This window comes from Diadema antillarum, unplaced genomic scaffold, assembly GCF_040938485.1.
Source record: "Diadema antillarum isolate AM-2024a unplaced genomic scaffold, OU_Dant_1.0 seq00002122_RagTag, whole genome shotgun sequence".
Classification (NCBI taxonomy): domain Eukaryota; kingdom Metazoa; phylum Echinodermata; class Echinoidea; order Diadematoida; family Diadematidae; genus Diadema; species Diadema antillarum.
This window is the reverse complement of record NW_027272762.1, coordinates 64,503-136,591: the sequence shown is the minus strand read 5'-3', so window position 1 is coordinate 136,591 and position 72,089 is coordinate 64,503. Positions and strand designations below refer to the sequence as shown.

Sequence of the window (72,089 nt, the reverse complement as noted above, 5' to 3'; positions counted from 1 at the left end):
TTTCCAGGTCCAGCAGTTTACTCTCCTGCTGTTCCAGACGAGTGAACACCTCATTCAGCTTTACTTCCACCGCCTCCATTACAGCCGCCTTTATCACGGAAAGCACTTCATTGTCTTGAAGAATTTCTTTCACAAGCGCTTTTGTGTTTCGGAAATTTCGGAAATTTCGGAAATGTTTCGAAAATAGTGGACTGTGGGACATATTTTTTTTTCAATCGACCATGGATCAATACAGCCACACGTTAATAATTAAGGTTACAAGTTTTGCTCTACAATGTTTCTAGAGATAGCAATCACACTTTCCCTACTTCAAAAGACTAGATCACATGCGTAATTCTAATTTATTACTTACAATGTTCACATTCGTTCATATTTTAACGCCGTTTGTATGAATGAACAATACATGCGTGTATATATTTTTATGCAAGATAATATGTTTCAGTCCCATCACACTTTTTCGTTTGTGTTTTTCTTTATAAGAATAGAAACAGCTAGAAATATCATCGATACAAAATTGTATCGTCTTGCTTTGCACATAAGGCTGTGTGTATGTCAACTCTCGTCCATGTGATATACAGTGAACATATTTTCACTTTTCTAGCCTCATGAAAGGATAATAATAATAATAATAGCTGGATTTTATATAGCGCATTTCACACACACTTCAGGGTTTCAATGTGCTTTACAGACTATTATTACCCCGGTCACTGGATACATTATTTCCAACCAGCACTAACAGTGCTCATTCTCCACTCCCTGGGGAGCATTCCAGCCAGTCGCAGCCATTTTACAGGCGCGCACATGCTGATAAACCAACATAAGCTTTCTCATCCTACCGGGTACCCATTTATACTCCTGGGTGGAGAGCAGCAATGTGGATAAAGTGCCTTGCTGAAGGGCAAACGTGTCGGGCTTGGTATGGGCTCGAACCCACGAACCATACCACGCTCATACTTGGAAGGATACTTGACTTACACCTTTCAGAAAGCAGGAGAATAATGCAAGCCGATGGAATGTGTACTTTTCATGAAGATATGACATTTTGTGGAATTTTCCGTATAATATTATTTTCTTTATGTTGTTGTCCATATAATGACGTCATGAAGTGTAGTATTCGCCATACCAAGCAATGACGGCAGCGAAACATGTACTTCATTTCGATCACTTCTGCTTCTTTTTTACTACAATGTATAATTACGATAAGGTTCTCAATTGTTGTACATTCTTTTGATACATAATGTTTTGTTTACCTTATTCTCTGTTGTCAAAAGAAGTGTGACTTATATGTTTTGTCGAAAAATGAAATAAACTTTGACTTGACTTGAAAAAAAAACTTTAAGAAAATTTTAACTTTTGAATCGATTGTCCAATTTTCCTCAAACTTTCCTTGGTGTGCATATTCTATTAATAAACGTATGAATTAATATTGCTGCTTTCACTCAATCCACATTATCTTATAATTTGGCTTAAGTTCCTTCAAAGTTTTGATCATAAATAAACAGGCGCAATAAAACTGTTCAATAAGGTACAGAATGTCGACGTAAGCGTGTTTCAAAGACCACAACATTAATGCAAAGAAAGAATACAAGAGTATCAAGAAATCAGACATAACGGATTTCCCGATTTAGCACCCCACTACCACCCCCTCCTCTTGAAAAAAGAAAGAAAGAAAAATAAATGGTCTTTGGGATTAATGTAGCAAAGCTATTTCATTTCATTTCATTTCATTTCATTTCATTTCATTTTTTTCCAATTCCAGGAAAAAACAAAAAGAAAAAAATATGCAAACATGAGCACAACGTTTATCACAAATAAACAGGCGCAATAAAATTGTTCAATAAGGTACAGAATGTCGATGTTGTTATGTGTTTCAAAGACCACAACATTAATGCAAAGAAAAAATACAAGAGTATAAAGAAATCAGACATAACGGATTTCCCGATTTAGCACCCCACCACCACCACCCCCCCCCCCCCCTTGAAAAAAAGAAAGAAAAATAAATAAATGGTCTTTGGGATTAATGTAACAAAGCTATTTCATTTCATTTCATTTCATTTCATTTTTTTCCAATTCTAGCAAAAACCAAAATGAAAAAATATGCAAACATGAGCACAACGTAATTGTATAAACACAAAGTTATCAAAAATATTTACATGAGCTCGTAAATTGCTCCATGATAAGATAACAAACTTTAAACAAAGTCACATAGAAGTAATTGACGTTGTATAAAATAATCGGTAATTAATTATAGGCTGTTGGAAATGGAGGGGACCGCTAAAAAGATTACCTTGTATATTGCTGTCCCCCTTAGAAAATTCAAAAAGAATAATAACACTCACAAAATGTGAGCAACCCTTGCTGCTGCTGAAAAAAATGAGGACAAAAGAGTGCTCAGAAAAACGCAGAAGTAAATGGGAGGGGCGTGGGGGGGGGGGGACGGAAAAACTTAGAAGACGTTACTCTATGTGAACAAACGAAATACAAGACATTTAAAGAATGTACCTGACAAAACAGAAACAAGCGGTATATGTGATCTTCACAGCGCAGAAGTGCCTGAGGCTAGTCAGGAAGAGGCAATTTGCGTCTGAAAAGGAAAAATAATGTACATGTATGTATCCCTACATGTATACACATTGTATATGCGAATGTCAACAGGCATTAGCAATGGTGAGCCTCAGATGAGACTTGTACTGGTGAGAGATTTCTGGTGGGTGTTTGTTTGCTTTGTGCATTCTTTGTCTTTTAAAGGCATAATTTACCATTTGCAGATGAGACAAAAACCCAACATTAGTGCTTCAAAATAGTTCTATCATGTGAGTTAGGGATAGAAACAACAAATGTAAAAAATTGAACCAGTATAATCATTGTTAAACATACAAAATTTGAACAGTAGTTATAATCAAAATGTTTTCAGACTAAACCGTCTACAGTTATGGTTTAATGAGAAAAATAGTGATATATCCTTATATTTTAGGCTTTGTTGCAAAAAAAAAAAGATCATATGGTAGAATGTTTTGTGATAAAGCTGACCAATATAGATGTGCATCAAAAGTGATATCTTGAATATCTTTCATTTTTGTTTATTTAAATCACTGCTCCCAAAGGTAAACAGGACCTTTAACCTACCTCAGATAAAGCAAAATAAACGATATAATGAACAAAGCAGGAACTGCGGGAGCCCGCTATATTTTTCAACGAACAGGAAAAAAAATTACAGCCGAGTGTCTGTTTACTGTTGAACAATAGTTGGCGCTGTTATTCCTCGATTGTGACAAAACTGATCTCTCCCTACCCCCCCCCCCCCTTCATAAGCCAGTTCGAGGTTCCACCTTGCGCATGAGCAGAAAAAAGGTAATTTATACCAACAGGGCATGTTGGTTTTTAAATTCACTGAGATAAGCCTATGCGATGTCAAGTTCCTATCGCGTAAAAATTTTCGTATCCTAAAAAAAAAAAATAATAATTAATTATAATACTAATAATAATCATAATGATCATAATGATAAAAATAATAATAATAATAATAATAATAATAATAACAATAATAATAATAATAATAACAACAATAATAATCTCATAACATTAGTAAAGGCGAACTTGATTAATTTAGGCCTACATTCATTGTTTATTTGTAACAAACAATTCCTAAATCTTGATAAGACTTAATGCGTTGTGTTTCCAACAAGAAACAGAACAATACCCAGTAACCACTCAAATATTTGCATAAGAGGCCACATTATTGTGTCAGTGGTGGATAACATAACATTTCTTGGTGTCACATTAAATGAATCTCCCCGAAAGCCTCACATAGGCCTAGGCCTAAATTCCATCTCACTCAAAATATCAACATCATCAACAACAACAACAACAACAACAACAACAACAACAATAACAACAACAACAAAACTCTTGGTATTCTTGGAGGATTAAAGCACATTCTACCCGAAACCGGCATATTTGAAATATTACATAACAGTTACATTGCCATATTCACGTCTACACACCTTCTCCAGTGGCGGATCCAGAGGGGGGCGCAACTGGCGCACGCCCCCCTTTAATTTTCGTAAAAAGCAAAAGAAATAAAAAGAACAACAATGAAATGAAACCCGGAAGTGGCACCAGAAATATTAGTCACGCCCCCCCCCCCCCCCCCCCCCCCCTTTACAGAATTCCCGGATCCGCCCCTGTTCTCATACACTCCGATCACAACACCAACTACTTCTTCTAGTCCCCCGCTTCAAAATTCAGTACTACGGCTCTATATAGTTCCTTCTCTGTCGTGGCGATCACCCTCTGAAACATTTTACCCGTCTCTGTCCGTACTACACCAACTCAATATACTTTCAAGACTGGACTCAAAACGCAACTATTTAATCAATACTTTTGTGATTTATCATAGCGTTTCATATCATAAATTTTGTAGTGCATGTATTTTGTAACTGTATACTGTTAATATTGAAATAATTATTGTAAAGCGCATAAACACATTATTGTACCACGCGCTATTCAAGCAGAATGTATTACTATCATAATCACTATTTGAATTATTGTAATATTACTTGGGGTCATATAGATACAGAAGTCAACTTCGGAAAATAGACCTACTTCAGAAAAAGATGATCAGAACGAGATATAACGGATTCTCACATTAACGCACACACAGACAATATTTTCTCAGCTTCGTGTGCTCCCATAACTGATTCAATATCATATAACTCTTTGGTTTTTATGTGTATGCTTCATGCTGGAGTATTGCCAAGATTAAATTATTACATTTTTCTGACTTTTTCTTTCTCACATCTTAGTCAAATTCAACTCATACTAGTACATGGTATTGACGCACTTTGTCATACCTGCCAACTTTCCAATTATTGTCATGGTTTAGAGTACTAATTTAGTCTTTTATCTCAATATATGTATGTATATATATATATATATATATATATATATATATATATATACATGTACATATATATAATGTTATTATAAATATATATATATATATATATATATATATATATATATATATATATATATATATTAAGTTGTCCACATGTTGGTGTAATAATCATCAAAAATAAAACTGAAACCAAGTTCATGCTGTATTCACCAACAGTATCAACACTTGAGAAAGAGCGAATCGCGCGAAAAGTTGTGTGCCGAAATAAACTGTTGGTGAATACAGCATTAACTTGGTTTCAGTTTTATTTTTTATATTATCACACCAACACGTGGACAACTTACTCAATATACCTTTATATATGTGTATATATAGAGTGTAACATGCATTTTTTTTTTTTTGGGGGGGGGGGGGGAGGGGCAGACAGGCACAAGCGGCGGAGAGTCCAGGCCAAAGAGAGGATCTATGAATCTCTTCGGTCCAGGCGCATCCCCTATCCCAAACTGCATACTCCATATTTCGCGGGGTATTTTATTTTTACGCATTTTCGTGAGTCGAGTGATTTTCGAGTATTCAACAACATGCGAAAATATTGACTCTGATCCTGACATGAATGCGGCTTGCCAGTATTCATGTCTCCGTTCATTACTCCATAGTCGCCAATCTAACCAGTCGCAAATTTGTCGGGAAGTGCCGATTCGCGAAAAATTAGACTCACTAGATAACATTATGCAGATATACAGTATATTGCTATCAATATACATTTATCTTTGTTACAAACAAATCTCAGCATCATGTCTCACAGAAAAAAACAAACTCACACACACACACACACACACACACACACACACACACACACACACACACACACACACACAATTTTGTATATAAACATGGACGACGGATATACAGGTGTAAATCAGCTGTTTTTATGTCTCAAACCCAGAATACAAAACTGACAACACAACGTGGCTTGGCCCGACACAGGAAGATCAAATTAAGACACAAAATCGAGTCCGTAATATACAATATACATATCTCATCAATTTTACAATACTGACACAATATATACACATCATTATTATCACGAAAACTGTACAAAATAACTTTCCCTTTGAGGTGAATATCAAACTAAATCCCGAAACAAAACCGATTGGCGTACTCACACACAGATCTTATTCAAGGCAGGAAGAGGAGGATTGAAAATTGCACATTATCTAACTACACAAACCAAACTACCCAATACAGCTGTAGAGACAGTAGAGTAACCCTGAATTACATCACAATACATAACGTGTTTCATAGCAGGGGTCCAAGTGGTCATACAGAGTGCCCATTAAGGAAAGTAAATACTGCATGGGTAATTGTAAATCTTCACTTTGGGCACCAAATGAATGGGCTCGATTTAACTAAAAACAAACAAACAAACAAATCATATACATGTATAGGTTTGCATACTGTCAAAAGCTTTGATTCACGATTGCATAGCAACATACCACTTCAGCTGTCAAACATACTAGTATACTCTCACAGCAACAGAAAGTACACAGAAAAAGATATGCAACTACTCGTACATCATTCTCAGCGAATAACGCATGCAAAGTGTTCTGTTCTGGGCTAACATGAATAACTCTGATATCATTGGTCTAGAACAGTGTGTAATATTACCAGGTCTTGATCAACTTGGCTATCGTGTTTTTGTTGTGTTTGTTTTGTATTGTTTTGTTTAACGTCGACATCTCTGAAACTTACATTATAAACTAAGAACTGAGTGATGCGACTTGCAGAGCAGAATCACTTTCGTAGTGTCCAATCCATCATAGTTTTCTGGAAGGACCACTGGGTTTTGGCACGTTTTAGCTCTGACATTATGCACGTTTTCTCTCTAGTGGCTTTATTGTCTAGCATCTACAACAACAAAAAAGAAAAAAAAGATTGTATAATTATTATTTCCGCAATGAATAACAACATATCAATACAGCTGCTACTTAAGCCCAAGTACTGTAAGTAGCGCTTGCACTGGTAACAACGAGCAGGAATAGACAAAGTTGAAAGAACACTTAGGATAGACAAGCACAGCACAGCCCATTGCAATAATGTTACTCCATACATTACCGCAGCTGTTAAATGATTGCGTCCATCATATGATGAATAACGTTGCAGCATACAATGACGCAAGGACTAATAGATAATATTGTTGCAAATGCAACGTACAAATCCTACCTTATACAGCATGTGTTGGGTTTTGAAGAGCGATGGGCGAATCTTAATAGTGAATGACCTGGCACGCACATTGTAGACAAGACTGATCAAATGATGTACGCTGCTATTGTATGGAGCAGAGGGTGCTGCTAAATAACATTTCTGTCACCAGCATGGCTATTGTCACCATCAATTTCATCAACAAAAGCGATATGTTTTTCTACCTAGATAATTTAATAGAGCATGGCTTGACGTGTAAATAATAGCAAATAATTATGAAATGTGGAGGGATCTATGATGCAATCCTTGTTGTGACACATATTGTAGCATCAAAGTTATTTTCATCAAATTAATACCAATTTATGTCATCAACGAACAATGAATGTATCAGATATGATACAATAAACAAACATACAGTATATGATACAAAAACATGACAAGTGTGATAACTACGGAAGACATCGTTGCTCAAAATTAATGCAGGCATGGTTGCCGACTAGCGTGCATGCCCAGCTTAAGAACACATCAAAGTTATCATCACATCGGCGAACTGCTGAAGGAGAAAAAAAAACAAACAAACACATGATATAAAAACATACTGTAATCTAAAAACATACAGGAATATCAAAGTTTTAAAGTAAATCTTGCTTGGCACAAGGCGTGACAAGCAACTTACAGGGGGAAAAAAAATAAGAAACAGCGCATTAGAGAGCTGGCGCAATGTAAATACATAATGATACAAGACAGAGAAGGCTGCAAAATTCCATCTCCTGTCGCGACTAGCGTGCATTGAATTGACGAATGGAAAAAAAAAGAACATTGAATCTATCCAAACCATTCAAAAAAGAGAATAATGCAAGTTCGGGGAAATCATGAAAAGGGTGAATAGGCGGGGGAGAAGAATCCATTCATCAGTGCAGAATCTAGTCTGATGAATGTATTTCTGCCAATAATGCAGGCAAACGCAAAGTTTAACACCCAAAAAAAAAAAAAAAAGAGCAACAAATCTAAGTAGCGTCATGTTAACACGCTCTAAATCAATTAGATTTACTAGTACACAGTTGAAATCACATAGGTGTCTGGCTCATAGATCATCTTTAAACTCCGCTTTCAATATGGACCGGACACAAGGAAATGCTAACCTCTTGTCAATGTTTGTGTATGAGTGGGAAAGTGTCATTGAGAGACTTGGTACTGATAGACAATTAAGAGTCTATTATATTGTATATCACTTTCTAAGCCATCTTAAAGGCCTAACCGTTTTGTTCATAACATAATATACAACTACAACGACGACAAAAATCACTGACTATGTTCAGCTGCATAAAACCGTATCCCCCATATCTCTTAATGTCCCCACCCCTACACGACGAACCCAATCATTGTACAGACAAATTGAATGACTTTCAAGTGCTGTGCATACAAGCGCACAAGATAAATAAAATAGAAGTATTATGCCGTGCAACAAACATAAGAGAGCAATAGGAGATAGTTTCTGTGCTAGAATGAGAATGATAGTGTTCTTAAGCTGTAATTCTGCTTTGGTGTACTGCCAAGTTTCACTCTTATAAGTTTTGCAAATGGTTTTAATTGTTAGCATTACGTTGATGCCGAAGGATAACAAACGCTCGCTTTCTAAGTGCACTTCTCTCCGAAGAAAAGGAAAAGTATACATATGTTTTTATTAAAGCGCAACGCCACATCATGTTCACGCTGACTTGAATAAAAACAAAGTCAAATCGTACAAACGGCATGACAAATGTTATATCAAGATGGAACCTAGAATATGCAAGTGTATGAAATGCAAATCAGAAGATGAAATGACTTCACAACATGACGCTCATTGACCTACAATGTACAAATGAATCGTCACAAAATTTTCTTTTACCCGTGTACAGTATTTTCACACGATATCGACAAGAAAAACATGCGTCCTCGACATCAATACTTTGAGTGATGCAATAACGTTGCGCTGGCATCTTTAAGGGGAAAAATGGTTGTAGCATGTAAATTATTTTTTTTTAAAGTGATTTGTATAACAGCACTCTACAGAGTGGATTTGGCACAATACAAGTTATATTGTTATTGTTATAATGTTTTTATTATTATTATTATTATTATTATTATTATTATTATTATTATTATTATTATTATTATTATTATTATTATTATTGTGGAATGTTCAACATGTTTTATCATTAAAAATGAAAGGATAAAATTTGACTTGATGACATCATAACCTCCTGCCTTTAAGTGGATGTGACCAATACTGTACCAATATTCAGAGAAAACTTGTGAAACTTTAACATACCTCAACTTTCTCATTTCAGACGTATGAGACGTATTATTCATGACACTTCTGGCAATCTGTTTATCTAATAAGCCAGTTCAGATATCCACTTTGTGCATGAGCAAAAGAAAGGTCAGTCACACCAACAGGCATGTCGTTGTTGTTGGGTTGTTTTTTATAATTCACTGAGATAAGCATCTGTAATGTGATGATTATTCATGTAATCCTTATAAATGGTGCTTGCCAGCACATCCACCTGACATAAAGCCTGGTATTTAGTAATACTAGCAGAGAAAGTTTGATAATGCAGTCAGTGCCAAATAATAAAATGGATACTTCCCAAAGCTTTCATTGCCAGACCATTTTGGTCACCATGGGGGCCCTGTTTCACTAACATGGGAACTATATCGGGCCAAACAATAAAGCCAGTGTTGACACAGATCAGCTCTAGTTGGGAAAGATACAGAGACATTCACGATGTATTCTAGAACGTGGCAAGGTGGGTGCAAGATATTACATTGTTCCACAATGGCTTTTAGTTTGTGAAAGATTCCTGAGGACGAATCGATTCCCAAATTGTCCCGAAGATCATTTGAATTGAACTAAGGATTAAATTTTATAGCGCTCAGTGAAACAGCCCCTTTGTCTGCACAAGTTGATTTGTTGTTTGAACATGATTGATGAATGTCATAAATTGTTACTTTGGGCAAGCTTATGCATTATGTTGCTTTAAAGAGCAGTGAAGTGGCTAACCAGCTTAGAATACAGAAAGGTCAATTGTACCAATGTGCGTGCACATGAGCTAACCCTGGACTGGCTTATTTGACTCCCATTCAATTACACAGTCGACTTGAACGTGTAATGTGGAATAACATTTTTAGTCATTATTACTTTGGATGTTTTAACGATAAACAGATCCTACTTTACTCTGCGTTAATTCATACTGCATGTACTTAAGCCTTGTTGTTGACAAAATGTGGCCCTTTTGTGAGATACAAGGAGATTCATGCATATTAGATGTTTTCGGTTGTGTTTGTTGTTGTTAATGTTTTTTTTCTTCAAAATACCTTACACAAATGATTTTCTTCTCAAAGTTGTCCATTGTGCCTGCATTCTTTCTTTTTCCTTTCAGCATGAAGAATGTCAGACCGGGCAAGATAGAATTGAAACTTTGGACTATGGACATCCAGAACTTGATCAGAATTGAGCTGGAGTGCCAAAAGCAGGTGTGTCTAATACTGTTCATTTCCTACAATGACAACAACACGCAAATGTGAAAACATGAGCCAGATGAAGCGTGTGAAATGCGGTGGATTACAGTACACACAAACACTTGTAGATCTCTTGATTTTCAGCCAGCACGCCGAGGGCATTGTCACCCTTCTCACACAATTTTAACAGTCAAGGTCTTTTCCAACTCAATTTTTTTTCTTTTCTTTTTCCTTCCTTCCTCTATTCTTTTGCTTGGGTGTAGCACAGGCAGTCCTACTAGTGGGACATTCTTAAAGTGGTGCTTAAGTGTGTCGTGCATTCTACAATATACAGTCTGCTTCAGTTCACATCATTCAGTAGTTTCAGGAAGGAAAATATGCATACATGAAGAGTTCCTTTTCAAAAGGTACTAAATCCATTTTTCAGCAAATTTCACTTTTTCACAGAACTGTATGTATACATTTACAGCAGTCCCACACAGTAAACTCATTGAAGTACTCAAATTCTCATGAGAAAATTTGGAAATCGGGCAACAAAAAATGAGTATCGTTCCGGAAGGTGCTAAATCCAGCGGGACCCAATCAGAAACCGGTCTGCATGCTTGACTGCACTTTGCCCCCACAGGAATGCCAGGCTGGCTAGCCTCCTATTAATTTTTGTGTAGCTTTCCAGATTACACACACACACATATTGCTTGATTATAATCTGTGAAATGCTTCATTTCTATGAATATGAATTCTTTGGAGAGATGGAGAAGGCAGGAGGAAAATGTGTAGAGTGAACAAACCTTTCTAGAAAAATACACACAGTCGCAGAAACCAGTCACTAAACAACATTTACATGCTGTACATCTCCGTGCAGAAAGTTTTGTCCCGAAAGGTGCTAAGTTCACACCCCCCCCCCCCCCCCCCCCTCAAAAAAAAAAAACCCAACTACAACAATATTTATTCTTTAAAATGCAGTGTATACAGGTACAAAACGTAGCATTTCACAGGCACAATATCTTCACCCCATTAGGGGTAACTAATTTGGGACTTAAAGTCATTGCATAAAAACACTTAGAAGCTTGAGAAGTGGAAATCCAGGTTTTTCTCTTAAACCATTAAGAGTGGATTTAACACCTTTTGGAAAGGAACTCTTCTTATCCTCAAACAATTTCTTTGGATGTCCATGAGATTTCATGTGACAAAACTGAGCTGACAGCAATACATGTAGAGTTACCTTTGTCAAATTTCAGACCTACGCACTATCTGTCTGCAAAGGCTGAACATGCTCACTAACTTCTTTCGGTTTTCTCATGAATTCAGCCATCAAATCAACATCCATAAGAAAGTGCACATTTTTCATGAAGCTTACTTCTAAGAACATGACTCAGATTCAATATTTCAACTATAAAGTTTCTCATATCAACTTACAGCAATATGTTATGTAGTCAGCTTTTAATATGCATTCTAAACATCCCCTTCCAGATAAAAAATGACTGCTTTGTAAACGCTCTACAGGTGTGTACAAATGTATGTGTGAAAGTGTGTGTATGTGTGGATGCATGTGTGGATACTCGTGTGATACACACATACACATATACATTTTTATGTGTATAAACCTATATTGTCTGGATTGATGAGAAACTACACTTTGTGCAGGGCTAGACATTACAGTGGCCCAGTGGCCCAGTGGCCCAGTGGCCTGGTGTCCCTAAAAATTGACATCCAGCCACCACATTTATCTTTGGGTGGCCTGCTCAGGCAGTTAGAATCTAAAATGAATTTTTATATTTCCTATCATCTTAGGCCACATTTCTCTTTTGAGCCAACAAAATTTCAAATTCAAAGATTTTAGTGGTCCAAATGGGTCACCGGAGAAAAAAAAAATAATGTCAAGCCCTGCTTTATGTATACCCCAACGTAGGTCCAACAACAGCAGGTACAAACACAGATTTAAAAAAAAAATTAACAAGGCCATAAAACTATTGAGTCAAGATTGCTTGCCTCCATCTACAGCATGCTCCTGGTAATGAAATAGTCACATCTAATTTCTTGATATTGATCCTACTGGCAGTATCATTTTTCAACAGGTAAAGTGGAAGCAGCAAATAAGATCGTGTGCCTTGCTTTGATCAGAATTAATAGATACATTTTTTGTCATCTTGACATCAAGAAGCCACAACACTAGACAACTCTTTCAGGATTTCTTTAGGACACCATGCTGAAACTGTATATGATTTAGTGAAATCCAAATTAATGGTGTGGCAACCCTTGTTGATTTTCTTTGATTTCACCTGAATCTTCACTGGCTCCTTGACATCTGTTTCATATCTTCTCTTTTAATCATGACTACAATTGCAAGTGACAAAAGTCACTTGCTCAAGACTCCCTATAGATTAAGCTTTGCATATTGCATACGATACGTCACAAGGCATGCTGTGTACTGGTCAAACATTTCTTTCTGATTCTGCATATGATGTAGGCACAACTTCATTCTTCAACACATTACCAGGACAGACAAAGTCAAACCTTTTGTTGAAATTAAAAAGAAAAAAATATTTTCCTTTGTGTAAGTTCTCATGGCACATATAGAGTACTCCGCAGTAAATGTTAAATTCATTTGCATCATTGCTTCCAATAAAGTAACTTTAGCAACACAGAACAAATAATTTCCTTTTGACACTACCAAGCTCCCAAACACCTCTCAACATTACTAATGCACAGATTTAAAATAATACCAAAACCATCTTTTTGGGCTAAGAAGGCATAAAAAAGGTTTCATCACATGACTTCTGTCTATATTGCATATTTCATTTGACATCTCCAGAATATCTTTGGTACTGCAAATTGATTGTTAAAAAAAAAAGGAATATCACCCAAGCAGATAAACTGCATGACTGATACTAGCCTTGGAATGTACTTTCTTTTTGCTGTGGTAGGCATACTCATCTCTCCACATCAGGGTCTTTGTCACCATGGCTTACCTCTTCCTGACCCCCAGATACATCTCTTTTCCCTACCACATCCTCCCCTCTAGGGGTGGGCAAAGCATTGTTATTTAAATCCTCTAGTGTCGCCTCTTCCCCCTTGGGAACCATTTCTCCCTCTGTGACCTCCATGGATGCCGCCGTTTTGCCTCTGTCTTGGCCCCGTGGCTCCTCTTCCAGCTCGCCCACAGTCATCTCTTCCATTTCGGAGACCAAGAGACCCTCGTCCTCCCGACCTTCCCCGGCTCCTTCCTCCCCGGATGGTGCTGGTGCCGTATCTTGGCTGATAGCTGCAGCGCCCTCTACAGGCGTGGCTACCTCCTCCTGATGCTCACTTTGCACATTTTGACTGTCAGCTTCCTCCTGATTGCACAGCTCCTCAACCTCCTCCACATCTTTCTCCTTCTCCTCCGGCTCCATCTCAATCAGCCTCTCTTTGTCCTCCCGTGGGCTACCTACCACCACCTCCTGGCTGCGAGGGGTGGGATCCGCGTCCCCTTCTGTGTGGGGGGAATCCATCTTTTCATCTCCGCCCGAGACACCATCTATGTGCACTGAGATCTTATTGTTGGCAGCAACGTCCTCTTTCATCCCCTCTGCTGATGTCTCTGCAACAGCTGCCTCTGGCTTGCTCTTGTTATTGTTATTTCTGTTGCGGCCCTTGAGGGAGGACCGTCGGCCTGACTTTGCTGCCGTCTTGGGGCGTGTCACACCAGACTGCTTAGGGCTGTAGTGGACTTTGCTTTGTGGCGAGTGACCCTTGTCCTGCATCATATTCATCTGTGTGCCTGTACAAGGTGCAAAAATCGGAATAGATATGTACACAACTTTCAAGTCACTGCACTTTTGCCTTGTTTGTTTGTTATTTGGTATGACTAAACTAACAAAAACAAAAATATCACTTATCCCATAAACAGTCAAAACTCGACACCACTGCTGTCTCATGACATGTCAAGTGTATAGATTTCACTTATAATGGTGAGCATTTCATAGCATCTGACACAATTAAGTAGATCCCGAAAAGAGTTGGCATCAATATTTTCCTTCTCTCTCTAGCAGTACAATTTCATGATCCAATCTTTCAGAACACAAATCCTGTGGAGGGCCCAAACCCGGCACTTATACATGTGGTGAAAACTTTATATGCTGTATCTTTTGTCTCAATCCTTCTGGTGTATAATGGAAACAAGCACTTAACCCATTGAAGACTTGTCTTAATTATTCTCGGGCTGGAGTGAATGGGAATTAAATGCATGCTGTAGGAAAATCAGTCCATCTTCAGTGGGTTAATATAAGTTTACCGTATAGCTTGTGATTGTACTGTACATATATAAAGCATTTAAAGGGATCGTACAGTTATGGTTGAGGCCTAATTTCAGGTTTCCAACATTTTTTGGTGAGATAATGAGAAACCGCTTTATGAAATATGAAAGAGCATGTAATTCTATGAGGAATTCAACGTTTATTTGATGAAAATTGGTTTTGAAATGGCTGAGATATCCAAAAAAGAGCGATTCTTATAAAGTGTGGGACCCACACTTTATTACGATCGCTTTGTTTTACTTTGTTTTTGGATGTTTCAGTAATTCCAAACCCGATTTTCATCAAATAAACTTTGAATTCCTCTTAAAATGGTATGTTCTGTGCTATATCACAAGTGTTTTCTTGATATCTTGCAAAAAGTTAAAAGCCCAATTCTCATCTCCACCAATACTGTACCATCCCTTTAAACTATGCAAACATAGAGGAAGAAGTCAGCACATCTACATCAAACCCACAAGAATCTATACTTGTGGATAGATCTTGTAACATGACACCCAATGGTCAGTACTGTGTGGACTTTTTGTGACTGCTTGTATTCTTTGGGGAGAGTTTTGATTTAGAAAGACGTTAGGTACTTACCAAGTATCCGGAGATGGTACTGCTGAACTAGCATCAGATCTCCTGCTTCTTTCCTGCTGTTCCTCTGTCCGTGACAGTGTTCAGGCTCATCCGAATAGCGCCCTCTTGTGACGCCATGTGTCCACTTCCTCCTGTTGGGTGCTGACTTGATGTTGCGGCCATGGAAGTGGACGGGGACACCGCTCTTGACCGCTGCACCTTCCTGGCAGAGAACACAGGAGTCGCAGCTGCTGACCCCGGACCTAGTCAAGCTGGTTGTGCTCCGTTGCTGTGGTGTTGAGCTGCCGAACTGGATGGGCTTCGTCTGGAGCATGCCGCTGTCTTCCATCGGGCGTGCCTTCTGGTCTCGCTCATTGCCGGGTGTGGCAGGTCCGGCGAAGGGCTCGATGCCGGGTGCAGCGGAGCGAGGGAGGGGCTCATTTCGCGTGGAAACGGTGAAGAAAGACTCCCGGCTCTCGTTCGGGGTGGGGCTGGGGGCACTGGCGATGGAGCCAGAGGTGCCCCACGCCTGTCTGGCCTTGGCTGGAGGTTGTAGGTGACTGCGACTGTGAAGACTGGATGTGGACTGGCAGAGGCTATTTGGCTCTGAGGCAGACATTTCAGAATGGCCAGCACTGGAGGAAGTATTTCCTGGTGAACAGTGGACACATGATAAACACGCAAAAATAGCTTAACATTACACCGTGTACGTCTTAAAACAATCTGACTAAAATAGGGCAAAAGCAACAGCATATTCACTGACATGTTCACATTTTAAAGTTCATAATACCATATTAGCATATGTGACCCGCCACAACAAAAGGGTTCGAAAGTCGCTGACGGCTGAGCCGGGGAAATTGAGTTTACAGTCAGATCATTAAAATCGGTCAAAACCATCAAAATTCTGTTTTTGACATAATTTTGTTGTCTGATGTTTTGTCTATCATGTGCTGAAATTTAGAAGCTAAATGATCAAAGAAAAGGCAATTTTAGCAAATTAGCATTTTTCTGAGCCATGATTTTCTGACTTTCAACGGATCAGAAACGTGTTTGAAGATTTGGATTTTGCGCTACAGATAGACTATGCCCCTAGCAACGAGGGAGAGATCTCATTGGTCAGTGCATGGCATCTTATACTGATTGGTTAAGCGTAGACAGCTGGCGCTAAGCTTGAATGAACATCGCGGAGGTTGCTAGGAGCATGCCTTCTATTGTCAAGAGATGAAAACTGTCTTACCTCCCCTAGATTACGATTGCGTTGGAAGGAAAACTTTGAAGGTGGTTTTCTCGAAACGCTGATTTCCTAGACCCATCGACATGCTCTCATAAACTCATTGATATCTATGCAACCAAGTACTTTTATGAGTCGTGTTATATATGAAATTAAAGTGGAAGAGTAAGGGGATAATTTTCATTTTCAGAAAATCGACCTTCCCAGAGTTTCGGATCCTTTTGTAGTAGTGGGTCACATGATGCCTATGACTATTAAATCTTTTCTACGGCTGATTTCACAAAATATCCATGTTAAACCCTATCTCTGGTTTGAGCATTGACTGCACTCATAAAGAAAAGAACGGACCACATTAAAGTTGCAAAACTGCCACCCCAGTCTCAGCACTGAGATATGTACCGCGTAACTCATTCAGGTAATAGCATCTTCCTTTCTTTCTCACCCTTGTGTCCTAGCAGGGACTCTTGGTTTGTTCCCGGCTTCAGGAAGCAGTGCTGGGGGTTGTCCCTAGAGACGTACAGACCAACCTTGTTGTAACACTTAGAGTCCCTGTAGTAGGATCTGGTGGAAAAACAAAACAAAAGCAAAAGTGCATCTGACATAAATACCATGGGACACACACAGCAGTATAGATTCAGGACCACAACAGCACTACCTCATCTTGTTAACATAGCATATCATCGCCAGGGTGACAAAACTTTGAGTCTCAGATTTTGGTGAAAATCACTTTTTTTTTTTATTAATCATCAGATAATCAGTTAAGTGATGTCCTATTCAAATCCTAGCTGCTTAGCCCCCCAAAAATAAAACCTCCACGGTTTGTCAAAAGGATGGCAATCCCATTTATTAAAGTGTTTGGCTGCCATGTGTTTTCACTCTCTTGAACTTCTGACAATTTTGAGATGCGAGGTTTTGTCGCATTGACAGCGATATATAGTTGTTATACACTGCTTTGAGGAAAAGTGAAACTTCAATTCCATGATTTTTCAGTTCAGGTTTGATTTAGATGAAAACTTCTTTCATTTGACATTACTCTGTTCATCTCAACCAACTTGAACATGGTGTTGAATTGTATTTCAAATAAACAAACAAAATATTACTGATTGAAAAATAATATTCTTGTGTTAAATGTTTCACTTATATTCTTTACTTTAGGCTCGGGTGTCATTTACAAGAAAAGATGAAAAAGAGTGTTATTGATCACATCAAAATGTGAAATTACATTTGACCTGCATGGCAATGTTGTTTGTTTGGTTTTTTAAGCAGGATCTTGTGGCATTTGATGAAAAGAAAGAAAGAAAAGAAATCACACGAGTTGTTATCAATCAAAACAAAACAAGATAGAGACACAGCTGTGAGATGTTTTGAGATTATTTTGCCTGGCTAATAGCCAAGATTTATTTTTTTATTCTGCAGCTCGCCAGCAATCATATGATCAAGAAAAACAATAAAATATTAAGTACACGAAGGGCCGACAAGGAAGTGTCACATAAACCAAATTATATTTAAACAAAATAAAATACAACAGGACAATTTTAAAACTTGGACAATTCAAATTACTGCAAAAATAACAATAACACATGAATACCTTAAAAGTCAATTGAATTTGTCCAAAAATCTGCCATGTCAGAAACACACAGAGTTCATTAAAATTGGCTCAGCATGAAGAATTACCTGTATTCATGTGAAAGCTTTCATTTTTAACAGTACCTGTTGTATCTCGCTCCAACCAGAAACTGATGAACGGTCTCTCCCTCCTCCGTAAGGGGCTGTAAACTTGAGTAGTATTAAAAAAAAATAAAAAATCAAGACAAATTTGAGTAAGTTTCACACAGTAAAACCAAGACAAACTTGTCTAAGTGAAAAAGGAAAATCAAGACAAAGTTGAGCAAGTTTCAAGATCTAATTAACCAAGACAAACTTAAGAAGGATTCAAGACATCTACCGTGGTAGTCCCACCTAGTCATATTTGACTTTGCATTTGGATTTTTCGCTAGGAAATATTCAGGAGTAGCCAATCTTTCCCAAGGAAGCCATGGAGTAGGGAGAGCAGTGAACTAATACTTCAAAAGTTTCAAAAAGCTCTTATGGTGGGTGCAATTATGACTTATTTATTCATTTAACCATCTAATTGATTTTTTTTTTTGAAGACACAAGAAACATGTGACCAATATGTTAGCCTCCAAAACAGGTTTGCTCATTCAACTTCTCAAAACTTTACCCCATGCTACTTTGGCCTGTCAAGATTACTATTGGACCCGTTAGCTACAGGACCTGAGCTCTGTTTTATTAAGAGTTAAAATTGATTATAAAGTTGATTTCAACTGTAAGTCTATGGCAACGTGTGTGGTAAGGAAATGTCCCTCATAGATATTCCCTATGATGAATTATACTCCTGAAGGGGTTATGGGTTAAATGATGGTAGTAGGCCGAGTCTTGAATTAATGGAAGTGAGAGTGAGGTGTGGAGATAAACACTTACTCATCTGGAACATCCACAGACTTGTACTTCTCTTCCCTCTCTGCAACAACAACAAACAAAAGACACTTGTGTGTCATTATTGTGTTTCTAGCAAAGTAGGTTTTAAATACTATAGGAATAAAGTGCACACACTGCACATTGATTGCACACATACACGTACATACACATGTCTGCCACTACCCCTTCCCTTTAACTTAACTAGCACTTTGAAGTATGGTTGAAGCTAATCTGAGACATGAAAATGCATGTATATTGTGGATAGAGTATCACAATTGAAGGTATAATAACAATCAGAGCTTTGGTGCCAAATTTTGTTTCACTTAGGGTTATAGAAGCAAGAGAGTCACAATGCATTGCAGTCCAGTATCCATTTCTATTTAAACAAAATTATGTGTCCTCATTTCTCACATTTGCTTCCTGATTGAGCAAAAAGGATACATCTTGCAACAACATATTGTGAATTCATGTCAATTGATACACCACTTGATTTACAACAACACCTGTATAATATCCTTGGCACCAGTAAGGCAGCATTACCATACCAGGGCGATTTATTTGTGCTTTATATTTGCTTCCTGATTGAGCACAGCGGTATGCACCTTGCAACAACACATTGTGTATATTCAGATGTCATTGATATGGCACATGATAAAAACAACACCTGTATAATATCCTTGGCAGTGTTACAGTTCCAGAGCAGTCTACTTTATCCCTTTTTTCGGTGTTCTTGGCAAGAATGTGGGGAAAGTCTTGGCATCAGAAATTATGGCAGACATGCTACACATGGTGCGTGACAGAAATTACATTTTTGTGTCTATTTTCAGTTACTTTGCAAAATGAAGTTTCCATTTGTCAGTCATGATATCTGTTTTCTCACTTTCATTGTTTATTCTAGTAATCATGTCCTTTTTCGTTCTTTTCTATTTGAGGGGGGCACTGATCCTCTTTTTTTTTTTTTTTTTTTTAATGGGGAAGGTGAATTGCTGATTAATTGTCATATTGACATAACTGGTATCAGAGTTGTAGCTTTTGTTGCTCTTGCCTTGGTGCAGTTGTTGTAAAGTTTTCTTGACTACATGGAGACAATGCACCACAACTCATTCATTCCTTCATTCATTTTTCTATTTGACAAAATAACAAATACAAATACAGAAATTTAAAAATGAACTCACTCAGGGCTTGTTCCTGCAGGAAATGAATGTCATCCCGTATCTCCAGTTTGGCCTTCTCCGGCCCAGGGGCCGACCTGGATCTGTGCCTCGCCCTCAGCAAGCTGCAAACAAGAATGAGAATTTGAACAGACTCACCACAACTAAAGCTGCATACCAGTGCTTGGCAAAAGTGTCAACTGGTGGTTCAAAATAACTACGGTATCAGCTAGGTATCACAAAGAGCAAATGATATTGTAGGCATGGGAACTACGAGGCATGGGCTCACATATTGCGATATCCTCAGCTTTAAATTTGACGTGCTGTAATGTTTTCAATTTCAAATTCAGCGACGTAAGATACATCAATCTCTTCCTTATTAAAGAGATGGTTTAGTTATGGTTGAGATGGGGGATTAAGGTTTTAACCTTTTGCGAGATAAGTAGAAACCACTTATAAAAATTAAAGAGCATATAATTCTGATAGAAATTCAAAGTTACTTGATGAAAATTGATTTTGAAATGGGCTAAGATATCAAAAATCAAAGTAAAACAAAGTGGTCCTAATGAAAAGTGGGTCCCACCTTTTATTAGGACCTCTTTGTTTTTGGTTATCTTGCGGTCATTTCAGAACTAATTTTCATCAAATAAACTTTGAATTCCTCTTACAATCGTACGCTCTTTCATATTTCGTTAAAGGTCTCTCATTACCTCACAAAAAGTTGGAAATCTACAATGTAAAGCCTAAACCAAACCAAAACTACACTTATCTTTTTAACTTCTCCCCTTTCTTTCTTCCTCCAAAGCCTCTGCATCTTCTTTCTCTATACTGTTTCCATACTCTTCCCGACAGCCATCCAACTTTCTATTCTACTCCTTTCTCTCATTCTCCCTCTCAATCCAGTGGCAGATCCAGAGGGGGGCGCAACCGGCGCACGCCCCCCTTTATTTTTCATTACAAACAAAAGAAATAAAAAGAAAAAAATGAAATGAAACCCGGAAGTGGCACCAGAAATATTAGTTGCGCCCCCTCTTTACAGAATTCCTGGATCCGCCCTTGCAATCTCCTCTTGTCCATCCACTTTATAAGCTGTTATTTTCGCGTACAGATATTTTTGTGAATAAGGAGATCATGGACATTTTCGCGAGATGTTGTTTTCGCGAATTGACACCAATGCTATCGTAAGTGTGCTATTACCCTAGCACATGGCAGCATTTTTGCGTGCTATTAAATTCGCAGTTCAACAGTGACTCGCGAACACCGCGAAAAACTAAACCCTCCTGCAAATAACAGCTTATACAGTATACAACCTCTCTTTCCTTTTCTTCCTTTTCTTCCTCCTCCTCTTTCTCTCTTTCCCTCAAGCACACAAACTTTTGTTAGGGACCGGTTCACAGACCTCGTGCGGGTAGGTCTCCCGTGTCGAATGTCCACCAGCTTCTCAGACTGGCCAGGCATCTCTGTGGCCGTGAGGTACTGGTGGAGGCTGAGGCCTTGTTGGTATTCCCTCTCGCCTCCTTCATCTGATCTCTCAACATGGAACCTGGACTGTGATTTCTGGTAGACTGGAAGAACACCATCCTGCTGTTCTTGCTGTGATGGAGAAAAACAATCAATGACAAAAATATAATGCTATTCTATTTTACTTAAAATAAGTGCCAATACAGTATTTCAGATGGCTTGAAACCCCCCCCCCCAAAAAAAAACAAACAAACAAACAAACAAACAAACAAACAAACAAACAAACAAAACACAATGGTCACAAAATCTAGCAAGACTCATACTATACTACAAAATGCACTCTCATTGACAAAGTTGGGTTCAACAGAAAATGACCATCTTGGCATTTCAGGATGAAATCTATTTATTTTCCAAATGAACATTTAAGAGCAACATTTTACTACCTGTTCCAATGGATTCTCATGGCACAAGTTTAATTGTACTAATGAAATAATGAAATGATTAGATATTATTGTAAATGTGTGTAAAAGATAAATTCTTTAAAACCATGTTTCAGCTACTCCCCTTTCCACCATCAGTACTATGACCATGAATAAAAAATCACACATATTTGTAAGTTCTCATGCCAGATTCCCTTCCCTACTAGGCAAAGATTATGGCATATTTGTAATAATCTTGTTTCAGACAATAGAGGGTCTTTGTATTCATATGTTGCTTTGAGCCCTCTCACATGTAGTTGAGATGTCGTCACATCGTCCAAGAGGGACACAGCTTATACATATGATTTAGCACACATAAAAATATACACTTCACCTTTAATGTCTTATTGTTTAAAAAGATGGCAAAACTCAAACAATCGATGTCTTCACCACAGACCTTGTTGCTGCCAAGAAATCGCTGCACCATTAAGGGCTGCTCTCCCGTGTGGTTCTGCTCCTTGTTATACTTGCTGATCCAGTGTGGAGAGACGCCATGCTTGTTGTCCACCTCCATCTGCCTAAACACCATTTCCTTCACATCGCACAGGAAGTCAGTTGGCCGATCCGACGAGAAGGCATTGATGGATGGTGGATAGTGGTTGGAAATACCTAATTGTGGTGTGGAAATCACAGTCAAGGGGGGGCATAGATAGATGACTGACATTCCATGATATTTGGCTTTCAATTTGATACTGTGATTTCCACGATTCATAATGAAATTAATTTCATATTTTACTGAAACAAGATTAATGATTGCAATGTTAATAGAACTCTAGGAGAATATTCTTTGATAGTTTCAAAATAGAATCTGAAAAGTATTAGTGACTGTTTCTAGATATCTACAAGGCTAAAACAACAGGTAGGCCAGCTGTATCTACTTCAATAAAATAGAAGTCAGATTCTACTTTATTTGTCAATAGAACAGAATTAGAACAGTCTATAAAGTTTCAAATGCTAAATTGCCTTCAGAGCAAAAATAATTAAATGATGAACACATAAGACATAGTCATAGGGTTTCTAGAGACTAGACGTCTAGACCCTAACTTAACTGTTATATCCTGAGAAAATATTACTAACATGTTAGATGATGGATTTGAACTTGGTTTAGAGATATATCTATACATTATAATTGGATCTTGGTTATTTAGGCCAATGATAGATTATTCTTGATGTCTACCGTTAACGTTACGACCTCTCTAGGCTCTCACAAGTCTAACATTAGGAAGATTAGCATTTAGCAAAAAGAATCAAATCAACAAAAACTGAAAATTCCATTGAACTCTAAAATAATTCTAGGCTAGGATGTACCAAAAACAATCAATTTTGCAACTGATATGTCAAAACTTTGATGTGTCAGGTCTAACTGTACATTGACATGTGTTACACTGTGTAACCGGTTACTTGTTAGGTCTAACGTTAAAAAAGAGAAGGCACAAAAACTAGATCTAAATCTAATCCCTGAAAAGTTTTGCCTTTCCCTTTTCCGCATAGAAACTGTCTTTTCTAGACCCGTCTAACTGTGTTAGATTCTATATTCTACACAACCCAACAACCGAAATCATAGTCTATCATTACGCTAGAAAGTAAGAAACAAGTAGTTGAGGTAAGCATGATTGGTAGTACTGGTACCCGGGCACTACCCCCGGGGCGCTGCATTATCTAACAGTGGTTAGATGTTCTAATGTTTCACAGCATTTGCACAGTGCAGTGCGGGAGCCCGGACGCTGCGTTCGGGGCTGGTCGCCGCTGCAGTTAGTTGCCGGGTACGTGCTCAAGTACATCACACAGAAATATCTATGTGGGACCAAGTAACGTAACGCTGTTTACGTTTTACGTTTTGCACTCACCTTTCCTACCTCCATAGGGGCGAGTTCCATATTCTTCACCAGCCTTCTTTGGCAGCACTAAATTCATATACACCCTGGCATCTCTTCCTGAAGGCTGACTCCTACCTTTTTTCATTGTTTTTCTCCAACTTCCTCATGTTTTCAAAACTTCAACGCTTTTTCGAGTTTCGCGTTCTTCGATTCTTCGTGAGAGTCAATGAGATATTAATCCGCGAAGTAGAAATCTTATTATGTTTTTACTTCAAGTCCTTAAAATAGCTATAAACGTTCCAAATATTTCTCAAAATGTCATGAGAGGAGATAATAGATTGGTTTCATTTGCATAATATCCGCATCGATAAAGTTGTAATCAAAGCGAACCTTTCGCGTATGAATATTTAGCGGTGATACGCCTACATAGCAACAGCAGAAAAACTTTCGATCAATGAAACGTCTGGAACCAGACGGGAAAAAATAGGTCGTCCTGCAAAACGGGCGGTAGGATAAAACGCTGTTGACACGTCTTCAATGCTTGCCAGTTGCCGTCATAAATTATGCATATTATGGGATCGATGTCTTTGTGAAGAAATTGAGTTACTCTCGCAACATGATCAAAGCAAAATTCTGGTGACAATGAATCGAATTACACCTGTTATCCGGTTCTGTTCAGGCAAGGAAGGAATTTTGTAGTCTTCCCGTGCACACAGTCATTCTTCAGTTTGCACAAAGTCAATCTCAACTGCTCAATCAATGATAATGATGATTCTTCAGACCGCTAGCCACAATAACAAAAGGTCACTGGGGACTCCTTTGAGGCTAGTGGTTGGAAAAGGTCAACAAAATCCCCTATCATATTGATAATACAGAAGCGGAAATTCTAAAAAAAAAAAACAAAAAAAAACCTTTAATTGAAAGAATAGAAACAATCTCCATGAGCAAATCCGTTTGTTAAATGTCCTAACTGCTATGAATTTCTTGCAGTCTGTCTGCCGAAAATGTGCAATTTATTTGGTATCAACTGCTTTCATGTTTCTGCAATCGCCCGTTCTTCTCACCCATTTGCGCGGGTATATGAAAGCCTTTTGGAGTTTACATCCAACTATCAAAACAAATATCAAATTGAGTCAGATTATTTTGTCCATGTCAAAGTGGGTGTAATGTAGGACATAACAAGCTCTCTCATCGCACCTAATGCCTTGACCAGCGACGAATGACATGTAGCTTTTGTCATTATGTAAACGATTTTAGAGAGAAAAGGAGAAGAAGACAATAAAGAAGAGGAAGGAAGGATAAAAGAAGACTGGGTGCGTTATGGATTTGTTTATGTAGTTTGCTTTTTTTTTTCAGTGTCAGTCATATCCAGGTAGTTTTAAAAAGGCCTAGCGTCTCAGTTGTAGCAGGGAGGTGACCCTGGTTGGAGTGCCTGAAAGTAAAAGCCGCAAACAACCCGATGGATCTTGGCGAAGTCGTGAAGTATGCGGTGAGTGCCGTCTCGAGTTCAGCAGCACGCCACCTACGACAAACTTGGTGATAGTAAATGCTCTCTTGCCAGATGAGGGATTTGGTCACAGACGAAAATAATGGAAATGAGATTATTTCTTAATCCGTTCCATCTTTCATTTTCAGCCCTTGGCGAATAAACCAGCAATCTCCTCAAAGATCACAAAGGCTGGTGTTATATCTTAACTCCACCCCCTTCTCCCCCGCAAAAAACAACATCAAACAAACAAACAAACAAGCAATCACACACACACATTTTCAGTTTTGATGACCAATGTATTGTATCAGTGCCTGAATTTGTTTTTCTTGACTTGTTTTATATTGATTCACTCAGAGATTTCAATGATCCATCGGTCAACCTATCTATTTATCTATCCATCTGTATTGTATTTAAGGAATATCAAATAAGCAATAAGCAAAATCAAGAGAGAAATTATGTGAGATAAATAATAAAATGAGATGGTGCAAAGGCTTATAGGCTATTAAACAAAAATGAAAATAAATATTCATGCATAACATGGAGTGTGATGGATTTGATACTCAAGTTTCATTTTTTTTTCACATATTTCCCACTGAAGAAGAATGTGATTGTTTACCTTAATTTTCCTCTCTCCACCCATCTTGGAAGTCCCCGACATTTTCAGTTTTGCACGTACTTGCCTGCAACTTAAAAGTTCACACACTCACTCACATTATTCACAACCATCATACAGATACTGTATCTTTGTTTATCTATGTGTGACCCTGCATCACAAAAAACCTAAATATGCTGTAGTTGTGCAACAAAAGATTACTCTTTGAAGCTGACATTCTGAAGAAAAGGAGCTTCTCAGCCTTAAAACAACAAATAATCCATCAAAAATAGATACTCCTACACTTGCGCTCAACCATATGTCCTGGGCCCTGTTGTATAAAAGTTGAGATCAAACATAGAAAAACAAACAAACATGAGTCTGTAAATAGTCAATTCTGATTGGCTGATACCTGACTTATGCTTGATTGCTTCTCTCTTTTTTTTTTTTTTTGCAACAGGGCAAAGGTATGTTACAGAACCCTTTTTTGGGAAATAAATGAGAAATAAGATATTTACACAAATTCACAAAAACTTCTGTTTATTCTTTCATCTACAGAACAACATTGTTGCATAAATACATAAATAGACAAAAAGACAACTATATCAAGAAATATTGAATGGCACAACACATTATTATTCCCAATCCTCGGATAAGGTGAAGTACAGGTTGGATACCAATGTGACCCATTTCATTTATCGATCACAGACAAAATATAAATTTGAACAAAACCGATTATTCACAAAAATCCACAAAAGCACTTACCAGGAGCTCTGGTAAGGTGACAGATTAAACAACAAAATATTATGAAGTACGGCTCTAGAGTTTGTAGTACAATCTCTTCGTTAAACAATGTGTCCATACTGAGATGAGATACACAAATGATATACAACATACCTGTTCTCCGATCTATGATCTGCTTTTAAATAAGATTACTGGATGTAACAAATAGACCATGTAAAGTTTTGGCCAAATGTGGATACTCCAGCTCCTCATTTTTCTTCTCCTTCTTCTTTTCCCATCCTTCCAGTTTTTGTTTTTCTTTCTCTGTTTTTACTTCTGTTGTTATTTTTCTTCTATCATCTTCTTCATTTTCTTCTTCTTCTCCTTCATCAACTTCTATTTCTCCTCCCTCCTTCATCCGTCATCCTCCTCCTCCTCCCCTCCTCTTCCTCTTCCTCCTCCTCCTCCTTCCTCCTCCTCCTCCTTCAAATCACCTTCCTCTTGCACGACAAAACAGGCAGCATTAAAACAAATAGCTCTTCACTACTCTGCTAATTGTTTGCCATGGTACAAAATTTCATAAATACAGTCAACTCTGCCTTAATCGAATCCAAAAGGACTGCAGAAAATCCCTTGACTTACATGAATTTCAACCTACACAACAGAACTAGCACATGTTTATATCCATCCAGAGTATGATTTTTCTTTGACTTGGCGGAAGTTAGGATTTGTGCAAGGTTGACCTAGGTGAGGTTGACTGTAGCAACACCTCAACTACTGTAAAAGTGGATATTTTCGCATATTTCGCGCAACCAGAAACTAGCGCGAAAATAAAAGCATGCAAATATTTCTGCTGCCAGTATGTTCCAGTAGTTGATGTCTTGATTTACGGAATAAAAAACACGCGAAACTCTTCTTGCCTTGCCGAGCGCGAAAAATCAGTCGTGTGAAAATATCCACTTTTACAGTACTCATTTCGTTTCCATTTCTGGTTGAAGTGCAGTGACAACACACAAGCAATGATTAGATGTGTATACAACTATAACATATGCTGCACTACATCTAACACTCCTTGGGGTACAACAAAGTCAGTCTGATAAACACATGATCATTTAATTTTTATTTTATCGGTCTTGCTGAGAAAGAACAATGATCAGGTTTATGAAAACTCAGGAAGTTGGGTTTTTTGTTGTTGTTGGTTTAATGAAGACATTATTATTATTATTATTTTTAAAGTTTGTTACCATGGGAACACCACGGAGTGGGAAGGCTTACTCGGCTCAGAGGTACAGTTTTCGAGAATCCCCATAATGAATTGTATACAACCTTATCACTGATCCCTATGTAAGTACACACACAGCCAAAGAATCTTGGCTGGAGTCGACCGTTACCGACGAGTGTACGCTTTGATGCACACATTCATTGATGGATGCTATTTGTACCTTTTTAATGTACCCTGGTGGGCAGTGACTGAAGACCGATTCAATTGGACCACCCATGGTCGGTAAACAATAGACCAATTTACTTTCAGTAAACTCAATTGTGGTTCCTGCTGATTGGTTTGTCTTCAACCAGATTTTGTTTTGCACACATTCATTGACGAGTAGCTTGGCAAGCTGAAGGCACATTTTATGCAATTTGAAAAAAAAAAAGAAAGAAGAAGTTATTCGAAAAAGAATAAAAGGTACTACATTAAAAAAAAAGAAGAAATAAATCACCAAAGGTAGTATATACCTGCATAACATACATACATTTTATATCATTTTATAAAATACTTCATGATAACCTGTATTCTGTCAACAAATCCATGATTTTTGTCACTTAAAGCTTTAATAGAATATCTACTAAAAGAAGTAAAACAGAACACAATTCCCTTTTTTGTGTGTGTGTGATCTGTAACAAGTCATAGATCAACATCTACACATCCAAAAACATACAATTTGTATGGCAGTTGCTTACAATGTGATTTTCTTATTCAGCTAATGTAGGTTAGATATAGTGTAGGCTTGTGTATTAATTTCATCATTGAAATATTTTTCATCTCACAACGTTAGCTCTCTCGTATTTGCATGTGTTGTGTGGAATGTGCTTTGGTCCGTAATTACAAAGTATGGAGAGGAAAGCAGCATTAGAAAAGCTTCAAACATCGGCTCCTGGTACACCCTTCTTCAGTGAATAACCATAAACATTGTTTGGGATTAAGGTATACATTAGCAATCTAATCATTTGCACTGAGGAATGATTTTCTGCAGAGTATATTTAGCAATGCGTGAGATATCTGGCAGTGTGACACAATCAGCCTTGGTTCACACAGATACAAATATGTAATAAAACCAGTGTGCGAGTTCATACTTTCTAAACTCATCATCAGCTATTAAATATTAATGCATTTCGTTGTGCTATTATGCACATTGCTTTGATTATATCAAGCATGACAGACTTTTGTGATGTTCCAAAAGAACATGAAACTGCGTATGCTTTCAAGAGCATGTTTAGGCAAACTGTTGGTCAGAGTAACGACTGATATTAAATGGTCCACATAAATACTGGACAGTGATTGGTCAAGGTACAATCATGTGACTGAAACAGCACGGATTATAATCAATATATTACATGCAGTGACATCACATTCGGTAATGCATTTCCAGAATTTGACGGGCTGCCAACGAGGCTAGAATGAAATGATGTGTTTTTACGTAGGCCATATAACAGAACGAATATTGCCTTGTCTATCGTTGTAATATATATTTGACAGTGCCTTTGGGGTTATATTGCCCCCTTGAGACAATATTTTCCCTTCACTCTGCGTGTTTTGGGAGAATATAATCTCTTGGAGGAAATCTAACTCCTACACAGATGTCAAGTGTTATATTACACCTCTAACAAGGCAATATCTGTATAACATACATATATTACCATAAATTTCAGTCTTCACATTACCCACTCACGCACAGTTCATTCTCAAATCACTCATGTTTTGCATAAAATCACAGAACAGATCTGTTGGGACTTGAATTAAACGAGAACAATAAAGTCGACAGTTATGACTGTCAATAAAAACCATGACTGTAGAGTATTAAGCATTGTAAAAACCTAAAATCTTTCAATTACTCCTTGAAAAAAAAACACCAAAAATTCAGGAGCACTGCAAATTAAACATACCGGTAATACATGTAGCTCTGCAAATCGGCATGATTCTTGAAGTCGTACAGTTGCGTACTTTAGATTGCATCACACACTATGCTGTATCAGAGTTCTACAAAATAAAATTCACCTTGTAACAAACCATTCTCAAAGTACATGTGCATATTGCAGATCTGTTATACAAGAATATATATATTAAAAAAAAAAATCTCTACATCCAACTCTAACACATACAGATGTCAAGCAAAATTGCTTGAATATAAAAGATTGGGTCGATGATTTGTAGCGAAACTACTCAAATCACAAATGCTGCACAAAAAATGTCTTCTGTACATAAGCCAATGACAGATAACCATCCAACAAAAAAATAAATCTCAACCATAAAAACACATATGAGATGTTCACTACTTTAAAATTCAAGGTACTAATATGCACATACATGTACACCTACAATGATGAACACTTGCACCATGGCAATCATTAATATGACATCACAAAAATAAAAACTGGACAAATAGTCTTGAAAGATGTTGGTCTCCTGTCCTATCAAATCTGAGGCACTAACAGTAACACAACCTTACCATGCAGTAAGGCAAACATTAGAAGTAAGAGAGTGTTTCCCTCGCATCTTAACCCATTGAGCACGGGCTGATTATGCTATTACACTTATATCCCATAGACACCTGCCTGAGTATACTCGGGACTTGTCTTCAACGGGTTAAAGGGGCAAAATGGAGGCATATTACGCTAAATTTTGCTCAACAAAAGGTGTTGGAATCAGCCAATGCCAGGTCTAAAACCAAGTTGATCTCTATACAAACCTCCCCAATGAGCACATCTTACTTGTAACAGACCCTCACACTGCGGCTCATGTTATTACAAGTCCCAATGCGCTTACTTTCTTGTATAAGATTTTGTTGTGTCTTTGCTGTTATTCTGCTGTACACGAAAAAATCAAAGACGGACATTTTTTCCCTTTCACAATCCATACATAGATTTAATAATTTCTCTGACCTTGTGAGGATACACCAGTATGGAGGGGAAAGGATTCCTTTCTAAGTTATAGAAAAATGTACTACATCCATAGTTCTGAAATATAGTGTGAATAACCCTTACTTTTTTTGCTTCATTTTCATGCTGAAAGAGTTCACACCAACTCTTTTAAACTAGTTGGACAGTGTTTCACAAAGAGCCCTCCTCAGAAAAAGGGGCCTCCTCAGAAAAAGGGGGTCACCTTCTGTCATAAGGCTTTGCTCTATTGGCCTGCTTTGACTTTCCCGGGTGCTTGACAACCACCTGCTCAGATTTGAGGGCACCGGCAGCTGACACGCCCTTCGACGATGACGAAACTGACAGTGACGTTAACTCTGATGTTGATGATAACGATGTTGATGAGGACATTTCAGTGGATGAGGCTGCTTCTGAAGGCTGCTGTGGACTCGTACTCGAAGTCGGCTTTGCTGCCTGTGATGCTACTGTTGTCGAGGGTGATGTTGAAGATGATGCTGACGAGGACACCGACAATGATGATGAAGAAGATGATGATGATGATGTAGTTGTTGGCAATTCAACTGGCAGTGACATGAGACTGGGCAAGCATTTTTCGGTGATTTCTGTTGGGGGTGCTGGTTTCTTCGACATGTAAACGGGGACGGGCTTGAAGGTAGTTGATGTCGACGACCTCTCCATATCTTTCAACTTCCCTTCAATAGCCCTGATTTGAGCTTCCACACTAATATTCAACAGAAAAATAAAATCTGTGTTATGAAACAATTAACACAAAAACAACAGAAGACAAAAATCATCTGGATAGAATGAAGATGAGATGAAGTTTGCAAATATGTCACTTGCTCTTTTTTAGTTTCATATTCAATGATGAGTATCAGAATCATGAAATGTAAAGCGACACATATTTTCAATGCTAATCCATTTTCTTCTCTCTCTTTTAAACTCAGTAATGGTCACACAAAAAGCACAATGAAATCTGAAAGGCAAGCTGGGATTTGGGGCTGATAATCGCGGAAATTGATGGAAAATTGAAAATCATAACTTCCTAAATTCTTCACAGAGTAACAGAAGCCAACGATACTCACGTGTAAGTGGGAAAAATTAGAGATTACCATGATCAGAGTTATCAGTTAAGCCAAGTAAAATAACCACTTTTTGTATAGCACAGCATCATAAAGAGAACAAATAGTGCTACTAAAGTTTCCATATAAAACATTACAAAGCTGATACAGTATGCAAAAAATGCACTTCTTCTTAATCTATCTCTTTAATCAAAATTCTTTTTTTTTTTTTTAATAAACACAGTAAACAGTACTCAATGGGAACACACCAGCTACTCGTGATACTATAAATACGTACATATGTGTGTGTGTGTTTGTGTGTGTGTGTGTGCATGCATGAATGTATGTAGATTAAACATGTATGCATGTTGATAGGTAGGTACATAATATTACGTAGATGAAAATAGGTAGATAGATTGTAGGATACATTGTATAAATAAATGCGATATTAAAGAGTTAAAAGGGATATGTACAGCAGGCCTCCTTCATACACAAAATGTAACAACTCTTGAAACCATTAAAAAATATAACAGAAATTTGGCACAATTGATGCTTGATAGATGGGCAATTCCGCAGTTAGGTGGACATGACATGGATAAAAGAAATGTGCCTCTTTATCATACTCTTTAATTTAGGTTTCAACTAATGCCATGGATGTTCACCAATCATTAAGGTCTTTCAAGTTCAGTAGATTTTATTTTTCATATTTATTGATTTTGCGAGATCTAAAACCATCATTGAAAATGTACATGTGGGACTGGGGATGCTGAAATTCACTTAAATGCAAATTACAGTGGGTTCCTTTGAAATTTTTTCCTCAAAGTTTTGCTAAAGGGTAAAAGATGAATACATTTAAGTACTCCAGAAGTCATGTGACATTTTGTCAATTACAAAAGGGTGAAATGACCTGCGGAATTACTCCGGACAAATGTAACGTTACTAACCGTAACGTTACTAACCATGCTTTTGGGGGTCTAGCTAAGAAATTATTGGTCGAACTGCTAAAAAAATTTGTGTGAACATTTGTCATGATGCGATAATTGAAATTAATGCAACACTTTGTTTGAAGTAACTTTAATATTTGCACACTTTTTGTTACAAGACATTGATTTTTTTGTCATGTCCTTTTTTCGTAACGTTACTAACCAGCTCTTTAAGTTGCCATAGCAATTCTAATATTTCGTGGATTGTATCCATTTTTTTCTGTATCATAAACCTGGGAAAGATGAACATGTTTTTGTCATAATTTTGACTTGAAATGAATAAATGGTAATTTAGTAGTAAAAACAAATATCTAAATTTGTTCAAATGTAACGTTACTAACCGCGGAATTGCCCAGATACTCTATCTTTTTCTCTGTGAAAAAAGGGGGGAGGAGGGGATTAGATCACACCCTACAACCAACCTCGTCTTTATAATCCGCTTCTTTGTTGTTACGGTGTCCTCTAGCACCTTGGTTGACTGGCCTCCGAAGCTGCTGGGTATCTTGTCTGGATGGAGATTGATAACCGGCTCCAGCGGCACAGGTTCATTGGGAGCCTGATAAACATGAACAAAAAAACACAAAAAAAACATATGAAAAAAAAATGAGTGAGTACAAAGCATTCACTGGGTTCAAAACAATTAAGGTTGAGGTACTATCGTGTCTACATTTAGCCCGACCAGACGCTGTAAGTACGCCGTGCGACATACCTACGTACAGCGACTGGGCTGTGGATAGTTAGTCTATATTGTACACATGAAGACAAAAACAAAATGATAATCTGGTCATCAGGATTGACTTGTGACAGTTCAGTCCACACTGTTTCAAGTGTGAATGAAGTAAGCAAGGAAATGGCCATAACCTTTCTCCATATTACTGTAAACGTCAATATTTTCGCACGATTAGTTTTTCGCGCTGAGTGGCTCGAAAACATATTTGCGGGTTCTTAAATTCGCGCTCCGCAGCGGGTTAATACACATTCGCTGTTTTCATCCAGCGATGCCAGCGTACGATAAGCGACGTAGCGAGCGGCGCGAGTGTGAGCCACTCTGTGGTGTGAGTACAAGCGCTCAACTAACCTCTTTGATTTTACTCGATACATGTACTGTAGTACTAGTACTGTAGTCACAGGGATGTAGCACACCAATCGGCCTGGGCTCGGTGCGTGCGGTGCGTGCAATGATACTGCTATATGCGTAAACATGTCTGTACTACGTAGCAGTATTATCGACGAAGCACACACAATTCAGGCCGTTCAAAATGTGCATGGAAAATTGCGAAGATATACTGTATTCGCGCGTTTTTGAATTCGCGCTAGCCGAATGTAGCGCGAAAATTAATGTACCGCGAAAATTTCCACGTTTACAGTACCACGTCTTGAGGCTTGTTCAGTTGCTCATACTGTGTATGTTTCAAAAATATCACTTACATAATCCTTGGTCACCACTAGCCTTTTGTCAAGGCCCTCTCGCTGTAATTTATGGGCGAGCGAAGCAAGCCCAGCCGAGCGGGACAGCGCGAGGGCCTTTTGAGATCTGCTTCCTCACATTATTATTCATGACACGTGAACCCTACTTGATATTCATATTAACGGGTTCCGCTTGACCAATGGAATGGCGCGCTCCCCACATCCTCAGCCTTTGTGTTGTCATGCCTGTTCGCATGCATCACTGACCACTGACTGGAGGTCTGTGGCGTGCATTCACTGTATTCAAATCGGGTTCGAGCAGACAGACACGCTGATTGGTTGACTTTTGCTCCCGAAATCAGGGAGCAAAAGTCGGTAATTCAAAGGGCTAACAAAAGGATGCAAAGCAGATCTCAAAAGGCAACCCCACTCAGCTGGGCTCTCTTCACCATACAGCGAGAGAGCCTTGACAAAAGGCTAGGTCACCACAGGCCACTTCTCAGTTCCCTACTTGTAGATGCATCCGCATTGCGTTCATGTGATTGGTGCCAAAATAAATGTTCCTATCACAGACACTCTAACTCATCACCTTTCAGCTATTATCATTAGTTGAGCTAGCTGCAAAATCTAATCGCAAGGATTCAGTCTGCACCACCACAGCAATTGATCAGTCCCTTGTTATCTTACCTTTATGTGTGAGTGTGCCCATTTGACTGCCAGCTTTTTCCCCAGGGCCAATTTGCCATCTAAAGCATGAAGCGCATGCACTGCATCCTGAATGAAAATGGTCATGTGGAGAGAGGTATGCAAGAGATTAACAATTCGAAGAAACAAACCAAAAAACAAAATAAAAGAAAAGACAAAATCATTTGCTCTCACATCAGAATAGGGGAGAAAGTTGAAAGGAAATGACCATTTCTTTGAATCAGAAAATATGTTTTACCAATGGAAATCTCATTGTTATGCATGGATTCTGCCAGATAGTAATATCATCACTACCATTTATTGAGCATTTGAACAAGGAACAATATTAAACTGTAGCACGGACACTGCAGCATATTGCTTCAGTAAAACAATATTTGATATGGATGAGGAGTCCACCTGGGTGGCTGAAAGGCTACCTTTAGAATATCATCCATGATCTGCAGGTCTTTCTGTCAACACCTGGATCCTTACATTCCGAAATCCATTATGAAGGCATTACTACAATGTACACAACAAAATGAAAGTGATAATGTGATATGTCACAAATACCACCGCTCAGCAAGAGGGAAATTGAACACTTGTGTGCTATAAATTATACAGAACACATTCTCTACCAAACCTATACATATTTACATACAATGTAAGGCAATAGTCATTGCATCACGCAAATTAGACAAGCCAACTTTAATACCTTTCATGATGCAATGGCAGGGTGCTACATAAGCACTTGCCTGATTGCCCGGGGCAAGTGAAAATCAAATTTGGGAGAGTGTTTTTGAACAATGAGAACAAATGCTTGCCCGAATTGGGCAAGCAAAACATTTTGAAGCCACCTTTTTTCACTTAAATCCCCCCAACGAACTCACAAAGTTAACCATACAGAAGCCCAAAGATAATGGATGTTTAGTGATGCAACACACTGTATATTTCATTTCAGCAACTTTCCAACACATACGTGAAGAAGTCCCAATGCAATGCAAAAGCAACACTTGATCTGACCAAGTTTGTTACGCCATTCTGTTTAAAGGGGAAGGCTAGTAACTGATCAGTGGGAATCAGTGGAAATGCTGGGAGATGATTGTTCCAATCCTTATGGGATTCATTCAAGAGTTCATTGTATATCTATTGTTGTGTGAAAATGATTTGCTTCAGAACGGTCTCATATTCAAGTAATGTGCAGATTAATGCTCCGTCAATGACCAGGGACGCTAACCTGGAAGCATTAAACTGCACATTACTTGAATATGAGACCATTCTAGCCTTCCCCTTTAAGCTTGCCAATCAATGTGTGCTGTTTATTCAAATGATTGTGTTTTATTAAGCCCTTGACTTACACATGATTTTCGATATTATTTTCTTATATTTTGGGCTTTATTTTCGGGCAAGTAAAATTGATATTCGGGCAAGTATTTTGCATCCAATTTGAAAATCTGCTTGCCCGACCGGGCAAGTGGTAAAAGAAAGTTATGTAGCACCCTGAATGGCATCATGTTACTGATTATTTTACATAGATTAAAGTACAAATATTATGTACTTGGAAGCAAATTAACATTTTAAATGACGGAGCAAGCTGATTTCATGCACTTGTATCTACCTGAAGACCATTTCTACACTGAAACAAAGATGAAAGTTACAGTTATTGCAAACTATTGGCAGTCTAAGCTCAACGTGCAATGGCGTGACCTGACAAAGTACAGTATACGCCAAATATTTAGCGAGGTTTTTATTTTCGGGCAGGACTCCACGATCGCGAATTTAACCACTCGCGAAATTGTCGGGAATTCCCGATTCGCGAAAATTTAGACTCGCGAAATATATGGCGTATACACATACAGTAATCCCTTCTATCACTGATTTGTATTGTTGGATATTTCACTGGGCCATGAGGTATGAGAGATTTGAGTTGGAATTTCAGACATGGTGCCTGTACTGTGCAAACACATGTCATTGTCTCATAAATCTAGTTGATTTTAGAATGGTTGCAACAAAAGAAGAAGAAGAAGAAGAAGAAGAAGAAGAAGAAGGAAAAAAGTGAGAAGAAGAAATAGAAAAACTTACAAAAAGAAAAAAAAACAGAGGAGAAAAAGAAAACAGCTTTTACATTGTACATGGATCTTTCACACTCAGAGCTGCCCTTACTGGTGGCTCATAACTCCATTCCCTTTGAAAATGACCCCACCATGCTTGAACTTGTGCTCACCGTTTTCCTCTCAAAACTGACAAAGCAGTATCCTCTCGGTTTGCCTTGATTTGGTCCAGACTTGTGAAAGAGGAAGTCAAACTGCTCAATCTTCCCATATTTCTGCAACAGTTTCAGCAGACAGAACCTTAAGAGTGGAAGCAAAACAGAGAGCAATTTTGTTGTGAATCACATCAAATCAAAATGAAACTATAATACCTGGTAGTCTGACAAGACGGAAAGGGCCTGCTTATCAAAAACAAAACAAAACAAAAAAACAAAACAAAACATGATGGAGTGTAGCATACAATATGCATACATGGCTAAAAGGATTGATGTAATCATTAACTTGTCAATGAACAATATTTCATTGTAAAATGCTATGTAATTTGTTTCACTTCATGGTCTTTTTCTCTACACGTCCCAACTTTCTGGAAGTAACAAGTAAAGCTCTACGTGTGAAGGTGATGTTTGACATAAAATCAAACACTTTTAGTTCAAGCCCATCCAAGATTACATCCGCATGATTCAGCAGATGGGATAAGAAAAGGAATAACCAATGTTGGTATCTTCATATTACTACTTCATCAATTTCAGTGTGTATTTTCTTAAATTCATGGCTACTTATCTTTTAGGCTTTTGGCATACATATCACTTCTTCAAAACACAATTTAAACACCAATCATCAACATAAATGACAAGCGACCACCACTAGAGAAATACAACTAGATAATGAAACATTAAAAAAAATAGGATCATTGCAGAAAATACAAAGGATTTTGTTACCCATATCTGAAGAGATTCTCTTTGTAGTCAAATTGTGAGGGTGCATAGCTACATTGTATGTATACAGTTAAACTCGCATAAGTCGATCTTCTCGGGACTGAGCAAAACACATCGACTTAGGCGATTTTCGACTTGTGCATAAGTCGAAAAAAAATTGACTTAACAACAGTTACACCACACGTACATTATGTATAGATGTACATGTATGTTGTCTACTCTGGAGCCGAGAGCTGGAGAGGTGTGCCGCAGCACGGGTCGCCCGGCAGGGCCACGGCGAACTTTGCATGGACAGTGCATTAGTATTGGCACAGGTCCGATTACTTTACACCCTTGTTAAACCTTAAGGAAGTGAATATGAACGATGTTTGAGCAGTGATTGATTCCAGTTTACCATACCGTGGCTTGAAATGCGTGTAGAGGTGTAATTCTGATTTATCCGTGCCCGTAACTTTCCCCCTACTTTCCGCTTTGAAAACTCAGCAGCTTCATCCATCCACTGCACAGCGCAGACTGCAAACATACACAGACTATACACAGCCCAGTCGCTGTATGCACAACTATACACAGCCCAGTAGCTGTCTGCTGTACGTACATAGCGCTAGCGCGACAGGGTAGTACCAGCGGACCTCCAAACACGAAGAGAGTTCAACAATCGCATGCGATCGCTTTGAATTTTGATACTTCAGATCATTTTTTGTCACCTGCCTGGTCGGGCTAGTTCTTATGTAAACAAAAACTGGCGTCTCGTGATTTTGACAGTGATTTATTGCACAATAAAATCTTATTCGACTTAGGCACAGTGAATTTAATGGTTTTTCCGTGAAAGTGTTCTTGCAATTTCATCGACTTAGGCGAGTATTCGACTTACGAAATTCGACTTGCGAGTGAATTAATACACGTAAGTCAATGGGGAAAAATCGGGACTTTTTAAAATCATTGACTTGCGCGATTATTCGACATATGCGATGTCGACTTAGGCGAGTTTAACTGTAGTTCACAGTGGGATTCCCTATCTGTGCTTTCTTGCTTTCTGACTGCTTGTGAATGTGACTGAAAACTTCCACACAATTGAATACAGACATCTGAACTGGAGCAAACCTGCAATGTTACGCTCATTTATTGTCTTCAGCATCAGCAGCAAGAGTGAGACTTTGATAAAATTTGTTAAATACCTGGATGTCTTTGCACAGCAGGAACCTATGTATGTAATCATTGATTTAACACCAGTTGGCTTTTAACTGAGAGACAAAGAATCAAGGAAACTTCTTACAGCTGTAAAAAAATAAAACAAAACAGAACAGAACAGAAAAAAAAAAATGCACCAGAGGTTTGACCTCCCAGCTGTGACGTGCCAAAATATCAAAATCTGAATGTGCCCAAAAGGGATAGACCCTCTAGCCATACTGTAAAAGTGGAAATTTTCGCGGTGTTCAAATTTTCGCGCATTTCGCGCAGCCAGAAACTAGCGCGAAAATAAAAGCACGCGAATATTTTTACTTGCCATTATGTGCCTGTGCGTGATGTCTTGATTCCGCGGAATTAAAAACACGCGAAACTCTTCCGACCCGGCCAAGTGCGAAAAATTAGTCACGCGAAAATATCCACTTTTACAGTAATAGGTTCTAACATGTAGCCGACAGTCAAACTTTGGATGGCAATATCGTCGAATAATGGGCGTCTTGATTAAATTTACCCAAGCAACAAGGAGAGAATCTGCAACAAGCTGCATACTTTGCTGCAACTTATCGTTTTACTAGCTTTATTGTTAAATTTATAGTTACTGTAAAAAAGCGGAAATTTTCGCGGTGTGGAAATTTTTGCGCATTTCGCGCAACCAGAAGCTAGCGCAAAAATAAAAAAAGCACGCCAATATTTTTGCATGCCATATGTCCCAGTAGTTGATGTCCTGATTCCGCTGAATTAAAAACACACGAAATCCATCTTACCCGACCGAGCGCGAAAAATTACTCACGCGAAAATATCCACTTTTACAGTAAATTTATCCTAATGCTAATGCCATGGATTTTTTTACTTTCGTCAGTGTGGTTGTGGAAGTTGGAGATCTCATTTGGAATGTTGGATGGTAGAAAGACACACGCATGTGGCTGTATTAACTGCCAGCAATATACAAAACTCTAACTACGTCTGACTCTGAGTCGCACTTACAATTTAAAGGGACTAAATTTGAGTCATGTTACTTTTTGTATGGCTGTATCTGACAAGTTCCTAGAAACTTACAATTAGGACAATATGTGGGACTATCACACACACGTACAATTACAGACATGCAGCAGACGTGAACACATAATTCTAAAATGAACGGCGCCTTCTCAGCATTTCAAAAATAATGAATGTAGTTTGTGCATTGAAGTGTTTAAACGTTTTGCGCACTCACTCTGATATTCTTTCATCGAGATTTCCTATCCACAGTCGACGTCTTCCAGTATCGTCCATTCTATCAATCTCGACACTTTCGCAAAGCAATGCATGCACTGTTATGCAAATAAAATTGCAATAAACATAAATTTTCTTCTGTATTTGCTAGCTCCTTATATATCTATGCATGGTGTACAGACGTGTGGACCTCCTCCACGCATTTTCTGCACCTTGACGTCAGCGAAAATATTAACTACACTTCCTCATTCAATGACGTCACTGGGGAGGTTTTGTGCCGCCGTACCGCCGATGATCTAGCCGTTTGCATTTGTCCTGTCGGTCTCTCTGAATGACTGTTTTTGATGCCTGAATCATCTGAACTCGTGAGTAAACGATATCAAATTTTAAGATATGTAAATACCTCTATTATCAAATGGTGTGTTTCGTACTCAGCTACTGTATTGTAGCCCCCTCCGACTCTGGTTTAAGTGGGTAAAGTCAACACAGTCCTTTGAGATTGAGGGATTACACCCATCCGTATGTAGTCCCATACGTTAAAATTTGTGTTTCGATCATGCAGTATAACATGAACTCTGGCTCTGCATGCAATCTACACACGATATGATTATGAATGCAGCCAAAGCGTCCATGCATGCCACACCATCCAATCCGCATCACTTCTTTCCAACAGTCAGTGCAGGACCTATAGGTCCACACACTTTGGCGAGCGTTACAGTTCTAGGTAATCTTGTGTGATAGTGGTGTAAAAAATGTGGGCAAAGTTGAAAGTACATGTAGACCTATATATACTATAAAGTGGCTATACATTGATTCAGTGAAGCTATCGTGTTTAGAGATTTGATAAGTCATATTTTTACATGATTTTAAGGTGTGAATTTGTGAAGCTGTTCGATGTGTTCGTTGGTGTGTGTGTATCAATGCATGCGATATAAAAACATGATATATTCGCGGCATGAATTTTTCGCGAATTGGAGCCGACAGCCTTTTTCGTGGCATGAAATTTTCGGGAAGTGCCACTGGCGTTCAATGCATGTAATGTAAACATGGACTTTCGCGTGCATTTTGATTCCGTGAATCTTGGCGCTCGCGAAATTCGCGAAATTAAAGTGCACGCGAAAATTCCTTGTTTTACAGTACCATGTATGGTAGCGACATGTACGAGTGTGGAGGGACACACATAAGAAGCTCAACACCACAATGCAAATTGGTCGCCATATTGTATGGTTTGTGAACTTTGTGTAGCGTTGTGTACTGACGGGAGCTCTTCAGCCGAGGTCGCCGCCATAACCGCTACGTAACACGAAGGCAAGCACGCATGTTGAGTGCAACGCATTGTGTACACCACACTGATCCATGGAGTAGTGAATCTCGCACACTGCACTGTGCAGGGAAGCGGACGGCCGGGCGATCAGCCAATCAGTGGCCCGGCTATCTTTTTCGTGGCTTTCAACGGGGGATATTACATCGTGTTGAGTGTTGTAAATATCTTGGAACACCAGCAGACTTATGAAATTGACAAAGATAAAATATGGCAGCATCCAGATTTTGGCGACTTCAAAGAAAAAAAAATACAATAAGATTTTACTCGTTACTCATCCAAATTCTGATAACAAACTTCACTCGTTTGTGCATACTAACAAAAATTTTCAGGGGTTTGTTGCATTTAAAGTTTAACTAGTATGAAGTCAGTGACGCAAGGTCTGTGTCAGAGTTATGAAGAATATGCGAATTAAGTGTGTGTATAGATGCAGAATATAAATTTTAATGTTAATGTTGGATGCTGTCATTCACACATAAAGTAGACATTGTATCTTGCGGATAAATGTATCTTGCGTGAGATAATGTGAATGTCTTGCGTGAGAGAATGTGAATGTGATGCATGCAGGGTGGCAGATTATTGTATTGTAATCACACTTTGGCACATTGCATAGTCCCATACATGATCACATGTGTTGGTTAACTGGGTTGGACGGACCATGCTTTAGTTTTTGGTGGTGTATAGGGGGCACCTTGAATTTGCTTTATTTCCATTTAATATAGTGTGACGTTATCGCCAGCGAAAGAAAGTGAATATCGGTGATACAAGGAACATTTGTATTAGGTACTTGTTTGCAGGGTGGGCTCATTATGGCAGGTTGAACCACTCACCATTTTCAGTCATAGTGTCAACCATTAAAAAGAAAATAATAATAATAATAATCTACAGACCTATTAGACCTGTGCTTTTGCATAATGCTAAATCATACCTTGTATGTCTTTGTTTCTTTCTAATGCTTGCAAATATTTATCTTTAATCTTTATTTTTTCTGAGCTTGCCTTTCATGTGACTGATATTCTATTCACTTCTTAGAAACATGATGTACTGTACAACTTGTGGTGATAAGCACAATCAGGGTGTGCAGTTATGGTTTTCTCACTTTAAACTGTTGTAACTTCTAAAAGAATGTGCCAAATGACTTCAAAATTCACATACAGCATGCTGAGACATCAGTGATCACATGTGGAAAAACAATTTGTGAGTTTCTCTCAGTCACTGTTAATTACTGAAGATTAATTACCAAAATGTCCCCCCAAAACCACGTAATGCATTAAAAAAAAAAAAACATTTACGACTTACGTTGATGTACAGGTAAAATTTTGTACAATGTATGTGTACAAATTTGTAGATAATCAATGTGTTGCCAATCTGCATTTTGGTGCTTGGCGAAAAAAAAAAAAACCTTTGAAGGTTCTATGATATTCCGTTTTCTGATTTTAGTTCTCCTTGCTAGAGAAGTGGTACAGAGCTCCCAGTTTTTGAGACTTGTTGCATTGCTTTGATGTTTGTTGATTTGATGTGTTATTGTACAGATCATTCTTTAGTGTTGTATCATAACTTAACAGCCATGCTCAATAACAGGTATTCTATGACAGCCTACACATTCTCTATGGAAATCAAGGAAGAGCAGTAGTTGAAAATATACATTTTATTTGGTGGCTTTCTTACTGGTGTACAAATTGTATGCTGATTGATTGTCTGAATTTGCATACGTTTTGTGTGCTTGTTTACTCCAAAACTTATATGAAGACATACATGTGCACAACATAGCTATTGAGGCTGAGCTCACTAGATTTTGACTTTTGCTGACCCTATTCGGGTGCCCTCATAGTGTATTTTATAACAAAAGATTTTGCGAGCCTTGCGCGCACTTTATTCACATCTCACATCTGATTGATATTTCTCATTGCACGATGGCCCATGCAGTTGACCGTGGAAAGGGAATGCATACCACTTGACTGCTTTTGCACAGTAGGCAGATTACCTACAACTGTACATGTACACTGTACTGTATCTATCCATTCTTTGTCGACGGGCAAAAAGAATCTTGCTTGGGGACATTAAAGTTTCTCATTCTAGAATTTCAAGAGGAACAGGTTAAGATAGTTATTGATAACATTGCTTTTTAGTGACAGGTGATGACACGCTGTTGTTCCCTTTCTGACGATGTACGTGTAGGATTACTGAACATGTACAAAAGTATGCATGGTAATGTTAAAGGACAAGTCCACCTTCATATACATAGGATTGAGAGAATGCAGCAATATTAGTAGAACACATCTGTGAAAGTTTGAGGAAAACTGGACAATCCGTTCAAAAGTTGCGAGTATTTTAATTATCTGCGCAGTAACTGCTGGAAGAGAAGACTACTGCAGTGTATGATGCCACATGCGTACAACTACAACTGTACATAAGGAAAATAAAAAGAGAATTTCACAAAACTTTACTTTTTGAATAAAGTGCACATTTCTTTGACTTGCTACTGACGTATGTTATGGGTAATATTATTCCCCCTGCCTTCTGAAAGAGAGAAGTTGAGTGTTGTTTTGATAATATGCAAGAAGAATGGAAATATGTTGAATTTTCTTTATTCTTTCTTTATATTGTTGTACTCATGTGACATCACAAGCTAAAGTAGTTTTTTCATCCAGCCGTGACTGAGCAGAAACTTCAAAAATTCATAACTTTTCAACGGATTGTCCGATTTCGCTCAAACTCACACTGATGTGTTCTACTAATATTGCTGCATTCACCCAACCCACTTGTCTGTGAAGGTGAACTTGTCCTTTAAGAATATAACACAAATGACGTGATGGAGATTATGGAGGGTTAGAGTACCAGGACAGGTGAACATGGGAAGAGAGTTTTAGGAGCTACACATTTTGTATGTCAATCAAGGGATTAGAGTGTAGCAACTTTAAAATTCATTATAGCCATGGCTACATGTACCAGATGTTCCCTGATTGTGCATGGGTGCAAATCAACATCTTGTTTAGATTGCATTACATAGAGCCACAAAATATCTATGGCATCTTCTCCAACTCAATGCAGAGATTTAAGGCCCTTCTCTTCCAGACTCCAAAGGGACAACTCAATGATAACGGTTTGATAGTAAGAATGGCAGTCAGTAAATATTCTTACAAGAGTATTCGATCATCCTATCATCCTTGATGTATTTACACGTCTCAGTTATATAAAAAACTGTATACGCCATATATTTCGCGAGTCTAAATTTTCGCAAATCAAGACTTCCCGACTATTTCGCGAGTGGTTAAATTCACGATCGTGGAGTCCTGTACTGAACGGAGAAATGTGTACGCGTACGTCACATTCATATCGGGATCAGGGCCAATATTTTCACATGTTTTTAATTTTGCGAATAGCAGCTGACTTGCGAAATTCGCGAAAATAAAAACCTCGCGAAATATCGGGCGTATACAGAATAACCTTGACCTTATGAATATAATGGACCTTTGCTATTCTGTGGCTGACCTTTCACACTTCAGCTGTATAGTGTGTGAAATTCAGTTTGAATGTGGAGTGACTTTTCATTCATAAGGTCAAGGCTATATTTTCTTTAAGCCCTACAATCCAACTCTAGCAAGTCACACTTTAAAAAAAAAACAACATGCAAAGCAAATCTTCTGTTTCAAAGACAACCTCAGAAAGTGTAACTGTGTATGAGTATGGAGTTGGAGGTCAGATGCTGTATATCATGTACTTGTGGCAGTCACACAAAAAAAGACATGAAAAAGAAAAAGAAAAAATCCTTGTACAAAATTGTCATTTTCCTCAGAGAAAGGTAACATGCTTCTTAGGATAATTGTGGCAAGAATGCTTGTAGAGGTGTGTTTTGGGCCACAAACATTAGTGTTTCGTGAATGAGAATGGTACAAACTGAAATACCACAAATCTACTACTGTCACATTGGCCAGCGATGGGAACAGTGACAATAGATTGTTGAGCAATGGAATTTAAAGCTTAAACATACAGTAGTTCTCAGTAGGGCTCAAAATTTATCTTCCACAATTTGGAATGTGCATGCTATGTATTATATTTAAAGGCTACAATGTATTCTAAAAAATGGGTGATGCGATTTGCCAGGATAATGAGTTGTTTTGGAGCATTTTTAGGTCAAGAGTAAAAGATAATTTCTGACGTACAGTGTAGGACACAACTTTTATTCCTGAAGTGCCCTCCCTGTTCAGCAGTGGGTCGATAGAATGTTACTGGTACATGATGATCAGATCATGCCGTATCAGTAACTAGTATTGAATCGCACATACAGGCTGTACATGTACAGCTACACGTGTACAAATTGTATTAAGCTGCCGCATGTAATTCACTCATGCGGGATGGATGCTGTTATGGCCCAATTATATTACAATCAATGTGATGGAATATAAAACATGTAGCAACCACAATTGGTTAAGCTCTGAGATTGCAATACTTCTGGCATATATTTTTAGGTAATATTTCACATTTTTGTTGTTACCGGACTGAGATCTTGTTACCACCTTGCGTGATTTTACTCATTTCTTATGCATATAATAGTCTCCATTTTCGAGTGAAATTCAACAGTGTCTGCCGGCATGTGATGGTGTGAGAACTATGGTTTTCCTTTAATACCACGGTCATTCCAATGTGAATGCACCGATAGGATCAGGAATGAGTCACTGCCGAGCTGAGTTTTGACAGTGCCTAGTTATCAGATTAGTCAAGCTTTCTTTTCCCCTGGCATGTGGACGAACAAGTGCATGGGGGGGGGGGGGGGGGGGGGGGGAGGAGGAGGACGAATCCTTTGACCAATGGTTTAAAGGGATCGTATAGTTTTGGTTGAGACCTAATTTCAGGTTTCTAACATTTTTTGGTAAGATAATGAGAAACCTCTTATGAAATAAGAAGAGCATGTAATTCCATTAGGACGTCAACGTTTATTTGACGAAAATTGGTTTTAAAATGGCTGAGATATCCAAAACAGAGCGATTCTAGTAAAGTGTGGGACCCACACTTTATTACGATCGCTTTGTTTTACTTTGTTTTTGGATGTTTCTGTCATTCCAAACCCGATTTTCATCAAATAAACTTTGAATTCCTCTTAAGATGGTATGCTCTGTACTATTTCGTAAGTGTTTTCTTGGTATCTCGCAAAAAGTTAAAAGACCAATTCTCATCTCCACCAATACTGTACTATCCCTTTAATTGCCATAGCATTCTATGCATGGCTAGGCTGCTGTGCAACTTATGTTTGCCTACCAGGTAATCTAATTCAACATTTATAGCCATAGCCATTTTTCCCAGTGCCCCTAGAGTAGCCTGCATCATAATTGTTTATAGGCCTACATGTGTCAGTTATAGTCAAGTACAAGTACATGGTTGTATCAGATATCATCTTTCTCCAAAGGTGTATAATGTGAACATAAATTTGCTCTTTCTGTTCTGTTTTGTTTTATTTTTCCTTGCATTGTTGTATGGACAATTAAAAACTTTACAGATTTTCTGTAAACATTTGCTGTACTTTAATACAACTGTATATTGAATATAACGTTATATTTGTGTGTGTGTGTGTGGGTAGGGGGGGGGGGGGGGGTAGGAAAAAGGAGAAAATCATTCTTTATTTTTTCATCGTTGAAAACCAGCTTAGTTTTTGTATCTAGGTATATACCTGAATGAGGGATCATACTTCGAGGTGTACAGTTGTATGTGCATGTTTGTGACCAACAGATAGTCATGTAAAATAATTATTATATTTATACAACCTGTATGATGATGCTAATAGGCCTATATTAATAATTTGCCTGCTCATTGGGTGTACGGTTGCAACGCAAAAATGAGTGCTTGAAGGCATTCTTAATGATCATTTTCACGAGGATCCATGTGAAGCAGCCAGCTGTAAGCCCAGGCATCCTTGAAAGTGAGTAAAGCGAGACCTAAATGAGAGGCAAGTACCCACTAAAACGCCGAGCTCTTGTCTGTGCTCTTCCAGGACATGATTCATAATCCATGTGGTTCTCGGCTTTTTTTAGTCAGCCGTCACTCTTCGGTGTGAACTCCCATTAACCTTCAAATCAGTTTCCCACCTCAGACACACACACACACACACACACATACACACACAGACACACACCCTAGAAGTTGTAATGTGTATATGGAAAAAGGTGTTGCGTTGTCTGACAGACAAGTTACCTGCCCCGACTCTATCTAGGATGAGAGTTGGCATATCCTCGTGTCAAGTTTCATTTGGATTATGAGCACACCGCTAATCACATTAGAGATTTAAAGATGCACACACACACACACACATATTTTAAAAGAAATTGGGAGTTGCGTTGGCATGTTTATAGTGGTTTAGGCCTACTAAAATAGCTATCCTTTTCCAAACTCCTGTAGTGCTTAGTACCACGTATAGCCAGTGGAAACAAAATTTCCACATACATGTACGTACATGGATCGATAAAAACTTGATCATTTTGTCATCTTGTGCATCATTTCATGATTCTAACAATTTTCCAAACTGCAAAAATTATAGATTCAAAATATCAAGATGCGTTTTAAAGTCTCCAGATTTGAAATACTTTGAATACAGCGTGGTAGAAAGAAAAAAGAAAGTTAAACAAAGAAGAAGAATGTGTTACATTGACAGAAGTCACATGCAACATACTCTATGATGCCATCCACTGTATTTTTCAAGCATAAGATAGATTGCAAAATGAAAGCTATACGGCGGTGTCACAAGTGGTCAAATTTGTTATTGAAAAGGATGAATCCATTTTATTCACTGGAGTTTTTCATCAATACACTGGACATGCTTTTTCAATGGTGTACTCGTATACTACTAGGCTACTAAATTACTACAATTGTTTCATGTCTCTTGTGAAGTCCATAAATCTCATTAGGGATATGCATTTTGTGTTTTGTGCAATGATGTTACAAGCATGAAATCTTCTTCTGGAAGTATGTACTTTGAATATGTTATTCAAACACTTGACACTATTTAATTCTATAAAGGTAAGGGAAAAATTACAAGTATACTATCTTTTTAGGGGATTAGATCAAAGGTCTGATTTTATTAGCTTTGATAACTTTTAGTCTGGTTAACTGAATATAAAAGGGTCCACTCCAGAGAGAGAACTGTGGCACAATTTACAATGTATCTGGAGTTGCTCTTCAACCCTATCCAACAGATGATGATTCTAGTGAATACTGTAAAACATGATATATTCGCGACATGAAATTTTCGCGAATTGCCACTGGCATTCAATGCATGTAGTGTAGCCAAGAATTTTCTTGTGCATTTTAACATCATGAATCTTGGTTCTCGCGAAATTCGCAAAATTAAAATGCACGCGAACATTCCTCATTTTACAGTATATTTTACTATAATCATCATTCTCATGATGTATTTTGGCCTCGTGTACATAAATTAGTATCACGGAGGGTGATTTGAATCGCGCAATTCAATTGACGGCCCGGAGTTGTTTTCTAGTGAAGATAATCCTGAATGACGGAATGAAACAGTCATGTGTAGGGATTGACCTCCAAATCATGTTTTAAGGGGCGGAGCTTACAGTGACCTTACAACTACAAAGTTACTTCTGTAGAAAAAAACCCGCACACATCAAATACATGTACTGCATGCGAAGCTGTGCAGCTGTGCGGTATTATGACTTGGGAGGCCGAGCCTGATTTTTGGTGTCATCAGATTTTAATACATGTGTGTATGAATGTTGAATTTTGTGCATGAAAGCCTTTTTAGTTACCTCTTCATGGAAGAAAGAACAAACAATAGAAGCAATACTGCCGTCAATAAAGTTAGAGTCTGCTTGTATATTCTGCTACAACTACTAATGAACCTTGCCGCACAGCAAGAAGAAAAATTTTAATTTGTACTTCTCATATGGCATTGCAAACTTTGTTGAAGGGTGATTGATGGGTACCGGGAAAGAAGCCACACCCCCTCTCCTCACTTTTAAAGGGATGGTATAGTATTGGTGGAGATGAGGATAAGGCTTTTAACTTTTTGCGAGATGCCAAGGAACCACCAATAAAATAGGTCAGAGCATACCATTCTATTTATGAATTCAAAGTTTATTTGATGAAGATCGGATTTGGAATTGTTGAGACATCCAAAAACAAGGTAAAACAAAGCAGTCGTATTAAAAGGGTGGGTTCCACCTTTTATTAGGATTGCTCTGTTTTTGGTATCTCAGCCATTTCAAAACCAATTTTCATCAAATAAATGTTGAATTCTCTTAAAATCACATGCTGTTTCACATTTTATGAGAGGTTTCTCATCATCTCACTAAAGATATTAGAAACCTGAAGATAGGTTTCGACCAAAACTATACGATCTCTTTAAAATGCAAAATTTGAAACTTCACTAATCCTTGAAGCCTTCCTTGGTTTTGTGTGCAAATGATAATTGTAATATTAGTGTAATTGTAATTCAGCATTACAATTTAGTTTCTCTGCTTGTGTGTAAAAAACAGTCAATGTTACACAGCAAGGGCTGCTAGACCCATCTTCCTTGGCCAGAAATTCAGGCTTCTACGGACATAGACCAGTTGACAAGTAACGAACAGTTCTGATTCCCATATTCTGAAAGTAGCTGAGTGATCTCCTGCAATGCCAATTATTACAATTTACAGTGTATGTCAAGTCTGAAATCCAATGGCAATTAATCTACATGGTAGTTTCAGTTGCCTGACTTTGGAAGGCTTTAATAGCAGATATCTTAGATTGATGTGTGCATGGAGTGCTATAAAGCCGCTCAGCTGTGGAGCGCTGAATGTAGAGTGGCAGTGATACCACTTTATGAGGGGCAGTTGTGCCTCCATAATTCATCTTGACTCTGTAGCGTCAGCGTTCACATCTGGCCCATTAGAAGAAATATGGAACTCGGATGGTTTACATTTCCTTGTGGCTAATAAGTGTGATATAAAGTCTACAGCTAACAATTGGCTTACACTTACAGAAACATGATATCCTACCCACAGTTACTCTGTGTCACTATACAAGTTCATGTATTAATGACCTTTAATTGTGGAATTATTAGTTGGTAACTATAGCTACTGTGTTTAGCCATGTGGTGGGGAAATGTGCGATTGATCGTATAGATGTAAAATGCCCTCCCAGATCCATCAATCCAGTAAATCAGGGAAATATAATTTTGATGCATTACAACGGGTGACAATAGCAATCTTGTGTGATGGCTGTGTGGGTATGGACAGTGAATGTACACTGTACATACATGTATTATAATACATTTGATGTGTATAATGAGTGAGATTATGAGGGAGAGTATACAGTGAAAGGATGATTACGTGAGAATCTCTTTATTGAGAACCATTTTCCAATTTAAAGTTTGTATGTTTTCATTGTCCTGAGTGATTTTGTCTCATGATTTTACAGGGACTCATGACTTTAAAGGACAAGTCCACCTTCATATACATAAGGATTGAGAGAATGTGCACAGCAATATTAGTAGAACACATCAGTGAAAGTTTGAGGAAAATTGGACAATCCGTTCAAAAGTTACGAATATTTTAAGTACAAGTGTATCTGCGCAGTCACTGCTGGATGAGAAGGCTACTACAGTGTATGATATCACATGCGTACAACTATATAAGGAAAATAAAAAGAGAATTTCACAAAACTTTACTTTTTGAATAAAGCGCACATTTCTTCGACTTGCTACTGATGTATGTAAAGGGTAATATTATTCCCCCTGCCTTCTGAAAGAGAGAAATCAAATGTTCTTTTGTTATACAAGAAAAATGGAAATATGATGAATTTTCTTTATTCTTTCTTTATATCGTTGTACTCATGTGACATCACAAGCTATAGTAGTCTTTTCATCCAGCCGTGACTGAGCAGAAACTTCAAAAATTAGTAACTTTGTAACGGATTGTCTGATTTTGCTCAAACTCTCACTGATGTGTTCTACTAATATTGCTGCATTCACTCAACCCACATGTCTGTGAAGGTGAACTTGTCCTTTAAGCATATAACTGTACAATGTACATATATGTACTTTGTAGCATGGCTGGTTGTAACAGGATTTTTTTTTAGCCATACAGTACAAGATTTTTTGCTACATGTGTATGTGTGCACTTTGTGTAATTGGTCTTTTTCAGTCATTTTTAAGGTGATGATAGTTTATGTTGCAGTAATCCATTATCACCCCCTTTATTATAATGCTGATTGTAATGTAAGGGTTTTTGTAAGCGTAAGAATGGTTTTATAGACTCTTTCTATAAAATGCCTTCTCCTTAACGAGGGGATTAATACTTTGTGTGCAAAGACATGAAGACAAGCATTTGTCATCAAGTACATGTACAATGTACTTGTACACTGTATATGTGCATTGTACACTGTTATGAACCTTTTCATTTAAATGTTTTAAATCACGTTAAGAGATTCATGAGACTAATGTACAGTATCACATCAGTGTGAAAAAGGGTTTTGACAGTGCCAAGTCACGGCTCTACTTCACTGATTCTGACACACGATTTAATTGCAAGGTCTCAATTAGGTTCTTTAGTTTTCTTATTGATATATCAATGATTATGTGATTTATGGATTATTTGTGCTCAAAGTCTATAACAAAATATGTTTGTTTCTAATGCTTGTTAATTGTAAAGGGCATAGAAACATTTTAGGCGAAAACACTCCATAAATTTTTCATGTTATTAATATTATTATTAGCATTAGCATTATTAAAAGCCAGTGACTTCCAATCATGACCTGCTTGCATGCAACATTTGTCAATGGAATGCAAAGATGGTACTTAGTCCTGTGAAAGTAAATAGAGGGTCACAAGTTATTAAAATTTAGATTTGATATCATTTTAGTGCAACACTCTCTCAAGTTCAGTAGATCAGTAGTGTTGACTTTTTACTTGCATCTGTACCTGTGTGCGTGGTAGATTGTGGTTGACATTTCAAGTCTGAAATGCTCCCTGTACTGGCCTAGCAAGACAAGGCAGTCATTTTCACTGATACAGTGCACTCCCGTTATAACAAACACGGTTATGACGAAATTCCCGTTACAATGAAGTTAATATTTGGGCTGCAACATTATCTGCTCTCCATCTTTTTCCATTGTTTATTTATTCGGTTATAACGAAATTTCGATATAGCAAAAGAAAACCCCGGCCCTGGTTGCAATGTTTCTCTGTTAGAATTAACTATATGGTGAGTGTACATGTAGACAGTGTCCCGACAGCTGCCTCCAGTGGTAAATACTTGTATCTCCCAACACTATCTGGGTTCATTATTAAAGTGCTTTGGAGCGTTGACTCCTGCCCTAGGACCCCTAAGTCTGAATCTGAATGTGAGCCAAGATGTTTGGCATTGCTTCAGACACTGGGTTGATCCATTAGGTCCTACAAATTGTACATGTAGGCCTAAGTCTAAGAAATCACGTTTCTGTAGTTTGGTACTGTAGGTTTTATCATATATTTTTAAAAGTATGTATTCTTTAAATAGTTTTCTTATTCACTACTATATTAAAAATCCAATTGTAAAAAAAAAAAATCTTCCTTCATTTGAGCTTTTTCTAATAATCATATAATAACCATCTTTCATCGTTTGTATGTACTGTCTATTTCGGTTGCATGATTCTCAATAGCCCCTCAATCATTTAATTTGTAACTGATCCTTAATTTGGCAACATATTTTCAAGGAGTACTGAAAGATGTTTCTCTTTCAGACAAGCATGTTTTTTTGTTTGTTTGTTTTTTCTGTTTCTATACTGAATTAATTAATTTAACGAGTTCCATCTGCCGGTTATCTTCTTTCATGTTTTAATAGGATGTGTAGTAAAATTAATGTAGTTGGCAATTTCATGAGGAAAAGAAGATAAAATCTCTAGTAGAATTACCCTGTTGTAGGACCAGATGGCTCAAAGCCTCTCAGATATTTTCTGGTGACAAATATGCACATTATACATCACTGTACCTTCAAAGGAAAGAAAGTTTAACACATTGAAGCATTTGAATACATGTGCACCAACTATCAAAATTCAATGATCATTCACCAGCAAAGTAAATGCATTGTAGACAGTCAATTGTCAATATTTTGGATATTATTATCTTCCCCTTGCCCCTAGAAAGTATTTACAAACAAACAAACAAACAAACAAATCTAACAATAGACAGGGTTTTTTTTCAACTTTCCTGACATGACAAAGTAATGAGAGCGTATTTGATGGTATCAGAGCAGCATTTTTATTCAATTTACATATTGTACGTGTATGCTATGAAAAGTACAGTCATGAATTATTGAAGCTTGACTTGAAAATGTCAGCAAGTTGTGTTCTTCATACACTTAAAGGTCCTGTTTACCTTTGGGAACAGTGATTTAAAAAGTGTTCGAGATATCACATTTGATGCATGCTGGATGTATACTGTAGGTCAGCTGTATCACAAAACATCGTACCATGTTGAAATTTTGCAATAAAGCCTAAAATATTAAGGAGATATCACTGTTTTTCTCAATAAATCATAACTGTAGATGGTTCACATTTTGAGTATTCAACAATACTTCACATCAATTATACTGATTGAAATTTTTACATTGGTTGTTTCTATCCCTAACTCACACTTTAGAACTATTTTGAAGCACTAAAGCTGGGTTTTTGTTTCATCTGCAAATGGTTAATTATGTCGTTTGCAAAGTGTAAAGTACATACCGGGATGTGTTGTTGTGTTCAAGCGGTTGTTTATAGCAAACACAGATGGGTTCTGCCTGTTTGAGACTACATGTGGAGCTGCCACATGTTTTCTAGGCTAATCAGATGTTCATTGACAAATGGTTACCATTCTTGCCCGACATCGTACATCATAATCAACCCAGCGCCAGTCTGCTGGCATGCGGAAGCGTCAAACGTGTACCTGGCCAAATTTAAACTCCACAGGGCGTGGTGAAATGGGGTTTCGGTATGCACACGCAGAGCACTTTCCGCTCCTTGGCATTCCGAGACCATATAAATAGTCTTTGGATTTCATTGAGTATCATACATTTGATGTATGTGTACTAATATAAGTTAACACATTGTATACATACTGAATACAGACATGTTTAATCAATAATAGATGGATACATTATAGATCTACATTTGTAGATACAAGTTGTAGGTAGATACACAGTAATAGATACGTGTAGATGATTGATAGGTAAATAGAATAGACAGACAGACAGACAGACAGATAGATAAAGATAAATAGATAGATAAATACGTTTACCTACAGAGATACATACATACACTGTACAAATGTACATACAGTTCTGTACATGTATACATTTACATACTATATGTACATACAGTACATACATTGTACAAACATTGTATTTACAGTTACATTCAGACATACACACACTATGCAGAATGAAGCAGATTTGGCTGTGCTGTCTGTATGAGGCATCAAGACTCGTATCATTGTACATACGGCTGTATAGAGCCCTGGACAATTTCACTTGCCGCAAATTGAAAAGGAGCTGTACTGTACACATATTTATGGATGTAGGATGAATGATTACCGCTACTTGCCATTGTGCCATATACAACTGACGGGTACCAGGCACGAGTGTACTGCCCCCATTCTGTGACAAAAATAGAAACGATGTGATTTGTTCTTTGCACCCCGCAAGTCATATTGTGTGGATGTACTATGTATGAATAATCATTTGCTGCAGGCTCACTCTTGAGTCTTCGAATAATCTGGCTGATTCATTTCCATCTTGGTGAAGCTCTATAATGAAAGTGATATATTGAAACATGTTACAATGTATGTGATGTTTGCATGCCACTTGACATAAATCTGTAATCAAACCTTTTTTCACCTGAACCTACAATGATTGGACTTGATATCACTTGTGATTAGACCTCTTTCATTTCAGGACTAGACGGGACCATATTATTTGCAACAGAAATTTAAAGGAATGGAAGAATGAGCTTATGTGTACACTGAATGACAGTCAAAAAGATGCCGTAAAACGAGGAATTTTCGCGTGCATTTTAATTTCGCGAATTTCACGAGCGCCAAAATTCACGAAATTAAAATGCACACGAAAGTTTTTGTCTATACACTACATGCATTGAACGCCAGTGGCAATTCGCGAAAATTTCATGCCACGAAAAAGGGCTGTCGGCTCCAATTCGCGAAAATTTCATGCCGCGAATATATCATGTTTTACAGTATATGAAACACCAAAATAAAATTGCAAAGACATTGCCTTGAAGACGTGTTGGGATGAGGAGAGAAGGGTTGCCCCTTATTCATTTTATCTTTCAAGTTTTGTAGTACTTTGGTCATTAGAAGAGTTCCCATATATTTCAACTTCTTTAATAGATGAAGTAAACACTTGGTGAATCGTTGACTAAAACGGTGGGGACAAAGTTGAGATGGAAAGCAAAATCTCTACCCTCCTTGGGCGCCTTATTCATTCTATCTTTAAAGTTTTGTAGTGGGTCATTGGAAGGGCTTCCATATATTTTCTAGTATTAGTTAGGTGAAGTACTGTAAACACTTGACTGAAATAGGGGATTTACATGTTCTGCTTTCTGGTTTTCATTCGGCTTGACTGCCTTTTGGTTTGAAAGGCTGTTGTTAGCAGAGTAATTCCTGCTGTAGATAAAGTTTCTTCCTACTAGAATAGCTTACAGTGCAAGAGATAACAGCCAGGTATAGAGGTACACTTGTACATGTAAGTCTGAAATGTGTACTACAGTAGGTGTGTTTCAATGGCAGAAGGAGTGAGACGAGACCCAAAGCTCGCTTTCTAGATCACTGTTCAAACGAGTGGAAAATTCAAACAAGTGAAATATTCCACTGAATAATCGCAGTCAAGACATCAATATCTTTGTTTATTTGTTGTTTTTTGGGGTTTTTTTTTTTGTGTTTTTTTTGCAGCCCTAGAGCTACTCTCTGGCATCTAGCACGATTGTGTTTGTCACATGCGTTCACACACTGGAGTACCTCAATACAGGCCCCGGCCTGGATACACACACACACACACACACACACACACACACACACACACACACACACACACACACACACACACACACACACACCCATACAGTATCATCAGCGTGCATTGCATATGCTCACTGCAGACCTGTTTACATGTGGCTAGATCGGCTGGCTGTGGTGAGACTGGTGCAAAAAAACATCAATGTTGAAATCACATTTCTGAGAGGACATACTGTGGAGCAATCATGATTACATTGTATTTGGGAAAAATCACACAATTAGTATGATTTGGATCATGATCCAAGTCGCAATTTTCCAGCTTGCCAGGCGTTCACACAACAAGTGAGACTTTGATCACAATCCAAACATTGCTTTGGTGATGATTCTGTGCAAAAACTGATGGTAAAGATGATTTAAATGCATATCTTTTAATTGTTTTTTGTTTGTTTGTTTGTTTGTTTGTTTGTTTGTTTATGCATTTCATTCTTCCATCTGAGAAGATGGCTGGATAGCCCGTATTCAGCTGCACTAGCTGGTCTTCCGTGGGGTACTGTTAGATGTATGGCAAGACCACTTCACCGGGTTATGCACCTTGCTCTTAGCGACGACTGAATGAAGTGGGATCTTTTACGTGATTGAGTTGTGAGGCTCACACACGTGACCTCCATTTCATGTCCTATCAAAGGGACAGAGTGTTTAGCCTCTTACGAGAGGGGACCTGTACCATATGTATAGAGAATCTAGACAACTACTAAATTGGATGTCATTTCGTTACTCAGCATATTATGCATTAGAAGGTTAGTGTGTATGCTCAGATGTCATAATGAAAGCGAGCCAATTAAAGGGTAGTTAACAGTGGGCACTCTGTGTGAGCACAGTTTTGTAACGACATGGCTCTACGAAGATCACGGGACCATTTTTGACCAATTGCAGGCTGCAAAACTCATCTCATAAGCTAAAAACCAAGTTGGCCAAACTCTCTTTGTATACGGTACTGGAGGGGGCGATATGATTACACACAGCATTTTAATATGATTATGTCTTGTTTCATGTTTCTCCATGCAGCTGCCACTGTGTCTCTGCACCCTGCGTTCAGGGGCTCCCTCCAGCTAGGCACAAGCACTGGCTCCTCACGTGCCCGGACCCCCAGAGTAAAGCGGCAAGATCCTTGCAACCCACCAGATTGTCTCGGCAGATTGTATCGCCCTCACAGGTATTGTATTCAATTTAGATATTAGCCAGAATTTTCCCTATCCGTCCTCGTGGCACTAGGGGAATTGTTACCAATTTGATGGTGAAAGTAGAAATAAAAGATCTACGCCTGGAATCTTTATATTTTGGGTTCATTTGTATAGAAATTTGGTGTCATTTTCTCAGTTTAGTCAAGATAAAATTCAAATGCAGTTTTGTAAAACTATATATGGTGAAATATTTATGTTTTTATGTGATATGCTTATGTCTCTGGCGTAAGCTGATTTAGGAATAATGCAAATGGTTTGCACTCCCGTCACTTTACTTAAGCACTCACATAATTTTACTGTGTCATTCCTGGATAAAGTGGGTAGAAAAGATGCCAAGTGTTGCTGCTGTTGTGCAATAATAAAAACCACATAAATACCCCCTCCCCACCCAACCCTCCCCCCCCCCCAAAAAAAAAAAAAAAAAATCACTTTTGATGGCATAGTTACAGAAGGACATCACCATAAAAGTAGACAAGAATATTTTGCCCATTCTTTCTGTGCACCTATGGGAGCTGTTCCATACTGCAAAATCCATGACCAAATCTAGAGAAGCACTCTCCTCCACTCTCCGCGTAGACCTCCGCCAACCAGCTAATTTCAACCAATAATCTTGTTCTTCCATAGAGATCAGTGATTTCCACCCATAAGTACTTATAGCATTGTGTGCTGAAAGTCGCCCGATTTCCCAATATAGAAGCCTTTGTTACGTCATAAACCCTCACCTGCATGGCGCGCCTCGCCCTAGCAGAAGCTAGAGCACGCACTTTAGTGCGCACATGCAAACCTCAAATACGCGCAGCCTGAACTCCCATGTTCATTGACCCTACCTGCCAAAATATCAAAAATCCTTCATAAAGTCCATACAAATTTCCCGATCACTACCAAAATTTAATCATCTGTTCCTTGCATCATTCTCAACCTTTCCTGCAAGTTTCATCCAAATCCTTTCCCAGCTTTTTGAGTTATTTTGCACACGGACAAACAAACTAACAGTAATGAAAATATAACCTCCTCCCGTGGCGGAGGTAAAAAAAAGATAGTAATAATAATTGAAATTAAAAAAATCCACATAATGGTGTTCTGGGGCCCGTTTCATAAAACTTGTCATCAGTGACAACTTCCACATTTCTATGACAAATTTGCTCTCAGCCAATCAGATGCAAGGATTTCAGTAGCTTGTCACATCTATGACAACTTGTCATTGATGACAAGTTTTATGAAACGGGCCCCCAAACTTACACATATTATACATGCATACAAATGAGTATTTTCAAAGAGTTTTGATACGTGCTTCTCTTGTGTTCTCGTCATTCCCGATAAAACACAAAACCAGGCACCTCCACCATGCCTCTGTTTGGAAGGTCCAAGATGAGCCCGGCCGAGTTGCTGCAGTCTCTAAGGACGAGCCTCGGTGTAATGGCGGATACAAAAGCTTCGGGAAAAAAGGTTGAAAAGGTGAGGGCAGGGCATATTTCCTTGCAGCTGTTTTTGTTATTTTGTTGTTTTTATGGGGGTTTTTTATGCCACTTCGTTGGCATTATGTTTTCGGGTCGTCCGTCCGTACGTCTGTCCGTACGTCCGTCCGTACGTCCGTCCCGTTTTGTTTTTGTCGATATCTCAAGAACCGTGTGGTGGTTTTACATCAAACTTGGTATGAGGGTATATCCAGGGGGGATAATACTTTGTTTGGATTTTAGGGTCACGGGGTCAAAGGTCAAAGGTCACAGGTTATTTTGTGAAAAAAAACTTTTGGTACAGTATTTTACATACTATGAGACATAAACGTTTAACTTGGTGTGAGGGTAGAGTATGACAAGACAAATATTCACTGGTATTTTGGGGTCAAAGGTCAAAGGTCACAAAGGTCCTTATGATATAACAAAAATAAAATATTTGTATAATATTACAGATGTTAGACCCATGAAAGCCACTTATTAACATTGTGTTTGATCGATTTAAAAAATTATAAAACTGAGCTGCCTGACCAGTCTAATTATGTTCAGATGGATGACACAAGAATGCAAAACTAATGAAAGTAACACATTAACTATGAAGATATCTATGATAATTGCATTTATTCTTGGTCTGAGAATAATTCTAGCACAGTAGTGTATGGAGGTGATTTCAAATTTTTACTTTTTTGAAGTACTAAATGATAAGTTTGAAGCAAAATATTTTCACAGCTCATTTTTTACACCTTATCAGATATTCTGATAGCATTTAGGACCATGCAGCTCAGATTTTTTAAACTGAACATATTAGGAGAATCATGCATTATGGCGGAGGCATATCAGTCGCCATAGCGACATTTCTAGTTCTTTATTCTTCTTTTTCTAAGTCCAGTAGGATTGGAAGAAGTGTTCCATAACAATATTAGAATTCAGGTAATATAGTTTTCATGAGCTCCCGGCGTGAAAAAGTGAATGAGGAAAATTGCACGTGTTATTCAGGCATCTAGGCATTTTTCAGGTTTGGCTGACAAGAGCTGAAACTATTCATACATGCCAGTGAATGTTCTAGTAATCTTCAAAGTACATCTAATACACTTTTTATGCCTCCGCCACGAAGTGGTGCCGGAGGCATTATGTTTTCTGGTTGTCCGTCCGTACGTCCGTACGTCCGTCCGCATTCGTTTACGCGATAACTTGAGAAATATTTACTGGAATTTTACCAAACTTGGTCCAAGTATAAAGTATGATGAGGCAATTACTTGATTGGATTTTGGGTGAAATCTGCCAAAGGTCAAAGGTCAAGGTCAAATCATGAAATTGTATCTGTTTACGCGATAACTCAAGACTGGATCAAGCAAATTTCACCAAACTTTGTCCGAGGATGATGTATGATGGGACAATTACATGATTAGTTTTTTGGTGAAATCGAACAGAGGTCAAAGGTCAAAGATCAAGGTCAAATCCTAAAATTTATCTGTTTACGTGATAACTCAAAACTGGATGGAGCAGCTTTCACCATACTTGGTCCAAGGATGATGTATGATGGGGCAATTAGTTGTGGAGATTTTAGTGACTTGGCAAGAGGTCAAAGGTCAAAAGGTCAAGTTCAAATGCTAAAAATGTTGCTATTTCCCCCATATCTATGCAATGCCCGAAGGTATTTTATTTAAACTTAGTGTAGACTTGTACTACTGCGTAAAGATTCTCCAGAGAGAGTTTCATGTCATAAGGTCAAAGGTCAAAAGGTCAAAGGTTAGGTAAAAATGTGGCAATTTCACTTTTCTCGCAAATGGTTCAATGTATCTTCATGGAGCTTGGTACATATGCATGTACTGACTGGCAGGGATTATCTAGGGAATTTAGGGGTCATGGGTCAATATTCAGGGGTTAACAGTCAAGGTCAACTCCTCAAAAATTTTACCATTTCCCTCATATACTAGTATACACTGCAATGCTAGCATTATTAGTTTTAAAACTTAATATATACATGTATTACCTAATAGAGATTCTCTGGGAAATTTCCAGCCAGCAGGACAAAGGTCAAAGGTTAAGGGTCAAAGGTCAGGTTTAAATGAAAAAAAAAATATTTTGTACTGTAATTACACTCTTTTTTCATACCTTGAAAATTACTCAATGCATAAACTTATAACAGGGTTGGTCAGAAGTCAAGTAAAAATCCTCAATTCCCCAAATATGTGTACCTGCACTCTTAGACAGTTATAGCAAACCCAGTTTGAGGAAAGTGAACATTCAAGACATTTCTGACAGACCTGTCATATCAGTATTTTGCCAGTTATGTGAAACTGTCATCACACATTGTGAAGACATTGTACCATACAACTATTGGGAGAATCATGCATTATGGCGGAGGCATCAGTCGCCATAGCGACATTTCTAGTTATTCCTGTCTCTTTTCTATGTGTGTTTTGAGGGGGACTAGCTGATATCATGTGCTGATATTGCACAAAGGTCTTCCCCAGATGTGTGGCTGCTACTCAACCCCCGTATCGTCTTACCATTTTCCCATTTTCCCATTTTCCATCTGCAGGCGACAGAGGAAATGGGGAAAACATTGTCGCAGATCAAGGGATGCCTCTATGGGATAGATGGACAGGATCCCCAGGTGGAGATAGTCAGTCAGATCGCCATGGGGATCTACGAGTACCTCTTCCCGCTCATCGAGAACATGTCCAGGCTCGAGTTTGAGGTGATGACCGCCAAAAAAAACCTTCCCTGACCACATCTTGTGGTGCTTATGCTTGTTCCATGCTTACAGAATGTACAATACATTGAGGACAAATGGTTTTCATTCAGTTTTGAATCATTTAAGAACAATTATCCCCATTTTTGGTGGTATGATAGTTGGAATATTTCCAAATAATGTCATGATGGCTCATTTTAAGGAGAAAAAGCATACATTTCTGCATAGTTTTAGCTCTGTTTATAGATTTCTCTATATAACAGTTACACTATAAGATTTGTATAAACGTTGTAATTGCTATTCAGTACTGTAAAACGAGGAATGTTCGCGGGCATTTTAATTTCACGAATTTCGCGAGCGCCAAGATTCGCGAAATTTCTTGTCTACACTATATGCATTGAACGCCAGTAGCAATTCGCGAAAATTTCATGCCACGAAAAAGGCCGTTGGCTCCAATTCGCGAAAATTTTGTGCCGCGAATTTATCATGTTTTACAGTAATTAGATCCTTACATCATTAATGCATTGAAAAAAACAAAACAACCTAGTAACAGTGGCATGTTTGTCACTCTCCTCATTATCGTTATCTGTATATATTTCATTTGTACGGCTAGAGCAAGACTTTGATATATAATAAAAGAAAACTGCCATTCCCAAGGACTTTGCTATAACAGGAGTAGCTTGTATTCCTTTTTGGAGGCCTCTTTCAGTAAATAATCTTGTAACATCATTCTCTCTGTGATATGTTCTTACATTTTCATATCAGCAAGAAAGGAACCCATACTTACAGTGTATGTTCTTGTGTTATTATGATGACAGCATTGTTTCTAATTGTGTTTCTCTTTTTTTTTTTCTCTTGTATCATGTTTATTTTCTTCATTTTGAAATGCAGGCCAAGAAAGATTTAGTACAGATATTCAGCAATGTCCTTCGTCGCCAAATTGGCTCCCGGTCACCCACCGTAGAGTTCATCATGAACAAGAGAGAAATTCTCTTGATGCTGGTCACAGGGTAAGCTACTACTATAAAAGTGGATGCCATGTTATTGAATATCTTACTGCCACCAATTAGGTTACGGTTTTGCCAGAGTTGGTTTGTTTGTCTTTGTGTGTGTGTGTGTGTGTGTCTGTTTGTCCGTCCATCTGTTTATCTGTTTGTCTGTCTCTCTGTTTACTCAAAGGTTCTGAATGGATTTGGATGAAATTTTCAAGAAAAGTTGATTGTGGTAAAAGAAAGAGATAGTTAGATTTTGGTAGTGATCCAGAGATCACTGTCAAGATCCTTTTTTTTTTTTTGAGATTCTTTTATCATTGGTAAGGTCTATCATGAAAACTAGATGGCATGCTTACTTTTATCACCCTTTGTTTTTGTTTGTTTGTTTGTTTGTTTTTTGATAAGCTATAAAATCAATGTCATTTGTCACCATTCACACATCGGCAAAAAAAAAAAAAAAAAGGCAAAACAAAACAAACCAATTATTTCATGGCAAGGAAAACATGATAAATATCCATACTGTTTATTCTTAACAGCGATTAGAGCATGACCTGGGTACCATTTCTTCCCTTTTCATAAAAGATGGTAGGATAGCAACTCTTGCGAGAATAGCAACTTCCCACAGCAACAGCCAATCAGGAAGCTGGATTCTTGTCACTGCCATGACACTTGCCATTACAGCAAAGAGTTGCTGTATATTGTAGCAAGTTTTAATGAAATGGGGCCCTTGGCTTAGTGCAGCGAGTCCAAGCATAGGTTTAAGAACTTTGGTATTTCATTGTTGCATTCTGTTCACTCTTATTTCAGGTGGCAGAGTATTCTGAGGTTTCAAAAGAATTATCAGGCTGCTCATTATGTTTTAGAAAACAGACATTCAGTGTTTATGAAGTGTTTATTTTTAGGTCTGTGTAAATGGGCCTAAAAAAAGATTAGATTAGCATTCAATAGCTTTGCGTTCAGTCTGTCTGTCATCAACATTAGATGTCAACAATGAATAGAAAAAGCAGCCACTGGACATTGGGCAAAGTGGGGCAAGTATTAATGTGGTGGTTTGTACTGGACACCTCAAATTGCCTCGCATCTCAGCAGACTTTGTCGCCTGCATCACATGGTATTATTACAACTACTGTACCTAAATTGTTTTTGCTGAGCAATAGAATATGCGGTGATGCCCGGTAATGCGAGGGAACTTGCAAAGTGCTGTAGAGTAGAAAGTTGTGGATTTAAAGATGCCAGATAAGGTCGCAGGCGCACTGCCTAATGATCCACTGAATAACACACAGAATCAGCCAATGAGAGTCCAGGACGTCCGATCCATTCGTTTCTACTGAAAATCATCCCTCTCGTCAACAACCTGAAGAGGTGGGTGACAAGTTCACCTTGCATTACCTTGCATTACCACCTACCAGATGTGTTTCTTTCTCCTGAGGAAAAATTTGAGGTGTTACGTCACATCACCATGCATCACCTCATATCACCTCGTATCACCTTGAATTTGTATCATTCAGTAGAAACATGCTCATTATGCTATCCCTCCTTGAATTTTGTCCCAGGTACGAGAACCCGGAGGTGGCCCTCAACTCTGGCCTCATGCTGCGGGAATGCATCCGCCACGAGCCACTGGCCAAAGAGATCCTACAGTCCGAGGATTTCTACAGGTTTTTCCAGTACGTGGAGGTGTCAACCTTTGACGTCGCTTCTGATGCCTTTTCCTCGTTCAAGGTAAAATAGGGTGTGCTCCCTCCTGCCCCCCCCCCCCCCCCCCATACCAAGATGACTTTGGGTATGTTTATCTAAAAATTTTCTGAGGCAGAATCACAATCACTTTTTCGGGCAATAGATAAAAGCAACTGTGTTTTCAAACGCGTTTAGAAATGCTTATTTGCAACGCCATTCAAAGGGTGATTTGAAACACATTCGAGACTGAGATCCCCTTTCTGCAATTAAAATTTTGAAACATGTTTATATCTCTGAGCTGCCCAGATCAACTTTCAGCTGTTTCTGGCTGCGGAGAAAGCTTGTGCCATTTGTGTTTTCTATCCATTGTTTGTGTGTGAATGATGAAAGCATGTTTAGTGGTACACAGTTGACCTCTACATGTATGTCCTGGGTCAAACAACGCAAAGCAGTTGTGCAGTGACAACACTCAAATCGCGATTATGTGATGGTTAGATAAACGTGGCACCCTGAGAATCGCGTTTCAAACCATGTTCATACGTAAATGCCATTCAAAATATGTTTTGAAACATGGTTCTCTCTCGGGAGTTTGATAAATACACCTTTTTACAGCCTTGTCCATTCACCCCTTCCTAATTCCTTGTACAGTATGTCCCCCAAAAAAAATTACAATCAAATTTTGGCATTGATAACTCCCAATGTGATTAAACCGTCTACTTCAGGGTCTTAAAATATAACATCTTAGCTCTATTTTGCAGAAAACCCCATTCAATTTGGTTAAGTAGTCACACAGAAATGTGGATTGTTGTAAAGCATGTCATGGGTCAGATTCTTCCAAGTTTAGCACTTGGATGCTCTTGAAACTGCATATTAATGTGTAAAGATAATGGACAGAACTTGGAGGGAAGGGATTCCTGACATGCTCTACAAAACTCCTCATTTCTCTTTGATCACTGGAGCAAATCGAATGGGGTTTTCTGTAAGATGTGGGCGATGAGTCATAGTTACATATCCTTAAATTGTATTTGGATTTATTGTCTATTTTAAAAGTTGTCATTGCGGAGGGTCCCGTTGTGATTTTTTTTGGGACATATGGTATTTTGCATTTTTAACCCTTCAGGTGCATAGGCACTCAGCGGGTACTTGCAAAGTTCTTTCATGAGCATTCAGTAATCCGTCCAACTTAACCTACATTGTAGTTGTAAAGTTAGCAAGCCCACTCAGGTATAGCATTGTGCCTCAGTTGGGCAGGAAGACCATGGCGACACAATAGGGATTAGAAGGATTAGGTGGATTAGGTGGATTAGGTAATCTTTCTTCATCAACAGCATGTTTCCAGACATCTGTTTCAATTGTTGACCAAAGCACTGTAGTTAGGGTTAATGGCAGTTTGCTGACACCATGAAATCTTGAATCTTTTTGGACCTTAACGCAGTGAAAGGAGATTGACGGAGAAATGTGTTGTGCATTGCCAATTTAGCAAGTGTTTAATCGAATTTTGGAAGAAACTTGGTAATGATGCACAAATGAATTCAGCTACCTGTAATGAAACAAATATTACCCTTGTGTTGTTTTTTTGTTGTTGTTTTTCCACACAGCTGAACATATTTGGCAATTCTTTGTTGATAAAAACACTGGTCATATTTTGTCATTCTTTTTTCTTTCATACAGGAGTTGCTGACTCGACACAAGTTAGTAGCGGCTCAATTCTTGGAGGAGAACTACACAAGGGTCTTTGACCACTACCAGCACCTCCTCAACTCTGAGAACTATGTAACAAGGAGACAATCACTAAAGGTAGGCATTGCAAACCTTGAGTGAGAGTTTGGAGTGAGACACTGTAAGGGAATGAGTGACCAAACCCAAGGGATCAAAGAAATGGTGGTAAGGGGGGTGGGGGGCATTAGGATGCTTTGGAAGGGGAGTGTCTCTCCCCCCCCCCCCCCCCCCTTCTCACTGAAGGGAGCCTTGACGATTTTACATTTTGGTGCACTGTGATGCATACTTCAGTAAAGATTTCAACACATGCATAGAGAGTGTGTGCGTGTGGGAAAACCTGTAAAATTTGGGCTTGGGCATATTGAGTGTTTGGGTTATCAGGGATTTTGGGGACATTTCTCTTTCTTGCTTTCTGTGTCTGGGGTTCAGCATAAGAATTCTTTCGTCACAGTGAGACAGTTAAAATTTGGTGAATTGCGTGAGCCTCACGCTAGTTACACAAGAGTTGGTAGCCCTGAGTGGAGTTAAGATGACTGCTGGGTCCAATGGGAGGCATTAGGTCCCTCCATAGAGGGCTCACTCTGAATGTTTTTTTGTGTGTGTGTGTGTGTGTGTGTGAAGTATGCAGGAAAGTTCATGGAGTGTCTGCTGCAACTTTTGATCTTCTGCAGCCTTAACTGCACTTCACATTCAAGTGACTTTGATAGTAAAGTCAAACAAACCTGTGTACAGGTTCCATTAAGATAGCATGCAAACAAAGAAGGCTGGAGAATATTAGACGTTTCTCAGTTTCCCACTAAGAAGCAATATCTCTCAAAATCTGATGTCATCACCTCACTGCTCTGTTTTTTGTTTGCATCTGAAAATATAAACAAAAGTCAACTTGAACATGGGGTAGATTTTTGACTTTAACGAAGAATGTGAAATCGTTTATCCCTCAAGGAGTATCAAAGAATGTGGGAGCCTTCGAAATCTGCTGTAATGAAAGAATTTTTCGTTCGGGTAGAAGTCAGCATACCTGTCATCCATTTTTTTTTTTTTTTCATGCCTCACAGCTTCTTGGTGAGCTCCTGCTAGACAGGCATAACTTCACCACCATGACCAAGTACATCAGTAACCCAGAAAATCTCAAACTCATGATGAACATGCTGCGAGACAAGAGCCGGAACATCCAGTTTGAGGCATTTCATGTATTTAAGGTGAGCACGGCTGCGTCATCTCATACTGTTTGTCTGTTTAGTATGTGTGTGCTGTTTGTGTGTGTATGTAGGTGTGCGTGTGATTGCTACAGCGTACAAGTCCACAATGTATTTGAGTCACACACACTTGTAAAAGCTTGAAGATGTCTACAGGTACAATGTATGCTGGACCGAGGAGATTCAAAAGATGGAGTGACAGCTGTCTCATTCCCTTTGTTCCCATCTTTGATGCCACCACTCAAATATATTCAACCTTTTGAGGACAGGCTGATTTTGCTACAGCACGCATTTCCCATAGATACCTGCCCAAGTATACTTGGGACTTGTCCTCAGTGGGTTAAGCTTGTGCCAAGCTGGGTCTCCCACCTAGATAGGAAGACAATCAATTCATAATAAATTCAAGTTGATCTCTATCTTTTGGGTTTATGACAGGTCTGTGAAGGCTTCTGAGCACACAAGCAATGAAAATTAAGGAGTTTCAGGGATGAACACTATACAAGGGTTTTTCCATAGCTCGGTCAGTAACAGCACCAGTCTGGCAATCTGGAGGCGTCGGGATTGAATCTGGTGGAAAACCATTTTCTTGGCTCATTTTTATTCAAATTTAAATCATGTGTGTGTGTGTGTATCACACACAAACACACTGCCATAGCTTCTGACCATCCAAGCATTGAGAATTTAGGGTTTTTGGGACGAACACTGTACTAGGGCTTTCTATAGCTCAGTCGATAGAGCACCGGACTAGTATCTGGAGGTCTCGGGTTCGAATCCCGATGGAATCCCATTTTCTTTGCTCATTTTTCCACTAATGAATTCAAATCATGTCACCATTTTATAAAACAAATAATGCACATAACATAGTCGACTTCACCTTGTGTGTTTCTGACTGTTCCAAAGTTTTTATTGGGCAGATAGTTCTCACTACTGCCCTGTGTAATGTGCATTATTTGTTTGATTATGTCTGATCTCAATTACGATGGTCATTCCCTCGCAGGTATTTGTAGCCAACCCCAACAAGTCCAAGCCCATCCTGGAAATCCTGCTGAAGAACAAGGAGAAGCTGGTGGAATTCCTGACCAACTTCCACACGGACCGGACGGAGGACGAGCAGTTCAACGACGAGAAGAACTATCTCATCAAGCAGATCAAAGAGCTGCAGCCCGCCCTGCCAACGTCGTCGTAAGAGAGGGTGGAGGCGGAGAGATGGAGCGTGAGAGAATATAAGAGGGAGAGAATGTGTGTGAGAGAGCGAGAGAGAAAGAAGGAGTTTGTGTGAGATTAACAAAAAAACGGATCCCATGCATAGAGCAGGCTAGCTTTCATCGTAGATCCACCGTTGGTACGGGCAGACCCATCTAGGAGGAAGCAGGTAACGGTCTTGGCTTCCTGACGTCGGGGCCTGTGTGGCTCCTGTCTGCTTTTCACAAAGTAGCTGATACCCTGGCCTCCAGGACGAGTAGGAATTCCTTCTCGAGTTTGGCAATCACTCTATGATGTTGGCTCTTTTATTTTTAATTTACTAGGTTTTATATAAGTTTGGCTGGATGTTGAAAGGTTATCAGAATGTTACAGATGAATTTGTATTTTCTTTTTTTTTTTTCTTAACAATTGTTTGACTGAACTCAACAATTGTACTGTTTCTGGAATTGTGCAGATCCATTAGTGAATACGCCATATATTTTGTGAGGTCTTTATTTTCGCGAATTTTGTGAGTTAGGTGCAATTCCTGAAATTAACGACACACAAAATCATTAACTCTGATCTTGACGTGAATTCAGTGTGTATACATATATCTCTCCATTCATTACTGGACTCTACAATCGCAAATTTAACCACATACAAAATTGTCAAGAAGTCTTGCTTCGCAGAAAATTAGACTCGCTAAATATATGGCATATGCAGTATTTCACCACATACATCCAATTGATCACAGCGTTACAACATGTAGAACAAAATCGCATAGTGTCAATTGTGTACGCTTTAAAACTTTGAACACATATGTCAGATACTGCAAAAACTATTAAGCTGTGTATGGTATGTATCAAAAATACCCAGTGTAATGTACTGTAAGTATGTGCTTATCCCTTGTTCTTATGTCCATGCCATAGCAAGTCAATTTTGGAGTAGTAGATTTAAAAAGCCAAATTATGTAACCGTCCCAGAGCCCATTATCACGCCAGTGTTGGAGGTTGTAGTAATTGCACCGACACCAACAGCCACTCAAAAGTTTGTGGCTGATTGAATGTTTTCCAGCTGATATTATGATAACTGCAATTATTTAAACTTACAACAATATGGGGTTCCGGCAATATGCAGAGCACTGTAGTAGAGCCCTGTCACAGATGCACTGTTGGATAGCTTGGTAGCATTATCGCTTTTAGTTGTCTAGCTTGCATCTTAGTCCACACACGATGTAATGCAATCAGTGCATGCATTTTGTTCATTACTACTCTTTACTCGATTTGAATGTGGCATAAAAAGAGATTACAGTTTTTCAGTTTGAGTGATTTGTGGTCAATTATGTCGTGGGTTTCCCCTGTAAGGCTGCAATGTGCTGGTCACGCAATGACAAGCAAGGAAATCTTCAAAATGAAAGACATGACATGGGTTGGTCGGTTGGTTGGCAAGTTCTACTTTACTCTTCCCCAGCTTATCCTGGTCACATACATGAACGTAGCCCTTAGTGCGCTGGTCTGGCAAGGTGAGATGCATCCTAGACCGAATCAAACTTTGCCACCAAGCCATCCCACAATGCATCTGAAACAGGGCTTGCTGGAAGGTATTTGCATATTGGCAGTAACCCGAATTGGAGACCCTCTCTATGGAGTGGGTCTTTATTCAGGATGAATTGCATAAAGTTTGCTGAAAACTTTCGAGCCTGGGCAAATACATCCTTCAAGATGAGCAAGGGTTTTAGAAGACTCCCTCCTGAGCGTGTTCTGTTGCACCCATAGCATGAGCAATGCCTTGCTCCTTTGAGAGGCCAAGGAATCGCTGAATCTAAGCTTTAATACCACCAAAAGGTACTTTCATATCAAAATATAGTACACATACATAAAACTTCATTCTTGCATTTTACGCTTTCCTGGGCCAATCTTTACTTTCGTCTAACAGGCTCTCCTTGCACCATGACACAATTGATAACCTTTGCTACTGATTAATAACCAACCTACCATCACCCTAACAACATCCAACTATTGCCCTACCACCACTCTACCACCACACTGCCACCACCTTATCACCACCCTTCCACTCCTCTCCCATCACCCTACCATCACCCTACCAACATTCTACTTTCACCCTACCACCACCGTACCACCACCCTATCACCATTCTACCACCATCCTACAAGTACCACCACCCTACCACCACCCTACCACAACCTACCACCATCCCTACCATCACCCTACTACCATTCTACCCCCACCTTACCACAACATTACCACCACCCTACCAACACCCTATCACCACCCTTCCACCATACTACTAACACCCTATCACCACCCTTCCACCATACTACTAACACCCTATCACCACCCTTCCACCATACTACTAACACCCTATCACCACCCTCCCACCATACTACTAACACCCTACCACCCCACACAAGGACTACTTGCTGGTGGCTGTAGATAGTGCTTAGAAGAAAAAGAAGAAAAAATAAAGAAAAGAAGACAAGCACAAATTATTTCAATCAGCCAAAGTGCAACATGGTCACAGTGAGCCATATCTTTGCACCGCACTGACTGGCAACCTGCAGCACCCTGTGCTCTCATGTGGAATAAAAGAAGTGAGCTATACAGGTGTAGTCACATCCATCTCAGCACATAACCATCCATTTATACCTCACTTCATCAGAGACTCCAACCCCAAGCACCTTCTGATCTGGAGATTCTCCCGCCCGAAACCCCTAGCAAACGGGAGACTCCAAGTTGATGTGTGAGAAGCGCGAAGTTCCTAGGATTCTAGATGTTCTCTGGTGCTATCTAAGGCTTATTTTTTCAACATACGATAGAAATAAGTAAGAAATCCTTTCCACCGGGAGACACAGAGCCAGGGCGGGAGAAATCAAATCTCAAACGGGAGAACGGGAGATTGTGCAAAAATGGGCTTTCGGCGGGAGAGTTGGAGTCTCTGCTTCATGGTCAGACGTAGATGGAAAAAAGACTTGGCCTCATAGAGTGATGTTGAGAAGAGGAAGGAAATCACATCTACCTGATTTCAACTGAAAAAAAAAAGAGTGGAACACTCATTTTGAGTTTGACCC

The 72,089-nt window shown here is 38.6% G+C and overlaps 3 protein-coding genes across 3 annotated transcripts; 1 reads left to right on the top strand and 2 right to left on the bottom strand.

Annotated features, from left to right (window-relative positions):
* Positions 1–13,533: 13,533 nt before the first annotated feature.
* Positions 13,534–24,218, bottom strand: LOC139713994 (uncharacterized). The gene is made up of 9 exons (XM_071625714.1): positions 24,104–24,218; positions 22,654–22,865; positions 21,716–21,909; positions 20,341–20,441; positions 19,169–19,208; positions 18,398–18,463; positions 17,111–17,248; positions 15,478–16,091; positions 13,534–14,363 (listed from the first exon to the last, which is right to left on the bottom strand). The coding sequence occupies exons 1-9, from the start codon at positions 24,216–24,218 to the stop codon at positions 13,534–13,536; spliced, it is 2,310 nt and encodes a 769-aa protein (XP_071481815.1).
* A 6,618-nt stretch (positions 24,219–30,836) lies between these two features.
* Positions 30,837–40,632, bottom strand: LOC139713992 (uncharacterized). Its single transcript, XM_071625711.1, has 5 exons — positions 40,546–40,632; positions 37,386–37,512; positions 35,168–35,254; positions 33,496–33,629; positions 30,837–31,753 (listed from the first exon to the last, which is right to left on the bottom strand). Exons 1-5 carry the CDS (start codon positions 40,602–40,604, stop codon positions 31,252–31,254), a joined length of 909 nt encoding a protein of 302 aa, XP_071481812.1. The 5' UTR covers positions 40,605–40,632; the 3' UTR covers positions 30,837–31,251.
* Positions 40,633–40,830: 198 nt separating this feature from the next.
* LOC139713993 (calcium-binding protein 39-like) lies at positions 40,831–69,924 on the top strand. The gene is made up of 9 exons (XM_071625712.1): positions 40,831–40,909; positions 57,908–58,055; positions 59,417–59,538; positions 62,083–62,241; positions 63,127–63,245; positions 64,781–64,949; positions 66,576–66,701; positions 67,679–67,822; positions 68,817–69,924. The coding sequence occupies exons 3-9, from the start codon at positions 59,428–59,430 to the stop codon at positions 69,003–69,005; spliced, it is 1,017 nt and encodes a 338-aa protein (XP_071481813.1). The 5' UTR covers positions 40,831–40,909; positions 57,908–58,055; positions 59,417–59,427; the 3' UTR covers positions 69,006–69,924.
* The last annotated feature ends 2,165 nt before the right edge of the window (positions 69,925–72,089 follow it).

Coding starts and splice junctions, on each gene's coding strand:
- LOC139713994 (XM_071625714.1), bottom strand. CDS start 24,218: ATGAAAAAAGGTAGGAGTCAGCCTTCAGGAAGAGATGCCAGGGTGTAT. Junction 17,249..18,397: donor GTTGGAGCGAGATACAACAG/GTACTGTTAAAA, acceptor TTTTTCCACCAG/ATCCTACTACAGGGACTCTA. Junction 14,364..15,477: donor GTACCATCTCCGGATACTTG/GTAAGTACCTAA, acceptor CACCTTGTACAG/GCACACAGATGAATATGATG.
- LOC139713992 (XM_071625711.1), bottom strand. CDS start 40,604: ATGGACGATACTGGAAGACGTCGACTGTGGATAGGAAATCTCGATGAA. Junction 35,255..37,385: donor TCAGTTTTGAGAGGAAAACG/GTGAGCACAAGT, acceptor ATTTTCATTCAG/GATGCAGTGCATGCGCTTCA. Junction 33,630..35,167: donor GGGCACACTCACACATAAAG/GTAAGATAACAA, acceptor CATGTTTATCAG/GCTCCCAATGAACCTGTGCC.
- LOC139713993 (XM_071625712.1), top strand. CDS start 59,428: ATGCCTCTGTTTGGAAGGTCCAAGATGAGCCCGGCCGAGTTGCTGCAG. Junction 62,242..63,126: donor TGTCCAGGCTCGAGTTTGAG/GTGATGACCGCC, acceptor TTTGAAATGCAG/GCCAAGAAAGATTTAGTACA. Junction 64,950..66,575: donor ATGCCTTTTCCTCGTTCAAG/GTAAAATAGGGT, acceptor TCTTTCATACAG/GAGTTGCTGACTCGACACAA.